Raw genomic sequence first — 72089 nt, 5'->3', positions numbered from 1 at the left:
GGAGTATGTTAACATCCCCCGGCTAAATATCACATTTGCATCAAGTCCAAGGTGCTCAGCAGCCAGCTTTAATCCATAAGGTGCCCTCCCCAGAGTGAGGGTTGAGCCCCCAAAGCTAACCAAGGCAGAGAACGTGTCCTCCTTACTTTCATTGCTCATCAACATGGGAAGCTTCAGGGCAGTCTGCTTTTCCAGGTGTGACACTCAGGCTAGCCAATGGCAGCCACCCATGTGAAGGCCGTGTGGAGCTCTGCTACAACAGCAGCTGGGGCACAGTGTGTGATGACAGCTGGGACCTAAGAGATGCCCAGGTGGTGTGCAGCCAGCTGGGCTGTGGAGGAGCCATGGCAGCCACTGGCCGAGCACATTTTGAACGAGGCCTTGGTCCCATGGTCCTAGATGATGTAGAGTGCATGGGAACAGAAGCCAGACTCTGGCAATGTCTGCACAGTGGCTGCTTTGCCCACAACTGTGGCAATCAGGAGGATGCTGGTGTCATCTGCTCAGGTGGGCTGGGTTCTGAGTCAGATGGGCTCATGACTCTACAGTTCTAGGAGTTGCCTGTGCCTCCACACATAAATCAGGAAGGAAATCTAGGATAGTCCCAGGCCACTGTTCCCAGCCTACCCTCCTGCTAGCTAAGGTGCAGTTTTAATTATCATTTCCTTTAATCTGACTCTTTACTTATGTGAGTTTCTTTTACAAGGAAGCTTCAAACTTCATCAGCTTAAACAGAGAGCCAGGGTCACATCCTGCAAATAGACCACACTTAAACACAGACACAGTGTCTTAGTTACTTCTCTATTGCTATCATAAAACATCCCTAACCAAAATAACTTATAAAAGAAAGCAACTTAAGCCGAGCGGTGGTGGCGTGCACCTTTAATCCCAGCACTCACGAGGCAGAGGCAGGCGGATCTCTGTGAGTTCGAGGCCAGCCTGGTCTACAAGAGCTAGTTCCAGGACAGGCATTAAAACTACAGAGAAACCCTGTTTCAAAGAAACAAAAAAAGAAAAAATAAAGCAATTTATTTGAGGCTCGTGGTTCCAGGGGCTAGAGTCCATGACCACTATGGTGAGGAGCATGTCAGCAGGTGGGTAGGCATGGAGCTGGAGCAGTAGCTGACAGCTCACCTTTTGATCCACACAGAAGCAGATAGAGTTGATTAGGGTTTTCTTAGCCTTTTCAAAGTTCAAAGACTGCCCCCAGGAACATACCTCCTTCAACAAAGTTACACTTCTAATCCTTCCCAAACAGTTCAATCACCTGTTCAATCACTCAGATATATGAGCCTATTGATGGAGGAGTTACTTTCATTTAATAAAGAAACTGCCTTGGCCCATTTATAGGCCAGCCCTTAGGTGGGTGGAGTAAACAGACAGAATGCTGGGAGAAAGAAGCCAAGTAAGGAGTCGCCATGATTCTCCCACTCCAGACAGACGCAGGTTAAGATCTTTCCTGGTAAGCCAGCTCGTGGTACTACACAGAATATTAGAAATGGGTTAGATCAATATGTAAGAGCTAGCCAATAAGAGGCTGGAACTAATGGGCCAGGCAGTGATCAAAAGAATACAGTTTCCGTGTAATTATTTCGGGGCATAAGCTAGCCAATGCGGACGGCTGGGTGCTAGGGACACAGCCCCGCCGCTCATATTACACCAGAGTGGCACCCAACGTGCTAACGAACTCCACGTAAAACCTGAGAGGGCTTAAAAAGGACACAGAGAGAATTTAAGACAGCTTTTTGCTGTTTGTGGGTTGCGTGCGGCAAAGAAATTGTCCTTACTCAGCAACAGGAAAAAACTGGCTGTTTTAAAATGCCGGCTTTCTGGGCTATGCCGCCATTGCGATCTCTGTCTGGCTCCTGCAGGAGACAGAGTTTTTGAATGGAGCATTTGGAGTGAAGTGCTACGGCTTGCCTGATGGCAATGTGGACTGCTGTGTGCCTGGAACTGTGTGTGACTCAGGGGCACCAAATGGTTCTGATGCAGGAGCAGCTCAGCTCCGCCATGCTGAACTGTGCTGGTCTCAGGCAGGAACTACCGTAATTACCATAACAACAGGGCAGTTAAGGTTTAGACTGAGAAGGACATAGGTGGTACCGTATTACCTGTACATGGTGCAACTTAAGTTTTTAAGAAGTGCTTAACATTTTAAGAAATGCTCCTGGATAGTAAAAAAATTACAGATTCACAATAGAACTGATTCAGACACTGTTGGATGAATGTACAAAGGCTTGAGAGAGAGAAAAAAATATATATAAAGAATAAAGTTAATGTCTTAAAAAAGGGTAAAGTCTTTAAAGAGACAGAGTACAGATAGTTATAGATTAAAAGAAATAAAGAAAAATAAGCCACGTAAAAATGGAAAATTCACAGAGAGTCTGGATTCTTTGTATTATTGTGTTTTCTTTAAAATTTTTGACTGTAAAGGAGCTAAGTGCAGAGAGACATTCCATTATATGGGCTGCCAAGCTAAACCAGAATGGATATAAGGGTATTATGATTTCAGAATATGGGTCTAAGGATATGATGCTTTGGAGAGGGTCTTCTTTTGTTTTCACAGAGGATGAGACTCTGTGGATTGCGTCTATCCCGATATGGTATGATAGACCACGCCCTCCTGAAAGGTTGCTGTGAACACCTTCAGAAAATTACTTCACTCAACTGCCGACTGAGATGACCCTGACACACAGGTTACACCATGAAAGATCTGAATACAGCACCCCCATTCAGCAGGAAGCAGTTTGGAGAGAAAAAATCTGCGCCCATATTCCCAAATATTGTTTATGAATATTCTTTTACATTTAAAGGGGGATATGATATAGATATGAATAATTTGCATTGGTGTGGATTTGAAGGTCAATTTTGTTATATGTATATGCATATTTCTAATCTTGATTAAGGTATTGTGATTGTATAGTTCATTAAAAAATGTAATGTATATAGGTTGTTAATGGATAATCATGGATAATTGTCAAGCTTTTAGTCATGTTAGTTAGATTTTCTAGATGTGCATAGATATATTTCAGCTAGATAGGCATTCTTCATATCTTTCAAAGACTGCAGAATATGGCATTTAAATGTTTTAATAACTTAGGGCTTTTCATGACAATGAGACACGTCTGCTCCTGGCAGCACCAATCTACTTCAAGAGGAAGATGGGCATTGAAGAGGCTCCTTATGGAGTTTGATAGCCATTTGGGCACGAAACTGCTCATGCCTGGACTGTTGCATAAACTGGACACAAAGAATTCGCAGAAAAAGGACTGCTGAACTTGCCTAAAGGTGAGATGGTCTTTCGGGGTTCCTGACTCATGAAAGAGTCTGCGAGACATTCTGCAGGACACAACAAAAAGTGACTGAACTGTCTTTGGAATTTCCTGCTTGATGAAAATGTCTGCTGGATACTATGGGCCTGAAGGCTGAAGATGGATGCCCCAACGGTACAAAAGAACTTTGGGTGACTGTCTAGGCAGTGAGATGTCTCTGTCATTTCTAGAGTTTTGGATCTCTTGTTTGCTTAGGTAATATTATATCCTTCTGGAGTCTTTGATGGAGTTGAAGAATGGTTAGTTATAGTTATAGTTTTCCTTAGTTATGATAAAAGATAAAATAGATATAAATATTGTAATTGTAATTCTTGCTTGATAACTGTTTTGCTATATGTAATTTTACCACGTTAAAGTTAAAGCCTTTCTTTTTTGTTTAAACAGAAAAAGGGGAAATGATGGAGGAGTTACTTTCATTTAATAAAGAAACTGCCTTGGCCCATTTATAGGCCAGCCCTTAGGTGGGTGGAGTAAACAGACAGAATGCTGGGAGAAAGAAGCCAAGTAAGGAGTCGCCATGATTCTCCCACTCCAGACAGACGCAGGTTAAGATCTTTCCTGGTAAGCCAGCTCGTGGTACTACACAGAATATTAGAAATGGGTTAGATCAATATGTAAGAGCTAGCCAATAAGAGGCTGGAACTAATGGGCCAGGCAGTGATCAAAAGAATACAGTTTCCGTGTAATTATTTCGGGGCATAAGCTAGCCAATGCGGACGGCTGGGTGCTGGGGACGCAGCCCCGCCGCTCATATTACAACAGCCTATGAGAACCATTCTCATTCAGACCACCACACGCAGAGACAATAAAATCTTTGTCAGAACCAGAAATTTTTTTTGAAAATTTGATAGGACTTGGATATGGCCATCTTACACCTGTCAGAATGGCTAAATGTTTAAGAACACTAGCTGCTCTCCCAGAGGATCAAGGTTCAGTTCCCAGTACCCATACAACAGTTACACAGCCTGGGCCACGTGGGATATTGTCTCTAATTAGCCAGCTGCTTAATACATTAAAAATAAGAATTACAAACCCAAATCAACTAGCAAGACAGACACATCATATAGGTACTATCCCTGTAGTCACAGTGTACAAAAAGGAAAGAAAATTGTATTTTAGTATCCATTATTAGAACAGAATAGACCTAGATATGCAGAAGCTCGGGTGGTAACTTAGAGTCACTCTTAGATGTGCAGGTGGGATACATCTGGCTTTGGTTTCTCCCCCAAATAAATAATTCAAATAAGCAGGCTTACTTGTGGGATCAGAAAGAATGAAAAGACGTTACTTGGTGACCCCCTTCACTCTGCTTGTGTCTTTCGTAGCCTCTCTGTTTCACCCAGCACTGTCATTTCCTGTCAGTAATATGATTTCGGTTGTTCTTGATTGATTGGCTGTAACCTGCATTGGTGAAGTTACACTGGGAAGTAGGTAGTGGTTTCGTGGCCAAACACCCTGTCTTCATCATCACTAACTCTAGCTCATCTCTGAAATATTTCAAATCTCCGTTTCCTCTCTGGATGAGGTGGGTGCATCCTCAGGATATGTTGGGATTGGATGACTTTCCTAGATCAGGTTGGCACAGGGCTCGTCGTGTGACAGAACATACTAGGTAGATATCAGCCCTTATCTTCTGCCGCCCAAAGCCAGAGCTTTGTAAGCATTTCCATCTGCACACTGCTTTCTTACTGGCAGAACAAAGAAGCAAAAGCATTAACTTTTTTGTTTGCTCCTAGCTCTTTGGACCCAGTAGCTGCCACATTACAAATTCAGTCAGTGGTTCTTCAGGGCAGGTCTTTAAGAGCAGAGTTCAGCACGCCGAGTCGGGAGAAAGGAAGTCCCAAGCCTTTAGAGGAAGTGTCAGCTTGAGTTACCCTGGTGCCAGAGGTCCTCAAAGGATGCTTTGCTGTCTTTAAACTGTATCTATTTTTTTAAAAATCTGTTAATCCCCAGGCTCTGGTTTTTATGGAACAGTTTTATTTGGATATGTGATACCAAAGTCAAACTATTCCGCTGATCAGGTCAAAGTGGCTTCTATGATCTACACAGTGGTGATCACCATTTGAACCCTCTCATCTACAGTCTGAGAAACAAGGAGGTTAAAGAGGCTATGAAAAGTGATCTAAAGGAGACACCTGGTTCTAAACAGATGTAAAATCTGGGTGGTCAGCAGTGGCGACAGTCACAGGTTTGCCTGCTCCTGTTAGCACACACGCTCTCTCTCTTTTCTGAAGAAGGGTCTACTGTAACTCAGATCAGCTCAAACTCAGGGTAGTTGATGGTGACCTTGAAGACGCAATTGATATGGGATTCCCCTCTGTGTGCTGTGAATACCACTGGTTAATAAAGAAGCGGTTTTGGGCCTGTGATAGGGTAGAGCAGAGCTAGGTAGGGAATACTAAACTGAATGCTGAGAGAAAGGATGCAGAGTCAGGAGAAGACATGGAGCCGCTGCCAGAGACAGACACGTTGAAACCTTGCTGGTAGGCCATGAGCCTCATGGGAAAATATAAAATAATAGTGATAGGTTAATTCTAGATGTAAGAGCTAGCTAGCAATACACTTAAGTAATTGGCCAAGCAGTGATTTAATTAAGATCCCCCTGACTACAACTTCCAGGTGGGATTAAAGGGCATAATTAGGCTCTACATTCCTTTTCTTTAGAATCCACAAAGATTAACCCATCATTAAATGCCAGCCCATGTAAACAGAGATGTTCCCCCAGGATGCACCCACATCTCCCAGCGAGGGACACCCCTGTTGGGACATTGACAAGCTGGATTGAGGAGGAACAATCTCCCATACTTCATTGCGACTAAAATTAGATGTGCCCTGAAGTCAACCTACCTGTTCCTTCTGGGGCTGGAAAAGTGCAGGGCACTATTATTTTCTATTCTTTTTCCTGTTTTTACCAAAGTGTATTATATGCCTGCCTGCCCGAATCTCATAGTGGGTATTAGTATAAGAAGTATAACTAAGAAACATAATACAGACAGACACTGTTTTCATTATTGTACATTTATACAAAAGTACATAAATATCATGGTAGATGGTACATGATGACATAAACACTATAGAAAGTGGCTTGAATACGAAAATGTTCCACTAAGGAATTGAAATATTGATCATGAAGATTTCTTTTCATCCACCACTGCCATGTCAGAGTCCTTTATATGTACTACAAAGGCAACACTATCTGTATGGACTCTACAGGGATCACAGCACTGGAGGGTACGACAAGGCTCCATAGGGATGGGTTTGGCCCAGATGATGTTCTCATGGCTGATCTTACATTGATCAATACAGCTTATAGCAACGCCTTCTTCTTTCTCAGTTCTTTAAAGAAACATACAAAATGAGCTTAGAATTGTCCTTTCCATTGAGCTTCTACAATCATGAGGACTATATGGGAAAGTCCAGAGCTGAAGCCCATCACACATCTGACACCAGCCTTGGGGTAAAGCTCTCTGCTCCTTCCTTATCTTTCCTCTCCTACAGTTGCTATGCATGTGAACCCAGGTTTCCACTTCTAGCAAGGGGGAATGACTTGCACTCCAGTGGCTGCTACAGGCCCCTGAGATGTGGGAATGATGAAGAAGGTGCTAGAGTTGGCTGGACTCAGCTCTGGTCTCCACCATCTAAGTCCCAAGAAAGGGACACCATTACTGCTGACAGCCTGCCCCTTCTTCTTAAGGCTTCTCTCCCAATCTTCAAACATCTCTCGTCTGACTTCCATCCCTGTCAGCTGTCCTCCATGGAGTCTCTACTCTCTTGACCCACTTCACTTTCCCACAGCCATTGACAAAGAATGAGGGGACATGTGAGCTTCCCAGTGAGTGGAAAGAGGTCGTTATGGCCACACTCTGTGTGAGCAGGAGACAGCTCGTGCCCAAGGCATCCTCTGTGAATTCCCCAGTCTACTGCACCAGGGAGAGAAAGGGTGCTCAGCCAAGGTCCTGTTAAACACTGAAGGCACACTCCCTGGTAGCAGAAAGGAATGCTGGCACACGTGTGTGCATGGCACACACGCACGCACACACACACACACACACACACACATACACACACACTGAGTCCAGGCCAAGAGCAGTGGACTTGTAAGCTCTCAGCTCCAATCTAGAAGAAAAACCTTCAAGCTTCTGTACCCATTTGCCACCTTCATCTCAAGCCTGACCATGGCCCCTGACTTTCCCCTACTAGTGGCCACTATAGTAAGAAATGACCCTGCTCCAGCTGAGGGCCCAGTGTCCCATTAGATGGAGTATTGCACATTCTTACCTAACTATTTTGGAGCAAAGATAGAAGACAACTCCTAACAATAGAAACATGGCTGTCAGGATCCCAAAACAAATGACGATGTGGATTATTGTTTGGTAGCCAAAATATTTCCACATACCTGGGCAGAGAAAAGAGCAGACAAGCAGTGAGTGTGGCCACCCTCCTACCCAGCCATTAGCAGGCCCCACACACTTCCTTCAGTGAAGGGGAATTGAGCCTCAAACACAGATTACATGGAATCCAGAGGGACTCTTTCCAGAGAGGCCTTACCTGGTCCAAGGTGGACAGGAGGGAAATTTTCCATGTAAAAGGGGATTCAAATGTAAAACCCTGAAGCAAGAAAGCTAAAGAACAGACCAAAGAGAGAAAGACAAGCAGTGGAAAAGGCAGACAGGCAGAAATAGACTCGGCTGAGAAGCTCCATCTGGATGGGTGAGTGTGTGCTATCCTGGGGCCGACTGTCCCGGTAGAGAGCACAAACCCCCCTACACTAAGGCTACCCAACCAGAGCAGTGAGTGCCTGCCTAGTGAGCAGGCCTCAGCAACCCCCGAAAGGGAGCGCAGGCACCTCCAGCTTGTACTGCAGTGTCGCCTGTGTTCTACTTGACCCCGCCCTCCCCCCTGCATTTGCCCTTCTTTCCACGGGTCATTGGATTACCAGGCTTCCCTGTTTTGGTGTTGAGGAGTTCATCTGGTAGTGAACGGTTCCTGCCCCTGCACTGAGGAGATACACCCAGAGAGTTAGTCACAGCAAAGACTGGTCCAAGACACCAGGCCTCTCCTGGCTCCATTTGAAGGAAGAGATGGGCAGGCGCCAATGCAAGAATTCCCCCAACAACTTGAAAGGCAACGTGACATCACCAGAATCCAGGAATCCCGAAATAAGAAGTGTACACCCTAATCCAGAAGAATTAGAAGAATTCGACTCAAAAGTGAATTATATGAAAATAATAGAGGACCTTAAACAGGAGGTGAAAAACTGCCATAATCAATTAGAGATTACAAACAAAAGGTAGAGGAAATGAATAAATCTCTCAAAGATACCCAAGAAAACCAAGAGAAACAAGAAAAAGTAATCAAACAGGTAAGGGAAACGGTTCAAGACTTGAAGAATGAAGTGGAAGTAATAAAGAAAACACAAACCGAGGGAAGGATGGAGATGGAAAATTTGGATAAACGAACAGGAACTACAGAGACAAGTACCACCAACAGATTACAAGAGATAGAAGAAAGAATCTCAGACACTGAAGATACCATAGAGAAAATAAACACTCTGATCAAAGAAAACAGCATAACCAACAAATTCTCAACACAAAACATTCAGGAAATCTGGGACACAATAAAAAGACCAAATCTAAGAATAATAGGGATAGAAGAAGGAAAAGAAGTACAGCTCAATGGTCCAGAAAATATATTTAATAAAATTATAGAAGAAAACTTTCCCAACCTTAAGAAAGATATTCCTTTGAAGGTCCAAGAAGCATACAGAACACCGAATCGACTGGATCAAAAAAAAAAAAAAAAACAACTCCTCGTCATATAATAATCAAAACACAAAACATACAGAATAAAGAAAGAATATTAAGAGCCGCAAAGGAAAAAGGTCAAGTTACCTATAAAGGTAAACCTATCAGACTTACACCTGATTTCTCTATGGAAACCATGAAAGCCAGAAGGTCCTGGATAGATGTACTGCAGAAACTAAGAGACCATGGATGCAAGCCCAGACTACTATACCCAGCCAAGCTTTCGTTCACTATAAATGAAGAAAACAAAGTTTTCCAGGATAAAAACAAATTTAAACAATACGTAGCCACAAATCCAGCCTTACAGAAAGTAATTGAAGGAAAATCACGAACCAAGGAGTCCAACAATGCCCACAATAACTCAGACAGCTAATGACCCTTCACCAGCACAACTTGAAGAAGGGAAACACACAAACTCTACTACCAAAAGAAAGAAAGAAAGGAAAAATGACCAGAGTTAACAACCACTGCTCATTAATATCACTTAATATCAATGGACTCAACTCACCTATAAAGAGGCACAGGCTAAGAGATTGGATACGAAAACAGGATCCAACATTCTGCTACTTACAAGAAACACACCTCAACCACAAAGACAGACATCTACTCAGAGTAAAGGGCTGGGAAAAGGTTTATCAAGCAAACGGACCTAAGAAACAAGCAGGTGTGGCCATACTAATTTCTAAGAAAGTTGACTTCACACTAAAATCAATCAAAGGAACATTTTTTACTTATAACAGGAACAATTCACCAGGATGAAGTCTCAATCCTGAATATATATGCCCCTAATATAAAAGCACCCACTTATGTAAAAGAAACATTACTAAAACTCAAGGCAGTCATCAAACCACACACACTAATAGTAGGAGATTTCAACACTCCTTTCTCACCAATGGACAGGTCAATCAGACAGAAACCTAACAGAGAAATAAGAGGATTAAGGGAGGTAATGAATCAAATGGACTTAACAGACATCTATAGAACATTCCACTCAAATAAGAAAGAATATACCTTCTTCTCTGCAGCTCATGGAACCTTCTCGAAAATAGACCACATACTCGGTAACAAAGCAAACTTACACAGCTACAAAAAAATATCGGTAACCACCTGTGTCTTATCAGATCACCATGGATTAAAGTTAGAATTCAACAACAATGCTATCCCCAGAAAGCCTATGAACTCATGGAAACTGGACAGTCAACTACTGAACCACACCTGGATCAAGGAAGAAATAAAGAAAGAAATTAAAGTCTTTCTTGAATTCAATGGAAACGAAGACTCAACATACTCAAACCTATGGGACACTATGAAAGCAGTGCTAAGAGGAAAGTTCATAGCATTAAGTGCCCACTTAAAGAAAATGGAGAAAGCACACATTGGAGACTTAATAGCCCACCTGAAAGCTTTAGAAAAAAAAGAAGCAGACTCACCTAGGAGAAGTAGAAGACTGGAAATAATGAAACTAAGGGCTGAAATCAACAAAATAGAAACACAGAAAACAATCCAAAGAATCAATGAAACAAAAAGCTGGTTCTTGGAGAAAATCAATAAGATTGATAAACCCCTATCCAAACTAATCAAACGGCGGATAGAGAATACGCAAATTAACAAAATCAGAAACGAAAAGGGAGACATAACCACAGACACAGAGGAAATTCAGAGAATCATTAGATCTTACTACAAAAACCTGTATGCCACAAAATTGGATAATGTAAAAGAAATGGACACTTTTTTAGATAAGTACCATATACCAAAGTTAAACCAGGACCAGGTGAACAATCTAAATAGACCTGTTAGTCGCGAAGAATTAGAAGTTGTTATAAAAAGCCTCCCCACCAAAAAAAGCCCAGGTCCAGACGGCTTCAATGCAGAATTCTACCAGAACTTCCAAGAAGACCTAATACCTATACTCCTTAATGTATTTCACAATATAGAAACAGAGAAGTCATTGCCAAATTCCTTTTATGAAGCTGCAGTTACTCTGATACCAAAACCACACAAAGACACAACCAAGAAAGAGAACTACAGGCCAATCTCACTCATGAACATCGACGCAAAAATACTCAATAAAATACTGGCAAACCGTATCCAAGAACACATTAGAAAAATTATCCATTATGATCAAGTAGGCTTCATCCCAGAGATGCAGGGCTGGTTCAACATACGGAAATCTATCAATGTAATCCATCATATAAATAAACTGAAAGAAAAACCATATGATCATTTCATTAGATGCTGAAAAAGCATTTGACAAAATTCAACATCCCTTTATGATAAAGGTCTTAGAGAGATTAGGAATACAAGGGTCGTACCTAAGTATAATAAAAAGCTATTTATAGCAAGCCGTCAGCTAACATCAAATTAAATGGAGAGAAACTCAAAGCTATTCCACTAAAATCAGGAACACGACAAGGTTGTCCACTCTCTCCATACCTCTTTAATATAGTGCTTGAAATTCTAGCAATAGCAATAAGACAACATAAAGGGATCAAAGGGATTCAAATTGGAAAGGGAGAAGTTAAACTTTGATTATTTGCAGATGATATGATAGTGTACATAAGCGACCCCAAAAACTCCAGCAAAGAACTCCTTCAGCTGATAAACACCTTTAGTAGCATTGCAGGATACAAGATCAATTTTAAAAAAATCAGTTGCCCTCCTATACACAAAGGATAAGGAAGCAGAGATGGAAATCAGAGAAGCAGCACCCTTCACGATAGCCACAAATAGCATAAAATATCTTGGGGTAACCCTAACCAAGGAAGTGAAGGATCTATTTGACAAGAACTTTAAGTCTATGAAGAAAGAAATTGAGGAGGATACCAGAAAATGGAAGGATCTCCCTTGCTCTTGGATTGGGAGGATCAACATAGTAAAAATGGCAATTCTACCAAGGGCAATTTATAGATTCAATGCAATCCCCATTAAAATCCCATCAAAATTCTTCACAGATCTTGAGAGGATAATAATCAACTTTATATGGAGAAACAAAAAACCCAGGATAGCCAAAACAATCTTATACAATAAAGGATCGTCTGGAGGCATTACCATCCCTGACCTCAAACTCTATTACAGAGTCTCAGTATTGAAATCAGCTTGGTATTGGCACAAAAACAGAGAAGTCGATCAATGGAACCGAGTAGAAGACCCTGATTTTAACCCACAAACATATGAACACCTAATTTTTGATAAAGGAGCTAAAAGTATTCAATGGAAAAAAGAGAGCATCTTCAACAAATGGTGCTGGCAGAACTGGTTGTCAACGTGTAGAAGAATGAAAATAGATCCATATCTATCACCATGCACAAAACTCAAGTGCAAATGGATTAAAGACCTCAATATTAGTCTGAACACACTGAACCTGATAGAAGAAAAAGTGGGAAGTACTCTACAACATATGGGTACAGGAGATCACTTCCTACGTTTATCCCCAGCAGCACAGACATTAAGGACAACATTGAATAAATGGGACCTCCTGAAACTTAGTAGCTTCTGTAAATCAAAGGACACTGTCACTAAGACAAAAAGGCAACCCACTGACTGGGAGAAGATCTTCACCAACCCTGCAACAGACAAAGGTCTGATCTCCAAAATATATAAAGAACTCAAGAAACTAGACTTTAAAATGCTAATTAACCCAATAAAAAAATGGGGCACTGAACTGAACAGAGAATTCTCAACAGAAGAAATTCAAATGGCCAAAAGACACTTAAGGTCATGCTCAACCTCCTTAGCGATAAGGGAAATGCAAATTAAAACAACTTTGAGATCCCATCTTACACCTGTCAGAATGGCTAAAATCAAAAACACCAATGATAGCCTTTGCTGGAGAGGTTGTGGAGAAAGGGGCACACTCATCCATTGCTGGTGGGAATGCAAACTTGTGCAACCACTTTGGAAATCAGTGTGGCGATTTCTCAGGAAATTTGGGATCAACCTACCCCAAGATCCAGTAATACCACTATTGGGAATATACCCAAGAGATGCCCCATCAAATGACAAAAGTATCTGTTCAACTATGTTCATAGCAGCATTGTTTGTAATAGCCAAAACCTGGAAACAACCTAGATGCCCTTCAATGGAGGAATGGATGAAGAAAGTGTGGAATATATACATATTAGAGTACTACTCAGCGGTAAAAACAATGACTTCTCGAATTTTGTGTGCAAATGGATGGAAATAGAAAACATTATCCTGAGTGAGGTATCCCAGACCCAAAAAGAGGAACATAGGATGTACTCACTCATAATCGGTTTCTAGCCATAAATAAAGGACATTGAGCATATAATTTGTGATCCTAGAGAAGCTAAATAAGAAAGTGAACCCAAAGAAAATCGTATAGTCATCCGCCTGGAGAGGGGAAGTAGACAAGATTGCAGGGCAAAAACTGGGAACTTGCGGCTGAGGTGGCATGGGGCAAAGGGGAAATGGGATGAGAAACATGAGAAGGGGAGGATGGGAGGAGCTCGGGGGATTGGGATGGTTGGGATATAGGAAGGGTGGATACGGAAGCAGCGAAGTATATATCCTAACTAAGGGAGCCATCTTAGGGTTGGCAAGAGACTTGACTCTAGAGGGGTTCACAGGTGTCCAGGGAGATGTCCCCAGCAACTGAGGAGAGGGAACCTGAAATGACCCTATCCTATACTGATGAATGTCTTACATATCACCTTAGAACCTTCATCTGGCGATGGATCGAGGTAGAGACAGAGACTCAATTTGTTGCAACGGTCTAAGCTCTTAAGGTCCAAATGAGGAGCAGAAGGAGGGAGAACATGAGCAAGGAAATCAGGACCACGAGGGATGCACCCACCCACTGTGACAGTGGATCTGATTTATTGGGAGCCCACCAAGGCCAGCTGGTCTGGGACTGAATAAGCATGGGTTGAAACTGGACTCTCTGAGCATGGCGGACAATGAAGGCTGATGAGAAGCCAAGGACAATGGCACTAAGTTTCAATCCTAATACATGAACTGGCTTTGTGGGAGCTTAGCCTGTTTAGACGCTCACCTTCCTGGACGTAGATAGAAGACCTTCGTCTTCCCGCAGGGCAGAGAATTTGGACTGCTCTTCAGTATCGAAAGGTAGGGGGAATGGTGTGGGGGGTGGAGAAGAGGAGTGGGGTAGGGGAAGGGGAGTGGGGGGAGGGGGCAATATTTGGGAGGAGGGGAGGGAAATGGGAAACGGGAGCAGGTGGAAATATTAATTAAAAAAGAATAGAAAGAAAGAAAGAAAGAAAGAAAGAAAGAAAGAAAGAAAGAAAGAAAGAAAGAAAGAAAGAAAGAAAGAAAGAAAGAAAAAGAAATAGACTCTTAAGAAATCGAAGGGCCCACCCTGGAGCTGGCAGTTGCCTCCTTCCGTGCCCGGACCTCCAGAATTCTGCTTGTATCAGAGTCACAGCCAACCCTGAGTGTGAGCTTTGGAGCTCTTGTACAGGAAAGACAACTTCTAAGCCAGCACTCCAACACTCAGAGAGTCTGAAAACCCATTTTATAAATAATGGATATTATGGGAGGCAGGGATGGAGTGGGATGGATGAGTCAAGTATCGAAAGTTGCCGCTGTCCTACTAAGACCTGAGCCTTCAACATTTCTCATTTGGAAAATCAAGTTCTTTACACTTAACTCTGACACTCTCAGGTGAAAGTGAACTAGAGAAACAGACTTTCCGGCCACCCAGAACCTACCTGCTGCTTTCTGATTCTTCTCATTGCTCAAAGCCGACATTTGGAAAAAATACCATTAGACAACCAAAATAAACCTTTGGAAACAATGCTAACCATAGGTTAACCTCCAAACAGTTACTGGTTAGGGAGGATCCAGAAGCACCCAAGAAAAACACAAGGTATTGTCAATGTTCTTTGTTGCCCACCATGACTAGATGGTTAGATCTTATTGCTGAAGACTCCACACACTTTGGTTCCAGGACAGAGAAATCAATCTCAAACTGACCAGGAAGCTCTCCTGACAACTAGTTTTCAAAGGACCAGGCCATGGTGGACGGCACCTCACCCATGTGCACACTGGCAGCACGTATCAGACTTGGTGGGTTATAGAAATTTAAAAATTTTAAAAGATGATGTAAGAGTAGAAAAGAGATGTCAGGAAGCTTTCTGAAGGGCAAGAGGGAGGTGTGTATGATAGAGATACACTGTATACATATGTGACATGTGAAATTTTCAAAGAATTAAAACTGTTACTTAAAACAGAAAACTGTAACTACGGAGGTCTAAGTTTGAAGAACTTACTTTCAGAAGTGTGGCCTGCTTGAATGGACAGCCACTGTTCTCTCCAGTCTGGGACATCTGTGTGACATCAGCTGTCTAGATACCAGCTTTCTTTCACAGAGTTCTGAATTCCATTTCTTGCTCAAATAAACCTAAGCACCAATTTCCCAAATACATCTGAACATGGGTCTGGGTTACCACACTCTGGATTTTTTCTAGTTCCATCCATTTGCATGCAAATTTCAAGAACCATTGGTTTTTACCGCTGAGTAGTACTCTATTGTGTAAATGTTACACATATTCTTTTTTTTTTTTTTTTTTTTTTTTTATTCTTTTTTTTTATTCTTTTTTAATTAAAATTTCCAACTGCTCCCCGTTTCCCATTTCCCACCCCTCCTCCCACACATTGCCCCCTCCCCCCACTCCCCTCCCCCATCCCCACTCCTCTTCTCCTCCCCCCAGTCCATTCCCCCTCCCTCTCGATACTGAAGAGCAGTCCAAATTCCCTGCCCTACAGGAAGACCAAGGTCCTCCCACTTCTTTATCCGTTCTCTGGATGAGGGGCACATAGGTTGTTTCCAAGTTCAGGCTATTATGAATTATGCTGCTATGAACACAGTTGAGCAAATGTCTTTATGCTATGAGTGTGCCTCCTTTGGGTATATGCACAAAAGTGGTATTGCTGGGTCTTGAGACAGATTGATTCCCAATTTTCTGAGAAACTACCACACTGATTTCCAAAGTGGCTGTACAAGTTTGCATTCCCACCAGCAATGGAGGAGTGTTCCCCTGACTCCACATCCTCTCCAACATAAGCTATCATCTGTGTTTTTGATCTTAGCCTTCCTGACAGGTGTAAGATGGTATCTCAGAATCATTTTGACTTGTGTTTCCCTGACGGCTAAGGATGTTAAGCAATTCCTTAACTGTCTTTCAGCCATTTACAATTCTCTGTTTAGTTCTACAACCCATTTTTTAATTAGATTATTTGGTAATTTGATGTTATATATTTTGGAGATCAGTCCTCTGTCTGATATGGGGTTAGTGAAGATCTTTTCCCATTTTGTAGGCTGCCATTTTGTATTAGTGACTGTGTCCTTTGCCTTACAGAAGCTTCTCAGTTTCAGGAGGTCCCATTTATTAATTGTTGCTCTCAGTGTCTGTCCTACTGGGGTTATATTTAGGAAGTAGCCTCCTGTGCCCATGCATTCAAGGATACTTCCCACTTTCTCTTCAATGAGGTTCAATGTGGCTGGATTTGTGTTGAGATCTTTGATTCACTTGTGGTGTGGGAAGTTCTTCTGTATGTGTTTCTTTTATTGGTTAATAAAGAAGCTGCTTTTGGGCAATGGCTTAACAAAATATAGCCAGGCTGGAAGGGATATATATATAGAGAGAGAGTAGGCAGAGTCAGAGAGAAGCTATGTAGCTCCACCAGAGACAGATGCTAGGCAGAACTTTACCTGGTAAGCCACAGTCATGTGGTGATATATAGATTAATAGAAATGGGTTAATTTAGGGTATAAGAGCTAGCTAGAAATACACTTAAGTGATTGGGCAAGCAGTGGTTTAAATAATATAGTTTCTGTGTGATTATTTCAAGTCTGAGCGGCCTCTGCCAACACATTTGGACTTAAGTTTTGTGCATGGAAATAGATATGGATCTATTTGTGTTTTTCTACATGTTGACATCCAGTTATGCCAGCACCATTTGTTAAATATGCTTTTTTTTCCACTATATAATTTTAGCTTCTTTGTAAAAAAAAAAAAATCAAGTGCTCATAGGTGTGTGGATTAATATCAGGGTCTTCAATTCGATTCCTTTAGTCCACCGGTTTGTTTTTATGCCAATACCAAGCTGTTTTTAGTACTGTATATAATAGAGCTTGATGTCAGGAATGGTGACGCCTCCAGAAGACACTTTATTGTAAAGTATTGTTTTGCCTATTCTGGGTTTTTGTTTTTCCATATAAAATTGGGTATTTTCTTTTGAGGTCTGTGAAGAATTGTGTTGGAATTTTGCTGGGGATTACATTGCTTTCCTATAAAGACAAGAGCAGAATCCTGCCCCAACCCTATATGGTTTCCTTACCACCTGTATGATTGTCACCATTGTGGATGAGCTGTTATTACTCTTTCTCAAGAGGTTTCTCATTTTCAAAGCAAATCTTTATTAATTTTGATGGTATCCATAGTTTTTCTTCTCCCGTGGAAACAAGACTGAAACCCCTTCCCCAATATAGCACATCTCCTAGTTTCCATTGTGAGGTCAACACATCCTTGAAATAAACAGGTTGGTTCTATTCAGAAGTTTTTTACATTATCCAATGTCTCCATTATCCAAGGAAAATACACATCTTCAAAAATTCAAGAGACCCTGGATGTTTGGATGCTGACAGAAGGAAAAACAACTATCCAATAAGGATCATCAAGAAAAAGGAATATGATTTATGAGGACAGGTGATCAAAATATATACATTTAAACATATATATATTTATGAATATATAGAGATGGATTTGGGGTTGGACAATGGCTCTGTCCTTCTCTAAACCCAAGTGTGTTGTTAAAAGGAACATTCAGAGTTTCTGTCTCATGTCAGGAGTCATCTGGTATGGGACAGAAGGAAGATTTTAGGAAAAATTTTACTTTCTCCATGCCTATATTGTCTATATCATATTCTTCATTGGATGTATGTCTCTGTAAATAATGTTTAAGTTTTCCATGATAAACAATAGAGTTTCCTACAGATTCTTTTTTTTTATTGAAAAAAAAAATTTCCACCTCCTCCCCGCCTCCCATTTCCCTCCCCCTCTTCCCCTCCCCCCACTCCTCTTCTCCTCCCTCTCTAGTCCCAGGAGCAGTCAGGGTTCCCTGCCCTGTGGAAAGTCCAAGGTCCTCCCCCCTCCATCCAGATCTAGGAAGTTGAACATCCAAACTGTCTAGGCTCCCACAAAGCCAGAACCTGAAGTAGGATCAAAACCCCGTGCCATTGTCCTTGGCCTCTCGTCAGCTCTCATTGTCCGCCATCTTCAGAGAGTCCGGTTTTATCCCATGCTTTTTCAGTCACAGTCCAGCTGGCCTTGGTGAGCTCCCAATAGATCGGCCCCACTGTCTCAGTGGTTGGGTGCACCCCTCGTGGTCCTGACTTCGTTGTACATGTTCTCCCTCCTTCTGCTCCTCATTAGGACCTTGGGAGCTCAGTCCGGTGCTCCAGTGAGGGTCTCTGTCTCTATCTCCATCCATTGCTAGATGAAGGTTCTATGGTGATATGCAAGATATTCATCAGTATGGCTATAGGATAGGTTCATTTCAGGTTCCCTATCCTCAGGTGCCCAAGGAACTAACTGGGGACATTGCCCTGGGCATCTGGTAGCCACCCTAAGTTCAAGTCTCTTGCCAACCCTTAGGTGGTTCCCTTAACTAAGATATGAGTTTCCCTGCTCCCCTATCCAACATTCCTATATCCCCAATCATCCCGTTTCCCCAAGTTCCCCTCATCCTACAGATTCTTTTCCTGCAGTAATCTTTGAAGTTTCCAGGAAGAAGATGGGGCACCACAGCAACAACTCCACCTGGTTGAGATGACATGATGCTGATAGCACTACTACAAGACCGTCTTTTGCGTACCAGCTACTGAAATGGTACACCTTCTCATGACATTCTGGCCAGAACTCCAAATAATAACTTTGGAAAAAGCTCTATCAACTGCTTGGAAATCGTTTGCAACTCTACTAGACAGTAATCTTGAAACTTAAACATCACTTTACTTTTACAGGATCCCATAAAAAGAACATCGCCCTCATGACAGCTGGAAGCAATTCTAGAAAACGACGTTCCCTCTCCCAACAAAGTTTGTCCTCAGGGTTGGGAACACTGTTTAGGGGTTGTTGATTATTACTTGTATAAGGTAGAAGGTTAGGGTGGAAACTATGTGGGCTCAAATAAAAGAGAAAAATGTAATGGGATAATAGATAATTTAGTGTGAACTTATTCACACTAATAATAATGGATAATAAAGTGATTACTTGTGAGCTATTATTTATGGATAATTTACATCGGTATAGTTTTTGTATATTGATATAGGTTCAAATTATACTTGTTATTTGTTTACAATATTTGTACATCTATGCAAAGTTATTCTGTCAGATTGTACACATGCATGTTTCTATCTCTGTTTAGGATATTTTGTATACTTATGTAACTTTTAGGATATATTTTCATATAGCATTATATATTATTCTTACTTCTGACCAAGATACTTATACATTGTTTACATTTTGAGGTCATCATCCTCAATTGCTGCACATTTGTTTACAGATTAATATTCTGACATGAAGTCTTAGTCTTTAAGTTATACAGGTATTAAATATTATAGATCAATAGTTGTTCATGTTTGTTATACATATAATCAGATTAATTAGTTTCTTTAGATACACAGAGATTGTATTCTGCCTAGAGAGGTAATCTTCAACCAGTTCAAGGATTTGTAGAACGTGGCATCTAAATAACTTAGGGTTCTGTTGACATGAGACATGATTGCTCCTGACAGCACCAGTCTATTCCGAAGAGAATGTTGAGCACCGAAGACACTCCACTTGGAGTTTGTTTTCTTCTTGGCACAATTGGTCTTTGGGCAAGGAACTGCCCATGTCTCAACCACTGACAAAGCACATGGTACCGGGACTGGATAAGCAGGACAAAGGAAAAGGACTGCCAAACCTTGCCAAGACAGGGCAAGATGGTTCTAAAAAATTTCCTGCCTCTGAAAATGGTCAGTTACACTAGGCCTTAGCCAAAGTTGTTGCTTCAATGTTGCAAATGAGACTTTGGGTGACTGCTCAGGTAGCCAATTGTCTCTGTCATATACTGCTCCCTTTGGAAGCTGCTTGATTGCACTTCCCACCTACTCAAGTAATATTATCTCCCTACTCAGGCCTTCAGTGGGGTTGGAGAATAGATAGTCATAGTTACCTTCCTCTTATGGCTTAGCCAAGCCATTTCCAATGCAAAACTTAGACTCTTTGAAATAGAATGTATATTAAAACATTTATCATGTATTCCTTGTTTAATATTCTTTATGTTGGTCATATTTTATACTTGATATCTTTTCCTATTATATATAGTTTTGTATTGGGTTTGGATTGCTCTTATTTAGACAAAAGGAGGAGGTGATGGAGAATCTTTGCCAACCAATTATCTTGAAGAGGTGGGACCAAGTTAGGGTGTAGCTTTATGGGACTCAGAGAAAAATGGAGTGCGACCCAGCTGCCCTCTCTTTGTGTGGTTGCCTCGCAGCACAGTTGAGCTTGGACTTCTTGTTCCTGTTTCATGAGTTTTTCCCTTAAATAAAAATATAACTGTTTTATCTTTTAGCTGGCCTGGTTATTTCCCGAATCGAGCTAAATACTACATACAGATGTAAATGCATGTGCGGCCTCTTGGCTGCTGGATTCGGTTTGTTTCCTGTTCACACAGAGGACTACTGATCACTTCTTAGTCTGTGAGTACACCCCTAAATAAATAAACCTTTACTCCATTCTGGGTTACTGTAGTACTATTTTTTTTTTATATAAATTTCAAAATATAGGGCTTTTTCCCTTTCTTTTGTTTTATGTTTGTCTTTATTTGCCTATTTTCTTGAGAGAAAGAAGGCATGGAGTTGGACATTTGGGGAAGTGGGGAGAATATGAGGGAAGATAAGGGAGAAGAAACTATGATCAGAATATACTGTCAAAAATAACAATTTAATTTTAAAAATTAAAATTGTGCTGGAGACATGGCTCAGTGGTTTAGAGCACTGGATTCTTTTAGCAGAGGACCTGGACTTGACTCCCAGCACCTACATAGTGGCTCACAACCATTCCAGTTCAGGGCATTCAGTGCTCTCTTCTAATTCCTGTGGGCTGCCGCAGGCATGTGGTACACATGAACTCACACAAAGACACACGCAAATAAATACTTTTTTAAAAAGTAAAAATAATAGTGCTTGACCTACTTTTTTGGGGTGGGGGGTTCAAGAGAGAATTTCTCATTGTAGCTTTGGAGCCTGTCCTGCAACTCTCTCTGTAGACCAGGCTGGCCTTGAACTCACAGATCTGTCTCTCTCTGCCTCCTAAGTACTGGGAATAAAGGCATGCACCACTACCTCCTGGCCTCTTTGACCTACTTGTCCCAACAAAGTAAACTGAAAAATAATGCCCTAACATTGCCAACATTTTGCAAAATGAAACACCATCTTCTATAATATAATAAGATCACAAAAAGTTACAAGTTTTATTAATTACATTTTATTTTGTATACATTCATACATGTGTGCATGTAGACATCAGAGGACAATTTTTGGGAGTAGTACTCTCCTTCCACTATGTGGGTCCCAGGGATTGAATTTGGCAGTCTAGGGTCTTCACCAAGTGAGCCATCTCTGCTGACCAGAATCCCAAATGTAATGATTTCTGTTGGAGATTTTCCTATCCAGCCTTGGTTATCTTTATAGCTATGACAACCATTTCTGGACCTTAGAGTCCAAGGCACCTTCCTAACATATATAGATGCAAACATCTGGATGAGAAGGTCCTGACCTGGCTTACTAGCTGTGTTGCAAGCAAATGTCCTATGGTTTTATATATAAGATGGATAATTCTTTATATCCCACACACTGCAGTTATGATACTATTAGAAAAAGAGGCTGCTGGTGCACTTGGTGTTGGTAATAGTATGTTTGAGTGGCATGATAAAGATAATACATTAGGGTTCTTCTGGACAACACAGCTCTGTGGATGTGTGTGTACTTTGGATATTTGCATCATCCTGCCCCAGGATGGATAAAAAAGAAAAGAAAAACAACATTGACTTTAAAATGCAAAAGCTCTGGCCAGTAGCAGAACATGCCTTTAATCCCAGTACTCAGGAGGCAGAGGCAGGCAGATCTCTGTGAGTTTGTGGCCAGGCTGATCTACAGAGCAAGTTCCAGTACAGGCTTCAAAGCTACAAAGAAACCCTGTCTCAAAAAAAAGAAAAAGAAAAAGAAAGCTGTGAATTATGATAGTATCTATTGATCCTTTATTTTATAATTCAAACATTTTGTGTCAATAAAAGAAATCTCTGAAAAACACTTTTTTGGCTGGGTGTGGTGGTGGCTCACACCTTTAATCCCAGCACTGGGGAGGCAGGGGCAGGCGGATCTCTGTGAGTTCGTGGCCAGCCTGGTCTACAAAGTGAGGTCCAGGACAGTCATGGCTGTTACACAGAGAAACCTCGCCTGGGGGGTGGAGGGAAGAAACACTTTGTTGAAGGTGGTTGTAGTGGTGCACTGGTGCACTTACGTGTGTAACTGGAGAAGGACACAGTATACATGTGGAAGTCAAATGACAACTGAAGTCTGTGTTCTTTCACTACCTAGGTTCCATGAATCAAACTCAGGTCATCAGGCTTGGCGGCAAGTGCCTTTCTATTGAACCATCTTCTGGCTGTTATTCTCCAGTTTTATATTTCTGGCTTTAATATTAAGCCTCTGATCAACTAGGAGTTAAACCTGGTGTGCCCTACGAGGAAGAGCTGAACGTTTCCCTGAAGCATGTGAGCAATGCCTGCTCCCGACTCTAGGCAGTCCTTTTGCTTTTGTCTAAACTCAAGCTGTCAGATAAGTGCAAGTCAGCTACTGGAAGGTACAGAACTCTACACATGTCTTTGTGCCAAAATCACTCTTCTGACTTTAGTAGTTTCTCTAAGTCTGCTACAGTTAAAACTTTTGAAGCAGCCCGACGGAGCAGCAGCGTAGGTCCTGCTCTGGTGCTGAGGGGATCCAGAGAGGTAAGTAAGTGGCCACATGGCTGGACAGTTTCAGGGGCCTGAATCCAGGCCTCCTCCAATTCCCTAAGCTTTTCTGGTCATCCAGCGGGGTGTGTTCCTGGCTGCTGGCTTTCTTTACCCATTCCATCCTGCCCCCAAGCCCGCCTTTTCATCTGTGGGGTCCTTGGATCCCCAACACAGCCTGCTTCAGGGCGGAGGGGATCTGAGAGCCTGCTATAGTGCTTAGGGGACCTAAGAGAGGGCAGACCAAGAAAAACTCCCAAGTACACAGTCAGCCACAGCAAACATTGGACCAAGACGCCAAGACTCTGCTGGCCTCATTTGAAAGAAGAGATGGGCAGGCACCAAAGCAAGAATTCCTCCAACATCCTGAAAAGCAACATGGTAACACCAGAATCCAGCGAACAGGCAACAGGAAGACTTAAACATCCTAACCCAAAAGAAGTAGAAGAAATAAACTCCCTTAAAGAAATGTAAGAGAGCCAGGGTGTGGTGGTGCACGCCTGTAATCCCAGCACTCGAGAGGCAGAGGCAGGCGGATCTCTGTGAGTTCGAGGCCAGCCTGGTCTACAAGAGCTAGTTCCAGGACAGGCACCAAAACTACAGAGAAACCCTGTTTTGAAAAACAAACAAACAAAAAGAAATGGAAGAGAAGACAAACGAAAAGTTAAAAGAAATTGATAAATCCCTCAAAGATACCCAAGAAAACCAAGAAAAAGCAATCAAACAGGTAAAGGAAACAGTTCAAGACTTGAAAACCGAAATGGAGGTAATAAAGAAAATACAAACCGAGGGATGGCTGGATATGGAAAATCTGAGTGGCTGAAGATACTATAGAGGAAATAGACTCATTGATCAAAAAAAGCATCAAATCCAACAAATTCTTAACTCGAGACATCCAGGAAATCTGGGATATCAAGAAAAGACCAAATCTAAGAATAATAGGGGTAGAAGAAGGAGAAGAATTACAGCTCAAAGGCCCAGAAAATTTATTCAACAAAATTATAGAAGCAAACTTTCCCAACCTAAAGAAGGATATCCCTAAGAAGGTACAAGAAGCTTACAGAAAACCATCCGGAGAGATGGCTCAGCGGTTAAGAGCACTGTTCACGGCCCAATTGTGCTGAGATCCAGAGGACCGGAGTTCGATTACCGCTGAACTCATGGTGCCTCGCAGCCATTCGTCCTGAGCTCCTGTGCCCTCTTGTCTCTTGTGGCGTATGGGGGAATAAAAAGAAGCTTACAGAACAAAAAAAAAAAAAAAAAAAAAACCCTCGCTATATAATAATCAAAACATACAGAATTAAGAAAGAATATTAAGAGCTGCAAAGGAAAAAGGTCAAGTAACACAGAAAGATATTCCTAACAGAATTACACCTGACTTCTCAGTGGAAACCATGAAAGCCAGAAGGTCTTGGATAGAGACAGTGGATGCCAGCCCAGACCCAGTAAAGCCTTCTTTCACCATCAGTGGAAAAAACAAGATATTCCATTTAAACAATATGTATCCACAAACCAAGGGTTACAGAAAGTACTAGAAGGAAAACCTAAACCCAAGGAAGCCAACAACATCCACAATAGCACAGACATCTCACAACCCTCCATCAACAAAACTCAAAGAAGGGAAACACACAAACACTACCACAAAAAAATAAGAAGAGTTAATAACCACTGGTCATTAATATCATTAATATTAATGGACTCAATCCACCCATAAAAAGGCACAGGTTAAGAGAATGGATATGAAAACAGGATTCAACATTCTGCTGTTTACAAAAAACACACCTCAACCTCAAAGATGGACACCACCTCAAAGTAAAGGGTTGGGAAAAGATTTTCCAATCAAACAGACCTAAGAAACAAGCAGGTGTGGCTATCCTAATATCTACCAAAATAGATTTCAAACTAATATCAATTAGAAGAGATGGAGAAGGACACATTATATTCATAACAGGAACAATTCATCAATTCATCAAGATGAAATTTCAATCCTGAATATCTATGCCCCTAACATAAAAGCACCCACATATGTAAAACAAACAATAAAACTCAAATCACACATCAAACCCCACACACTAAGAGTAGGAGATTTCAACACTCCACTCTCACCATTGGACAGGTCAATCAGAAAGAAACTTAAGAGAGAAATAAGAGAACTGACCAATGTAATGAATCAAATGGACTTAACAGACAACTGTAGAACATTCCACCCAAACAGGAAAGAATATACCTCCTTCTCAGCACTTCGTGGACCTTCTTGAAAATTGATCAAATACTCGGTAACAAAGCAAACATCCACAGATACAAAAAAAAAAAAAAAAAATGGAGTAACTCCCTGTGTTTTATCGTACCACCATGGAGTAAAGTTAGAATTTAACAACAATACCACCCCCAGAAAGTCTACAAATTCATGGAAACTGAACAGTCAACTACTGAACCACACCTGGGTCAAGGAAGAAATAAAGTCTTCCTTGAATTCAACAAAAATGAAGACAACATACCCAACCTATGGGACACTATGAAAGCAGTGCTAAGAGGAAAGTTCATAGTACTAAGTGCCCACATAAAGAAAATGGAGAAAGGTCACAATAGAGACTTAACAGCACACCAGAAAGCTCTAGAAAAAAAAAGAAACAGACTCACCCAGGAGGAGTAGAAGACTGGAAATAATCAAACTGAGGGCTGAAAGCAACAAAATAGAAACACAGAAAACAACTCAAAGAATCAGTGAAACAAAGAGCTGGTTCTTTGATAAAATAAACAAGATTGACAAACCCCTATGCAAACTAATCAAAAGGCGGAGAGAGAACACTCAAATTAATAAGATCAGAAATTTGAAAAGGGGAACATAACAACAGGCAGAGGAAATTAAGAGAATCATTAGGTCTTATTACAAAAGCCTGTATGCCACAAAATTGGAAAATGTAAAAGAAATGGACATTTTTTTAGATAAAACCATATACCAAAATTAAACCAAGACCAGGTGAACAATTTAAATAGACCTATATAACTCGCAAGGAATTAGAGGCTGTCAGCAAAAACCTCCCAAGCAAAAAAAGCCCAGGGCCAGACGGTTTTAGTGCAGAATTCTACCAGATCTTCCAAGAAGAACTAATACCTGTACTCCTTAATGTGTTCCACATAATAGAAACAGAAGAGTCATTGTCAAGCTCTTTTTTATGAAGCCACAGTTACCCTGATACCAAAACCACACAAAGACTCAACCAAAAAAGAGAATTACAGACCAGTCTCACTCATGAACATCGATGCAAAAATTCTCAATAAAATACTGGCAAACCGAATCCAAGAACACATCAAAAAATCCATCCATTATGATCAAGTAGGCTTCATCCCAGAGTTGCAGGGCTGGTTCAACATATGAAAATCTATCAATGTAATCCATCATATAAATAAACTGAAAGAAAAAAACCATATGATCATTTCATTAGATGCTGAAAAAGCATCTAATTCAACAACCCTTAATGATAAAGGTCTTAGAGAGATTAGGGATACAAGGATCATATATAAATATAATAAAAGCAGTATACAGCAAGCCAACAGCTAACATCAAATTAAATGGAGAGAAACTCAAAGCCATTCCACTAGAATCAGGAACACGACAAGGCTGTCCACTCTCACCATATCTCTTCAACATAGTGCTTGAAGTTCTAGCAATAGCAATAAGACAACATAAGGAGATCAAGGGGATTCAAATTGGAAAGAAAGAAGTTAAACTTTTGTTATTTGCAGATGATATGATAGTATACATAAGTGACCCCAAAAACTCTACCAAGAACTCCTACAGCTGATAAATACCTTCAGTGATGTGGCAGGATACAAGATCAACTCCAAAAAATCAGTAGCCTATACACAAAGGATAAAGAAGCGGAGAGGGAAATCAGAGAAACATCACCTTTCACAATAGCCACAAATAGCATAAAGTATCTTGGGGTAACACTAACCAAGGAAGTGAAAGATCTATTTGACAAGAACTTTAAGGCTTTAAAGAAAGAAATTGAAGAGGACACCAGAAAATGGAAGGATCTCCCTTGCTCTTGGATTGGGAGGATCAACATAGTAAAAATGGAAATTCTACCAAAGGCAATCTATAGATTCAATCCAATCTCCATCAAAATCCCAACACAATCCTTCACAGACCTTGAGAGAACAATAATCAACTTTATATGAAAAAAACCAAAAACCCAGGATGGCCAAAACAATCCTATACAATAAAGGAACTTCTGGCAGCATTACCATCCCTGACATCAAACTCTATGAAGAGCTACAGTAATGAAAACAGCTTGGTATTAGCATAAAATCAGAGACTATGACCAATGGAACAGAATCAAAGACCTGAATATTAATCTACAAACCTATGAACACCTGATTTTTGACAAAGAAGCTAAAATTATACAATGGAAGAAAGCAGCTTTAACAAATAGTGCTGGCATAACTGGATGTCAACCTGTAGAAGAATGAAAATAGAACCATATCTATCACCATGCACAAAACTCAAGTCCAAATGGATTAAAGACCTCAATATAAATCTGACCACACTGAACCTGATAGAAGAGAAAGTGGGAAGTAGCCTGCAACACATGGGCACAGGAGACCACTTCCTACGTATAAACCCATTAGCACAGACAATGAGAGCAACAATGAATAAATGGGACCTCCTGAAACTGAGAAGCTTCTATAAAACAAAGGACATTGTCATTAAGACAAAAAGGCAACCTACTGAATGGGAGAAGATCTCCACCAACCCCACATCAGACAAAGGTCTGATCTCCAAAATATATAAAGAAATCAAAAAACTAGGTATTAAAATTCTAAATAACCCAATTAAAAAATGGGGCACTGAACTAAACAGGGAATTCTCATCAGGAGAATTTCAAATGGCCAAAAGATACTTAAAGACATGTTCAACTTCCTTAGCTATCAGGGAAATCCAAATCAAAACAACTTTGAGATACCATCTTACACCTGTCAGAATGGCCAAAATCAAAAACATCAATGATAGCCTTTGCTGGAAAGGATGTGATATACGGGAAACACTCATCCACTGCTGGTGGGAATTGTAAACTTGTACAACCACTTTGGAAATCAGTGTGGCGGTTTCTCAGAGAATTGGGAGTCAACCTACCTCAGGATCCAGCAATACCACTCTTGGGAATATACCCAGAGATGCCCAATCATACTACAAAAGCATTTGTTCAACTATGTTCATAGCAGCATTATTTGTAATAGCCAGAACCTGGAAACAACCTAGATGCTCCTCAATGGAAGAATGGATAAAGTGTGACATATCTACACATTAGAGTACTACTCAGCGCTATTAAAAAAAAAAAAAAATGACATCTTGAATTTTGCATGCAAATGGATGGAAATAGAAAACATTATCCTGAGTCTGATAACCCAAACCCAAAAATATGAATATGGTATGTACTCACTCATTAGTGGATTCTAATCATAAACAAAGGACATTGAGCCTATAGTTCGTGATCCTAGAGAAGCTAAGTAATAAGATGAACCCAAAGAAAAACATATATAGATTCTCCTGAAAATTGGAAGCAGACAAAATCGCCAGGCAAAAGTTGGGAGCATGGGGGTGGGGGTGGGGTAGGAAGTAGTGGGTAGGAGGAGAGAGAAAGGAGAAGGGGAGGGTTGGGGAGAGCTTATGGGAGTGGTATGGTTGAGATGGAGGAAGGACGGATATAGGAGCAGGGGAGGAGATATCTTGAGGGAGCCATTTTGTGGTTGGCAAGAGGCCTGGCTCTAGAGGGGTGCCCTGGAGTCCACAGGGATGACCTCAGCTAGGACCCTGGGCCGTAGAGGAAAGGGTGCCTGAATTGGCCTTGTCCCCAGTCAGACTGATGACTTGAAAATCACCATAGAATCTTCATCCTGTGATAGATGGAGATAGAGACAGAGACCCACATTGGATCACTGGACTGAGATCCCAAGGTCCCGTTGAAGAGCAGAAGGAGGGAGAATATGAGCAAGTCAGGACCATGAGGGGTTGGTTGGTCCACCCACTGAGACAGTATGCCTGTTCTAATGGGAGCTCACTCACCAAAGCCAGCTGGACTGGGACTGAACGAGCATGTAATCAAACAGGACTCTGAATGTGGCTGACAATGGGTGCTGAGAAGCCAAGGATAATGGTACTGGGATTTGTCCCTACTGCATGCATGGGCTTTTTGAGATCCTAGTCTATTTGGATGCATACCTTCCTAGGCCTGGATTGGGGGGGTGGGGGAGCCTTGGCCTTCCCACAGGGCAGCGTACCCTGCCTCTCTTAAGAGTGGAGCGGGAGGGGAAGGAAGAGTGGGGGAGCAGAAGGGAAATGGGAGGAGGGGAGGAAGTGGAAATTGTGAAAGGTATTACTTACAAAGTAATAAAAAAATAAAAATTAAAACAAAATTGAAGTTTTTCATAAACTTTGCCCCCACCATTTAAAAAGGTATTGAGCAGGGCAGTGGTGGCGCATGCCTTTAATCCCAGCACTCGGGAGGCAGAGACAGGCGGATCTCTGTGAGTTCGAGGCCAGCCTGGTCTACAAGAGCTAGTTCCAGGACAGGAACCAAAAGCTACGGAGAAACCCTGTCTCAAAAATCAAAAAAAAAAAAAAAAAAAAAAAAAGATATTGAATTTGGTGAGTCATTTGGGGGTGGAAACGTGACATTTTCTTAAGTTTTCTACCCATGAGTACAGTATCTACTCACCCCCCATTTGTCTTCTCAACAATGTGTTTAGCTTTCATTGTTTGAGTTTAAACTCTTTTGACAAGTATATTCCTAAGATTTTCCAGATATTATCTTTTTACTTCAATTTCTGATTGCACGGTTAACATGGAAATACAGGCTACACGTGTGCCTCAGTGGTAGTATGTTTGCCTAGCATGCAAGCATGCACCCTGGGTTTGATCCCTAGCACCAAGAAAACAAATAATCTCTGCCAAGTCACAGTGACAAGGGCCTATGATCCCAGTACATGGGGACGTTTGGGCAGGAAGATCAAGCTCTTTTTAGTAGATGTTTTGAATTTTTTATATTATCTCAAGCTTTCAGTACTGGGGACTGAACCAAAGTCCTACACATGCTAAGTACACACACTACCACTGAGGTACACACTAACCCTTGAAGAATATTCTTACATTTTCCTCTTCTTGTCCTATAGCCCTGGCTATAAACCCATTAGATATTTTAAAATATTGGCATCCTGAATTGGGTGTACATACATACATGTGGGGTATAATTTGCTAGATTTTTGCTTTAAAAGTGCTTTATATACATAAACAAATTACCCTTAAATCCAATTTTTATTTAGATTTTATCATGAATTATTAGCATGCAACTGTTGAGTTTTCAACTTCTATCTACTTGGTTATAACTTTCTTCCTGTGCTAATTCCATGGTGAAGTCACAGATTTTTGAATTAACTCTACCTTGCATCCCTAGGAAAAATCTCATTTAGTCTGTTATCTGCCCATGGGAGAAAACCTGTGTCATAAGTATTTGTTAAAACTTTTCAAATCTTGTGTTGCAAGGCCTAAATGTGCACACCCATCTATCAGCACTCAGGAGGCTGGAAGCAAAAGGATCAAGTAACAGCCTGAGTTACATAATAAAATGCTGTTGTGCCCACCCCCACCTCCACAAGGGGAACAAACAAAACACTTATGTTCACTGGAAGTTAATGCGACATTGCTGCCCTCATAGATGCAAGGCAGCAGGGCTATAGCTTCATTTTTCTAGAAAAATATGTAATGCCACTCAAGTTACCCACACTTTGTTTTCCTTGTGAAGGATTAGCTAGAAAGTCAGTTTCTTTCATAGGTTACTTAGGTGTTCGATTTGTTAAGTGAACTGAGACAATCTATATATGCCCAAGAAATTTGTCATTTACTCAACTGAATCTATAAGTTGTCCAGACAGTCTCATTGTTCTGCTTTTGGTGTTATTTTATTTGGAGACAAAAATCTCACCATGTAGCCCAGGCTTCAATCTGAAGCCCCTTCTGCCTCAGCCTCTTGAGTGCTGAGACCACTGGCACACATCTGGTGTTTATGATCACTTTAATCCTATTAAAAGTGTCCTGATGCCATCTTTCTGAGAAGGGAACCTGTGCCTTTGCCTTCAGAGTCTCCACAGAGGTTTACAGATTTCCTTAAACCTCTCAAAAATCACAAACTTTTGCTTTAATTTTTTCTTACTACTATCATTGATTTTTTTTTTTTTTTTTTAATTTTTCGAGACAGGGTTTCTCTATAGCTTTTGGTTCCTGTCCTGGAACTAGCTCTTGTAGACCAGGCTGGCCTCGAACTCACAGAGATCCGCCTGCCTCTGCCTCCCGAGTGCTGGGATTAAAGGCGTGCGCCACCACCGCCCGGCCTATCATTGATTTCTGCTCTACTTGTGCTGTCACTTTAAATGCATCGTTGTCTAGCTTCTTTTATTTATTTTATGTGTATGGGTGTTCTACCTGCATGTGTATCTGTGCTGAGCACACTGGGTACAGTGCCCATGGAGACCAGAAGAGGGAATCAAATCCCTGGAACTGGAATTAAGGTTATAAGCCACCGTGTAGGTACTAGGAATTAAACCCAGGACCTCTGGAGTAGTCAGCACTCTTGACCACTAAGTCAACTTTCCAGCCACTTTTCTAATTTCTTAAAGTGGCAATTGAGGCCGTGTAGATCTTTCTTCACCCCTAACAGGCCCTAACAGGAAGAAATAGTGCCATTAATTTCCCTGAGTATTGCTGTAGTTATATCACAAAATACAAGACAAACACGCAAAAGGCAATTGTATTTCTATATACCAACAATGAACAAGTATAAACCAAAATCAGAAAAGCAGTAACATTTACAGTAACTCCACAAAAATAAATATTTAACAGAAAATGTACAGGATGTATATGCTGAGACCACAAAATGCTGATGCAAGAAACCAAGGGTATAATGATAAGCTGTTCACAGACAACAAATATCGTAAGTGTGCCAAGCTCCCCTCCAATTATCTATATATTCAATGAAATCCTAGTCAAAACTGAGAAATTTTATACATATAGGCTGATTCTAAAGTTTACAGGAAAAGGTAAAATAAAAGTCAAAATTAATTCAGAAAAGGAAATGCAAAGCTGGAAGACTTAAAGCACTGAATTAAGACGTACTACAAGTTCTGGTCCTCGGGGAGCCTGAGCAGAGTCTGCACACGGGCCCATGCCACTGTGCTCCCCCGATAAAGATGCAAAGAGATGCAGTGGAAAATAAGTCTCTACAGTGAATGGTGCTACAATTTATCCAACGGCATGTGCTCAAATACAAAGGCAGACATCTATAGTTTAAAAAGTTAACTGGAGATGATTATAAATCCTTATGCACTGTCAATCATGGAATATTTTAGGAAACACAGAAGGAAATCTTTCCATTTCTTAGACATGACTTTAAAAAGGCACAACCCATAGTCCCCAAATTAGAAATGATGCTCTGTGAAAGGCGGGCTGCAGTTTAAACAGCACAAAACATATCTGACAAAGACTGCATTCCTACAATATAAGTATCGTAAACTCCACAGTAAAAAATCCTACTTCAAAACTGTAGGCCCATATTTCTATATGGTGTGGCAGCCAGGCTCTGAAACCATAGGCCCCACCTGAGGATGATCAGGTAACCCTGCAGACAGGCCATGGCAACCTAACAAAACGTTAGGATGTTGCTGCTCCTTTTTTGTAATTTGGAGGATGCCTGATAGAAATGTTGATTTAAGCCTACGTGATAGCTAGCATACAGAGCAGATAGGCAAAGTGGACGTGACAAAAAGCCCATTCACCTGGTTACCTAGGAGACAGAATGCTGGTGTATTTCCCACTCAGTTTATGTTTTGGTATAAAAGCTGCTTGGAGAATAAACGAGAAAAATTCTTCAGCATGTAAACTCAGGACTTCATGAGAGACAACAAAAACCTCCCTCCTGATAAAACCATGTAAGTTGTATCTTTATTTCTGCACCTCCACACCAGTCCAGAGAGATAGTTTATGGTCAAAAGAAATAACTGAGGGTCCAGGCTAACATCAGGCACCAACACAACATGAACAAAGGACTTGAAAACAGACTTGTTGCCAATAAAAGATATCCAGGTGGTAAATAAGAATCTGAAATGATATTCACCATCAGCCAGCAAATTAAAACCACGGTGAAATATCTCCATATAGTCGTTAGGGTGGCAAAAGAAATACAGACAAGATCAAATGCTGGCAAGATTCAGCATAATTGTCTTCCTGCTGATTTTCTAAGTGCTGAAAAATGTGCTGACAAGTGAATTTGACCTTGTGATTTTAGAGACCTGTCCTGCAGTTTACTCAGCTGTTACAGTGCGAATCCGCAGAATAAACTGTACTATGTGCACCATACTTTAATGAACAAACCGTAAATGAACTCTGCAGGGGAAGATCTAGACCAGGACTACTGTGTTCACTGTTTCCCACTGTATAAAGCACTACTGCCTTCGTATTTAGTCTTTATTTTCACCTAAAGCAATTGGCAAAGGTCTTCTGAACAGTTTTCCACAAGCTTGTCAGCATCTCAGACCACATAATTTAACTGCCCTTAGCGTGGAGCAGCTGAAGGTAATGAGCAAACACATGGGCCTTCCTACAGGCATGTTCAAGGCAACTGTGGGTTGATTTGGCCTGTCTGCCTGCTCCACGTGGCTGACCCCAGTTCTAGGGAAACAGCATCAGTTAGAAGCTATCAAGACTAGGGCCACCTGCACTCAGCTAAGCACTTACTTAGTGGCTGGTGGTTTTGTGGTGAAATCTGCCCCTGCTTGTAAGCACAGGTCCTAGGGTCATCTTGAAGGGCAGTCCTTCCCTGATCAAATCCCAGTAGGACTTTCTCAAGTCCTTCCACTCCCCAGAGCCAGAGGAGTGGTCAGGCTGAGCGCATAAGACTAAATAAGAGAGCTGTGTCACAGGCCAGGGCTTTCTCAGGGAACAGGCTCCATTTACAAACGGGAAGCATGCTCAACTGCCCTATGACAACATGCTGACATGCTTCCCAGGGGTTGTCTGGCATCAGTGACCTTGAGGCACTGCAGATGAAGGCCCAAGAATTACTGTTGCAGACCAACACCCCACTGAAGCCCCTAGTCATCTTCACAATAGCCACAGCAGCTTCAAGGTGTATACTTTATTAAATTACCTCACAAACACTAAAAACTAAGTCAACTGAATTTTAACAATCTATTTACAGAGTACTGCCTACAGACCAATCAGTGCTGAATCTGGTTCTTCCCCACTCACCCGTCAAGCCCATTCTCCAATCAGGGTTGGGAACACCTGACAAGCAGAGGAACAATGGCATGAACAGACAGAAGAGCACCATCCCAACACAGAAACAGACAGACAGACATGCTTAGGCCCAGTACTGCCAGGAGAGTTGAGGATTTGCCTCATGGCTTCTTCAGGCTATAGGCCAGGCTACTTGCGACCCTGGTGGCTTTCAGGGGTGGCGAGTTCCAAGCAGCAGAGCTAGTGCGCTTGTGGTAGCGGGGTTTGCTCTTCTTAAAGATGTCCTCCAAGTCCAGTGGGAGAATGATTCCGAAGAGCTCTGGAAGGTTCGGGGGATGGTAGTACTGGTGGATGATGGCCTGGCTGAGCTGGGTGCCTGAGGAAACCAGAAGCCTGGATCACTGCTTGATGTTCCCTGGGAGCGTCCCTGATCCCTGCACCTACCTACAGAGTCCAGCCACCCTCTCCAGACCAGCATGCCCAGACCCTACTCTACCTGCTCCTCTGGAGACCTCCTCCTGCCCATCCCCTCCCAACACCAATTATGCTCTTATCTCCATCTTTTAGCAGCCGAGCCCAAACAAAGCACACTGGGAGTAGGCTTGGGCAATAGTTTATTCTCCCCATTTTGTAGGTGGAGACTTGCCCAAGGCACATGGCAGATGAATTGCAGAGCTAAGTGTGAAGACAAGCCTGTCTCCAGATATGAAGTCTTCTTGCCTGGCTACTCTCACCAACCTCACGGACCCTAAGGAAGAACGCAGGCTGAAGCAGCAGAGCTGCGGGAGTCACAGCCCTGCCAACCAGGCTGAGGAGGGCCCTTGAGGATGATGAGGGAACAAATCCTGCTCTAGTACATACCCCTTCTCATGACCTTTCTTAGTCTTAGCATTCCAACCAAACCCGGCTACACCCTCAGTACTATGCTCACCCATGGGTGCTTACTGGGGTCCAAGCCTCAAAAGTCCTGCTGGGCCAGACTCTGACAAGGGGACTCAAGTCTACGTCACATAGCTACAATCATCAAGAAAGAGTAAAGAACTCAACACCCTTCATCCTATATCCTCAGATGAGCCTTCAGTCAGAATATTCCTCCTACCTCTAGGTGCATGCTCAAAGCCCAACACAAGCCTCTCAGGTCAATGCCATAAGCCGCTAACAGCTAAGCCACCACTTCCACACGCCACAAAGACGAGGAAGGCGGCCCAAGCCTCTTCAGGAGCTCAGGGATCTGCTCACCTTTGGCCCAGGAAGGGATGGGCTTCCGGGGATGAGCCTCATCATCCGTGGAGTCATCACTATTTAGGTCCATTCCATAGTTATCTGTGTTGATCTTGGGGTGGGATTTGGGTCCCTGTGGAGTCATTTGATATGAGGTACAAACAGGAGACTGGAGAAAAAGAAAATCAGCATGGCCATTACTCCCCTTTGCTGCATTCCCGGAGGATACAGACACTCTAGTCATCTCCACCTACTTCTCAACATCATCATTTGAACAAGCCAAGCAACACACATCACTTTGCACCATGCCCAGTTTTCTTCCACTTGCCCTCCCGCTCAGAGATGCTACAAGACACACCATGACTTCAGCTTGCCCTCCATTCCTTTAACTAAATTTTACATCTTGACTTTGTGGCAGTGATAATCTGTTTTCTAAACAATTTAAATACTCATTCATCAACAGGAGCTTGTCAAATCCCAGTATGATTAACTGGGACACAGCCATCAAAAGAAAGAAATTTATATGTAAGACAGATGTCTAGGGTGGGTATGATAGTGCACTTGGAAGGCAGAGACAGCAGATCTCAGAGCTACATAGCAAGGCCCTGTCTCAAAAAAAGCTGTTTTTGTTGCTGTTGTTGTTTTTAAAATAACAGTCTAGCCGGGCAGTGGTAGCACACGCCTTTAATCCCAGTGAGTTCAAGGCCAGACTGGTCTATAAGAGTGGGTTCCAGGACAGGAACCAAATCTACACAGAGAAACCCTGTCTCGAAAAACCAAAAATTCTAGTTTTATAATATCAAAAACGTATGCATTATGAAAAACAGCAAAAACAGAAGTAAGGTATAGGCCAACATGCCTGTAATACCTGGAACTGAGAGGTTAGAGATTAACATCTGTGAAGGGATTACAAATTTGAGGCCAGGCCAGGTGGTGGTGGCTCACACTTTTAATCCTAGCAGTCAGAAGGCAGAGTCAGACAGATTTCTGTGAGTTCGAGGCCAGTTTGGTCTACAGAGCGAGTTCCAGGACAGGCTCCAAAGCTACAGAGAAACCCTGCCTCAAAAAACAAAACAAAACAAAAAAAAAAAAACAAATTTAAGGCCAGTCTGGGTTACAGAGACAGACCCTGCCACCAAAAAGAAAAAGGGAGAAAAAAAAAGACTAGTAAGTGACTTGTCCTTTCTTCAGGCTCTAACACAGCCTGAGCTCGTAAGCAAACCGAGAATGGGGTAGAGCAGCTCCCAGTGCAGGCACAGGCCTCACCTGCACATCCACAGTCACGTTCAGGGCCTTGCTGGCTGCCGCCTCCTTGGCTTTCTTTGCCTGCTCTTCCTTCAGTCGTTGCTCAGCCAGGCGCTGCTGTTCTTCCTGGGACCCAGCCAATAACAAGATGCATGTGACTCCCCTCCCCTCTTGCCACACTGTCGCCCCATGTGACAAGGCAGGCCTGCCAAGTCTGCCTGAAGAGTCTAGCGTACGATTCCCAATTCTCTCACCCACAGGGAGCCCACACTCCAGCACCCTACCTTCTTCTTCTCCTCCAGTTCCCTCTGAAGTCGTTCCTTCTGTAGCCGCAGGGCTTTCTCTCTCTCCTGCATCTCCCTGAGAACCACAAGAATCTGTCAGGGCAGTAATGGGACCCCAGCCCTGTTCCGAAAGCTAGGCTTGGTGGCCATGCCTTTAGAGAAGGGAACACTAGAAATGGCCACCAGCTAGACTCTCTCTCCAAAGGCAAGATTCTGAGATTCTGAGCCTGACTTGAGTCTAAAACGTGCAGCCCCACTCCTGCAGGCAGGTGCAGACCCTGAGCCTGACCTTTCCTTTTAATCAATGGTGACACCCTTCCTCCAGCCTTGTCACAACAACCACGTGGGACAACAGAGCACTCGGCTCCACCCACAGCAGGGAGGGGTTGGTGTCACCTCCACACTCAGGAGTTGACCTCAAACAAGTCATTTAGCCTCCCCTCTCAAACCAGTTTCCTCCATAAAACTGGCAGTTTCTATGCTGTAAGAGCTTCATGTAAGGATTAAATAAGAAAACCTGCAGAGCATGCAGCTCAGAGATACCAACCACAACACCCCATCACCCCTCAAACCTAATAGGGCCCTCACCACCCATTCCACTCCAGCCCCTTATCTCTGAGCAGGGATGCTTTGTGTCATCCATATGTCCCTTATACTGCCATGAGCTTCCAGCTGAGGTCCTCACTTCTTCATAAAGCCTATACCCACCACAAAGACAGTTGCTCAGGAGTTGAGGAGGAGAGGAAACAGTTGCTTAGCCTGTGGGTCTTCACACACATGTGGGCACAATCGTAATAAATGCCGAGGAGGAGAACACCTCACTGGGTTACCACCACCACAGGGAAGCACAGGGGCCAGAGCTGAAGATACTCCGTGTCCTGTACTTCACTACAAACATCCCTCCTGCCTATGATGATGCCTGTGGCGGCTCTAGAGAGAAGTGCTAGTCTGTCCTGAGAGTCTTCCACCCTACTGTATCTACTGAGAAAGACACCAAAGAAGTCAGCACATTTGGTGGAAGCAGAATAAAAGATGGTGTGACCCCCTAGCTGTTGCCCCTTGAATCGTCCACAGCTGGCATACACCCTATTTGGTGGTCCACCTGCTATAGGCATTTGGTTTTGAAGCCAGGGGCAAGCCTGCCAACCTTCAAGAGAAGATGAGAACCGCCAAGAAGCAATGGCCCTGCTGCCTCTCACTCCTCACATGGGATAGTAGTAAATGGCCAGTGGGCGGCCTCACCTCTTGGCCTGAAGACACTCCTGCTCCCTCTTGCGTTCCTGCTCCCTCCGCCGCTCTTGCTCCGCCAGTTGCCGCTCCTGCTCACGCTGCTCCGCCAGCCGCCTGGCTTCAGCTGCCTTGCGCTGCTCCTGCTCCTCTTCCCTCTTCCGCTGTAGCATCTCTTGATGCCGCCGCTCCTCTTCCTCCTGAGTTGGCAATGCATTGAAGTGCAGGACACTCAAACCAGGCTTGGGCCCACAGGGAGAAGCCAGCCAAGGGGCTGCTCCTGCCCACAGCCAGGGCTCCTAAGGCACTAACCACTACTATGACAGCAGCTAGGACTGAGTCACCAGACTCCTTGACAAACGAACTTTTGAAGTCATGGCCAGACTGAAAGGCATCTGGCAACTGCTGCAGCACAACTAACAAGCACGAGTGGAGCCTGGAGCTAACTGCGTACAATGGGCAAGCCATCTGCGTACAATGGGCAAGCCATCTGCGTACAATGGGCAAGCCATCTGCGTACAATGGGCAAGCCATCTGCGTACAATGGGCAAGCCATCTGCGTACAATGGGCAAGCCATCTGCGTACAATGGGCAAGCCATCTGCGTACAATGGGCAAGCCATCTGCGTACAATGGGCAAGCCATCTGCGTACAATGGGCAAGCCATCGGACCCCACAGTCAGTTTCCCATCTGTAAAACAGGAAAAGCACAACACCTGCCCCTCACTTAAGAAGTGTCTATCACAGCATAAATAAACCATACAGATTAGTACTAGAACTTCCCAATGATGGACATTTGTTCCCTAAAGTAGTAAGACTGCCAGTTCCCAGGAAGAGCCAGACCCTACTCTTCCAAGGCTAAGGCCCAAGGATGGAGGGTAAATGCCACCGCTTGCAGGACATTCAGCATATTCCAGGGATGTAGTACTTAATACACATTAGTGAAGTTTGCTCCCAACTACAACCATATCAGCAAGATTGCTGCTACTTGAGTAACCTGCTAAGAAATAGCAATTGTGAGGGGAGGCCTGATACCAGATGCACGTATTTAATCCCCAAACTTTGGTGTCGAGAAAAAGTGTCTAGAAAAAGTTACCAGCACCCAACCCTCAAGTCAGCATGTAGTCCAGCATGATCTACTCTACAAGATGGGTGTGTCCAGTGTTCAAGGCATGTCAGCATCAGAGTCTGTCTTACCCCACTTCTTCTCTGGCCCCACCTGTAATCATACCTGTTGGAGCCACCTGAGCCTGCGTGCCTCCTCCTCCTGCTTCCGGCGTGCCTCTACTTCCTCCATCTTCTTGGCAGCTGCCTTCTTCTTGGCCTTCTCTGCCAGCCGCTCCTCCTTAGCCTGAAGAATCCACTCACATTGCTCTCTGGAGCAGCCCCTCACTCAGAATACAGAGTGAGACTCAGGGCTCTGTGATAAGCACCCCAATTCTACTACAAATCCTGCTTGCTGCTCAAGCCCAGGGAAAAGGCACAAAAAGTCATACCTTCCCAAGACTGCCCACTCACAAAGAGTTGCTGGAAAACTTAGGTCAGACTTCCAGCATTTAACTTGCCTCAGAAGAGACTCCAGAGCCCATGTGACAGAAAGCAGGGGTACACAAGTCACCCAGTGGATGACTTGGGGAGGAGTCTAGTCCCACCCTTCAGTGCTTGGGCCCCAGCAGGCATCACCCACCTGCCCATCAGCCCAGACTCACCCTCTCTGTCTTCTCATCAATCTGAGCAAACTTCTGTTCAATCTGCTTCTTCTTTTCCTCCTTCATCTGCTCCACCCGCTCACGGGCCTGCAGCACCTTGCGGAGGCGCTCTTCACGCTTCCTGTGGGCACAGCACAGTTAAGGAGAGCATGCCTAGGCTGGGCAAGCTGGGCTGGAAGTGGGGACACTTACAGCTTCAGCTCCTCCAGTCGCCGTCGCTTTTCCTCCTCCACTTTCTGTCTGCGCAGCTGCTCAGCCTCCTCCTTCCGCCGCAGGCTCTCCAGACGCTGGCGCTCCTTCTCCTGAGAGGGCAGGGCGGGTACTGGGATGTGAATGAGGACACCCACCAACCCTAAAGGTTGTCTGGCAGCGTGCATCAGTTCTCAGTCACACACAGCAGCAGATGCTTCTCGGGAAGTGATGCCCCAGTGTACCCTGCGCCCACTCTAGGCAAGCACAGACATTCAGTTTCTCCTTCCAGGTGGACCTGAATGCCTCTCAAAAACCCAACTTGTAAGCAACACAAAAAACAGCCCCAAATTAGATGTGTGTTGATTAGAATTATATAAACAGCTTTAAAAAAAAAAAAGACTAAAGACTAAGAATGCAAAGGAAGGGAACTCACAAAGTGTCTGCGGATGCTCTATGTGGGAGGGCAGGATGAAGAGCTACTTATCAGCACTGTGACTTCCAGTGCATGCTAGGAGTGCACACATGCACCACTCTTCAAAAACACAGTGCCTTCTAGTGAGCTAGATCAAGGGTGCTATGTCTTTTTAGTTTCCAGACTTCGTGTGATATGCCTGTGTTAATAATTTTTAAAACAACATTAAGAGCTGGCTAGCTGAAGAGATCAGTGCTGGCGACACCTGCCAGGCACATCCAGGAAGTCATAACCATATGCAACAGCAAGGGTGGGGAGGGGCTCCAAACTCCCTGACCAAGGAACAGACTAGTACTTTCCAGCACCCACAAGGTGGCTCACAAACATCTCTAACTCTAGTTCCAGAGAACCTGATGCCCTTTCTGGCCTTCCTGGGTATAAAGCATGCAAGTGGTGCATGGTGCACAGACATCCATGCATATAAAATACCCACACATGTAAAACTGTGCGTGCGCGTGTGTGTGTGTGTGTGTGTGTAATAAAAGACACTGCCTAATTTAAAAAAAAAAAGCCAAATATGTGGTGTTTACAAAAAACATTTCAAATGCAACAATTTAGATAGGTTCACAACCGTATATGGAAGAACAGTGTCTAACCAGCAAGGGTGGTAGCATATGACTTAACACAAATCACATGACATCCTCCAAAAATATTCCTGGTGACAAAGAACAAGTGTGTGGCTGCTGAGATTAGAGGATGAGGAGGGTGTGGCTGTGAAGGAGAGGCTAAGAACTTTCTGTGGGTAACGGACATGATCTATATCCCACATTATAAACCACATTAAAATTCATAGAAACATACCTTCCTCCAAATTCCATACTGTGTGACTTTTTTTATTTAAACCAAAAATATTTAAGAGAGAAATGGAAAGAAAGAGGAACACTAGGAGCCACAGAAACCAAGCTGGGTATAGAAGAGCCTGAAAAGCAATGATCTTTGGGGAATCACAAGGAAGAAATGGGTGACTGTTAGCAGGCCCTGGTTCTACAACTATCCAGACTCAGGAAGAAAAATGGGAACCACTCTTCTCCCTAGCGATTCCATTTGCAGTTTGTGATCAAATGTACTCTAGAATCCATCAGAGAACTAGAAGGAAGTGAGCCAAACCAGTTTTAGATTGCACACATAATAAAGCAGCCGTGTCCTCAGCATGAATTTTTAGGAAGGCAAAAAAAACCTTATTGGCCGGGCGGTGGTGGCGCACGCCTTTAATCCCAGCACTTGGGAGGCAGAGGCAGGTGGATCTCTGTGAGTTCGAGACCAGCCTGGTCTACAGAGCTAGTTCCAGGACAGGCTCCAAAACCACAGAGAAACCCTGTCTCGAAAAACCAAAAAAAAAAAAAAAAAACCTTATTAACATCACAAACCTATGTATTACTGGGCTTACATTTTATTAAAATTAAGAGATGTACAACCCACACCTGCATAGGTCAGTTTCCATCTGTCAATCAAAAGTTTACTAGAGCAGAAAACCATCTACACCCTACTCCTAGCAACCAGCTCCCCTTTCTCCTGGACCCACTCGGCCTGTTCTTCCCTTGTAGTGTATCTACCCTGCCTGTAGTTTCACTTTTAAATACCGGACCTCTGAGAAGGGCAGAAGCACCTGCCACCAAGACTGACAATCTTACTTTGACCCCAGAACTCCACATGACAAAAAGAGAACAGACTCAAAAAACACTATCCTCTGACTTCCTCTAACCTCCTTCCAAACATGTCCCATAGCGTGTGCTTGCATGTACACATACATGTGTATACACACACACACAAAAAAAAATAAAATAATTTTTTTAAAAACCCACATTATCTGTATGTGTGTGCATCTTCAATTCTTTAAACAGAAGCTAAGAAATAACTGGTCTGGTGTAGGAAGTCCTTGTGTCTATGTGTTGCTTTTATTGGTTAAATAAAGAAACTACCTTGGCCTTTTGATAGGGCAGAACTTAGGTAGACAAAGTAGACAGAACTGAATGCTGGGAGAAAGAAAGCAGAGTTAGAGAACCGCCATAGAGCAGACAAGCTGAATCTTTCCTGGTAAACCAGGACATCATGGTGATATACAGATTATTAAAAATGGGTTAAATCAAGATGTGAGAGTTAGCCAATAAGAGGCTAAAGCTAATGGCCAAGCAGTGTTTTAATTAATACAGTTTCTGTGTGATTATTTCGGGGGCAAGCAAGCCAGGTGGCTGGAACCAAAAGCAGGCCCTCTCTCTTACGACACTGGTCTAGACAGCAACCACCAGACAGAGGGAACAGGACTGTGGGCGGCCCCTAAAGCTCTTGTTCACAGCAAGTGACCAAGCCCAGCTTGGCCCAGCTCTGAGGTGTCCAGAAAAAGAACAGCTTCTTTGGTCATGTTTCCAGGTGCCACTGACAACAGCTACACTGTAACCTGCATAGCTGAACCCAGTCTCAGTTTATAGCTACCAATTTTACTCCATCACATATCCCATCAGGGCTACTGCTCAGGTCTATGGCCAATAAATCTCAGTGGCTCTGTGAACCAGAGACATGTCTGTTCTTTTTTCCGATCCTCAGGCCCCAGTGCTGGGGATGAGGAAGAAGATGGCTGTGAGAAGCACTTTTAGCTGTGGCCTGGATAAACACTGTAGGTCACACCCCACCCTTGTTCTCCCTGTAGCAGGGTAAGGGCAGAGGGAAATCTCTACAGCGGGAAGACACAGAGTCCCAGAACAGCTGGATCCCACCAGTTACCCTGGTGACTCCAGTGCCCTCACATGCACATCTGTCTTCCTAACACTCCCACTTGCCATGTTAGCGCTTCCACGGGGACTGTCAGCTACACAGTGACATGGACATAGTTAAGAACTAGGTGTAGCTCTGTTAAGGGGCAGTAAAACACTTTACTTACAACAAAGCTGCACTGTGGAGAGGAAACAGAAAACACCAAGAGTTAATGCCAAGGGATGTCCTACAGGGCAGGCCACGCACCTATCTGTGGCAGTGGGTCTATTCAGGGCCTTTCACAACACTCTGCTACCTTATCCCACCCAGCTCTCCCTCCCAACAATCAAGGTCTTCACCTGTTCCTCCAAGTCACTCCCACCACTGGTTTGTGGACATGATGGCCAGCATTAGGTCTGGCCAATCCTCCCACTTTCCAGCCTAGGGTTCACCAAGTGGTTGAGCCTCTGAGTTACAGTCCAGGGTCCATAAGGCCCAAACAGCACCATAGTATTAAGGCAACCCCTGGCCACAGAGGCCTTAACTGCCCTGTGATCAGTGTCAGGTCTCCAGATGACCGGGCCCACACACTACCTCCAGCAAACTAAGAGAGCCTTCAACCACACTGCCCCAGTTCCAGCACAGCACAGCCAAGGGATGGGCTCCCTTACCTTAGGGTCCACACGGAGGGGAGTGTTGCGTTTAATGAAGGACTTCATGACACTGCTGCGGGAAGCCAAAGTAGGGGTCATGAGCATCTGGTTCTTCTGCACTGTGTGCAAGAAGGTCCGGAGTGGCCGTACCACCTGTAGACCAGAGCCAGAGTAAGCACAGAGCAGGCAGGGCTGACACCAAGTAAGGGCAAGAACCTGCTTACCTTGTTGGCTGGACAGGGTGGGGAAGGGGTCTTGTTCTGCGGGGGTTGCAGCTCCTCATCCTCCAGATGCTCCTCGTCTGGTTCACTCATTGCCTGCTTATAGCTGCGTTTCCTCCTACCACAGACAGGACACATCATAAAGAGGACCTAAGAACCCACCTCACGGCCCTGCTACATTTCATAAAGATCATCCTTTACAAACAAATCTGGGCTCAAGCCACAGAACTCTGGACTGGAAGAGACTGAAGACTGGCCCTTTGCTGCCCTCTCAGAAAAATATAGGTGGCCAGTCAAAGGTCACAGAGCCAGAAGCACGCAGAAGGACACAATCACCCATTCCTAAGCCAGCATCTACAGCATCAAGCTTTCTCCTCTGTTTAGTCAGAGAATTGAGTTATGATACCAGACAAGAAGTAGAATGCCTGGCAACAAACATACCTACCCTCCTACACAAGAACCCCAGCTTGGTTCGAGGCCTTCTGGAAGCCTCAGACCAGAACTGCCGGCATACCCCTTCCCAGATGCAAACCTCGGACCAGAACTGCCAGCATACCCTTCCCAGATGCAAACCTCGGACCAGAACTGCCGGCATACCCTTCCCAGATGCAAACCTCGGACCAGAACTGCCGGCATACCCTTCCCAGATGCAAACCTCAGACCAGAACTGCCGGCATACCCTTCCCAGATGCAAACCTCGGACCAGAACTGCCGGCATACCCCTCCCAGATGCAAACCTGGCACTCGGAGGTGGGTCTCTGTGTCCATCTGTTTGGTCAAGCTTGGCTTCTGTGGAGAGAGCGATTTCAGTGAGGTTGTATGGATGCCAGGAGTATTCATGTCAATTTTAGGGAAGGGATTCAGCACCAACGGTTACAGGAGGAGCAAGGCCCCCTCCTGGCAACCTCAGGGGGGCAATGGCAGAAACACTAATCTTAGCAGTGACTAACCTTGAGCCCAGAATACTGGCTCTCAAGTCAGGTCCTCCAGCCCTAATACTAGGCAACTGTGACACAGACGGCAGGGCAGCACCACCGAAGCCTCAATCTACATGCCACTCCCTCTACCACATGACAAACACACCTCTCCTGCCTTCAATTGGTGCCATCATGACAGGAGGAGGAAGGTTCCTTTCATGGAGGCATCATACAAGGCACAGTACATTCTATTTCACACCAAAAGGAAGTACCCTTTACTCCAAAGCATCTTTGCAGCAGTCCTGGGAGCTTTCAAGCTGGCACAACTATCCTTGGCCCGTTCACAAAGAGGATGTTTTGCTCAAAACCTTACCACTGCCATTTCTTCACACCAGGGAAATCACCCTCCACAGAGAAACAGGAGCCAGACTCCAAGAAACTACCAGTAGCCTGGGAAGCCAGGCAGGGCTCCTGACCAACTCCCAAAGCCCACAAGTAACCCTACCCTTTTTGTACTAGAAAAGTTAGAAACCTGAATGCCAGGTAAGCATTCAGACCCAGCCTGCAGTTCTTCAGGAATCCCCTGGAGTGGGTCTCATGACCTGGATGTGGCTCCTTCACTTTATTCGGGCACTTCTCTCTGCTTCCTAACCACCCAGCTAAAGTTACTCATGCGACACCCAGCAGCAGCTCCAGCCATAAGATTATGGCCTCTTCAGGTTTAATTTATCTTTGGCCTATCAGATCAGAAAATGGGGCTCTGTACCCCAAGAGACAGGGCCAGGCCAACTCACCTTGCTGCTCTTCAATGTCTGTTGCCTGGTCAGTGGTCACAAGTTTCGAGGTACAGTCACTGTTTTTGGAGACCTACAGGAAGAACCAAGTCTTGAAGAAGCCCACGTGGATCCTGAGGCTCAGGATAGCTGTGGCACATATTCAGACCTGGAGAGCTCAAGTCCTACCCGTCTCTGGCCTGTAGTCTTACCTCTGGCTCCTCCTCAGGAGGAGGAGCTGCCTCCTCAGACTCAGCCTCCTTGGTGGACTCCTGCTCCAGGCTGAAAGCAAAGCAGAGCACTGTGAGAACTCTACATCCAAGCTTTTTCTAAGTCCTCAAGTTAGGACCAATATTAGATGACCAGTCCTGGACCACAAAACAACAGTCTAGGCTAGATAGGAAGACAGCAGCCATCCCCAGTGGCTTACTGAATAGAGAGTGATATCAGTTTCTGAATCTTGTTTGATATCAACCTATCAGAGATCTCATTTGGGATAGGAACTTGCTATGGTTTGGATCTTCACTGTCCCCCAAAGACCTGTGTACTAAAGGCTTTGGTCCCAGTACAGAGCTACTAGGACACTTTGACAGGTGGGACCCAGCTGGAGGGTTTCAGCTTATTAGGGATCCTTTCCTCCCTTTCTCCTTGCAAGTCCCAGCCATAAGATGACCAGCCTTGTTCTACCACATTCCTCTACTCTCCAAAGCAGCAGGGCTGACTGGTCATGGATGGAAGGCTCTACAACTGTGAGCTAACTGAACCATTTTCCTTTGCAAGATGAATATCTTAGGCATTGTTACAGTGAAGCAGAGCATAGAAATACTTTACCCAGGTCTATCTCAATCTATGGGGCCCAGAAAAGTCCCATCTCTTCTGAGGCCTGCTCACTACTCACCCGAGGGCCAGGTAAGCCAAAGGTATGCCCAGACCCCATTTCTTCATCCTAAGCACTGACCCTCTCTGCCCCAAAGTAAGGAAGGGTTAGCTCAGGATAGCAGAGCACGACTCCTGAGAAGCCAGTGTCCTGGACCCAAGTAATCTAGGTCTAATCCAGGGCAGGAAGCACCCTTGAGCCCCAACTACACCACTCCACCACACCTCATTTTAAATGGTTGTTATACCTCATTTACAGCCATGAAACTCATGAGTCAGAGCTAACAAGTGATACTGATTGAATGTTGCCCAGAGACCTGACAGTCATATTGTTTGCTGCCTGGTTACAGAGGGACCAGGCTAAGGGAACATGGGTCAGTTAGTAGTGCCATGGATAAGGAGGGAAGGCTTAGCCTCAGTAAAAACTTCCACCTGGTGGTCACCTCCACCCACCCCACGATGTGCCCTGACCACCCTTGTGGGAGGCCCTGGAATGGAACTTACCTAACTTTCTGAGGCACTTCAACATTCAGGAGCCTCTCTAGGTAACTGTGACCTGAAGGAGAAATGGGGAAAACACAAAAAAGCAAAACAAAAGGTGCCGTCGGAAACCAGTCAGGAACCAGGCCAAGTAGTCCAGGAAGTTTTGACAAGGTATCATTGCTCCTTTCATAGACACATAGACCTCACTGTGCCCGGGTTTCACCCTCATTCATCCTACAACCGCAATGCAGCTCTTAGCTTTATGTCACTTGCCTAGCAGGCATACTTCTTCCTCTTCACAAGGCTAGAAGTATCTTGGAAAGGGGTGTCTGACATAGCAATGGGCCCCAACATACGCAGTTTATTCTCTCAACAGATAGTCTCTCAACAGACAGCTAGTCATAAAGTGCCTACTACATACTGGGTTCTGAGCCAGGGCTGGAGGCTGAAGGCAATGGTAAGGAAAACCGACAAGGCCACTGTCTGGTCTTCCTACCAGTATCAGATCATCTTAGACAGTAAACTAGGGTACGTGCAACAACCAAATCAAGGATGCTGAAGCTTAGATGGGGACACCTGAACTGAAGACCAAAGGGGAGGAGGCAGAGGAGTAGGAAGGCAGAGGTTTTCAAAGCATATTCTCCAACTTCTGGAAATACTTGAAGCCCTTTGGGGACATCCACAGGTCTTACTATTTTCACCAATGCACTAAAGTGTATTTTCCTTCTTACTATATTTAGCATTAGCCCAAACAGCACCATAGCAACGGAACCAAGGAGAAAATGCTGAAGCTTAGCACCCATCAAGGCTTCAGCACCAACTCTCATCCTATCATACACAGTAAAGCAACGCCCAGTTTCAGGAATGTCCATGGAGAAGAGAATCTGCATTAATACAGAAATGATTAAATACCTTTAATCCCAACACTCAGAATGCTGAGACGGGGGATTGCCACAAGTTTAAAGCCAGCCTGAGCTTTATAGTAAATTCTAGGGCTATCTGGACTACAGAGTGAGATGGTGTTAATGATCTAGGAAAAACACTCACCAAAACCACAAAGTGAAAAAAGGGCTTTGGGGTGGGGGCTAGAAAAAGGCCAGCTCCTGGATCAGGAAAGTAAGACCAACACTAAAGAGACAAGGAACCTAGGTGGTGCCCAAGGCTGAAGAGAAACAGGGAAGACAGGTAACAAACTGGAGCAACAAACTGGCAGGGCTCAGAGAGAACAAAGCACCAACAAGAAGCAGGAATTTCTCCTTTCTGGGCTATGAAATCCAGGTTGGAAGCCAGAAGGAGGCAGCAACAAAATGAGACTGGCAGCTTAGCACCCATCAAAGCTGTGAGGGGTCTATGGCCAGAAGATATGCTCCCCTCTGGTGTAGAAATTTACAGTCACTGTAGCTGGGTAGACATTAGAGTGAACAGCTGTTTTCTAGAAGTCCTTTGACCTTGGAGAATCCTCGTGGAAAACAGTGGCTGTTTCCCGCGATTTGTAGGTTTTCCTGAAGGGGCACTGCAACCATTCCATGACTTTGGTCACAAAGCACCTGAGGCACACCTGAGGCTCCTGTATCATTATGTATTGCAAATGATATATAATAAAGGACTAAAGTCATGGGGACATGTGACGCCCCCTTCAGTAAGACATGGAAATTAGAGACCTTGGCAAGAGGAAATACTTTATGTAACAATCAATAAATATGCCTTTGTACAGTTGTTTGGGGTTCAGTCCATTGAAGAGGCTGGACCTTCCTGCTGACACATAGGCCCTAAAATTTCATCTTGGAGTTCCCTCTTTCTTCAACTGACCCGTGCTACACAGTGTACCCCAAAGCACCAACAAGAAGCAGGAATTTCTCCTTCCTCCTAACTTCAAGTTCCTTGACTGGGGGTAGGGAGAAGGGGGTAAAAAGGCCAGAAAACACCTAAGTGCACACATAACTATTTCACAGCACAAAGACACCCCTGCATGCCAAAAGAGGCCCAGGCAAAGGAAGTGGCCTGGCCTAAGGACTGAGGAGGAGCTACCCTCCAATTAAAAAAAGTAGCCATGCCGGGCGGTGGTGGCGCACGCCTTTAATCCCAGCACTCGGGAGGCAGAGGCAGGCGGATCTCTGTGAGTTCGAGACCAGCCTGGTCTACAAGAGCTAGATCCAGGACAGGCTCCAAAACCACAGAGAAACCCTGTCTCAAAAAACCAAAAAAAAAGTAGCCATGAAGTCTGAATGACAACACTGACCTATATAACTGGACTTTCTAGAAACCCTGCAGCAGTGACGGTTGTTCCTGTCTGCCCAGTGATGCCAGAAAGCTTCCTCCTGGAGAATGCACACGAGATCAGGAGGAAAAGAGGCTTCAAGTCCTCTGAGCTCTACCACTAGACTCTAGAGACTCCCAAAGCACCCTTTACTGCCAGGCTCATTTTTGTGCCTTCTTCCTTCCCCACTCCCCTGCTGCAAGTGTGTCAAAAACTGCCTTAGGGAGAACCTAGGCAACATAACACCTGAGTTGCCTATCCAGTCCCACCTCAGACCTGGCATCAGAAAAGCACCAGGAAGCCTCGGCTTTGCCCTTTCTCACCCTTTGAGTTTCAGTAATACAGGCCAGGGTTAACTTTTCTAAATGAGTTATCCAAGCACTAGGATGAGCTCTCCAACTACATTCAAGGCAAATGTCATGACCATTTCAGACAGGAAACCGAGATTAAGAAAAGAGGTGTACCCAAGGTCACCTGGGAACTGAGTGACTCCACATTCTGGTTCTTGCCTCTTTTGCCATCTTCCCTCTATCTCAAGAAGGAAGAGGATTACTGGGCTGGGAGTAGACAGAACCCAGAAGCCCATCTGAGCAGGGAAGACTGGAGTGGAAGAGCAAAAGGGAATGCTTAAGAGTTACAGGCTTACTGTTATGAAAACCAAGCTGAAGCAAAAACGGGAAAGGGAAAGACTCACATCAACAGTGTCATCATTGCGTGTGCAGACTCAGGCAAGTCCCCCACTGCTGGCCATCTACAAATGTGGTGGAACTGATAAACTAATCACTGAAAAGATGAAAAGGAGGCTGCTCAGATAGAAAGCAGCTCTTTCAAGAAAGCCCGGGTCTTAGAGAAACTAAAAGCATGAGCATGGCATGAGCATCACACCACATCTCCCTGTGGAAATTTTACCAGCAAACATTTTGTGACTATCACTGAAGACCTAGGATACAGAGATTTTATCAATAACATCAGTACAGACATATCTCAGGATGGTTGTGCTGTCTTGATTGTAGCTGCTAGTGCTGATGAATCTGAAGCTGGTATCTCCAAGAATAGGCACACCTGTGAGGATGCCCTTTTGGCTTACACAATGGGTATGAAACAGCTAATTGTTGGTGCCAACAAAATGGATTCCATTAAGCCACCCCACAGCAAGAAGAGATATGAGGAAGTTAAGGAAATCAGTACATCCATTAAGAAAAATGGTTACAGGGGACTGGAGAGATGGCTCAGAGGTTAAGAGCAATGACTGCTCTTCCAGAGGTTCTGAGTTCAATTCCCAGCAACCACATGGTGGCTCACAGCCATCTGTAATAAGATCTGGTGCCCTCTTCTGGCCTGCAAGCATACAGACAGACAGAACACTGTATACATAAGAGAGAGAGAAAGAGAAAGAGAGAGAGAGAGAGAGAGAGAGAGAGAGAGAGAGAGAGAGAGAGAGAGAGAGAAGGAAAGAAAGAAAGAAAGAAAGAAAGAAAGAAAGAAAGAAAGAAAGAAAGAAAGAAAGAAAGAAAGAAGCATTTGTACCAATTTCTGGTTGGAATGCTGGGCCAGGTGTTAATATGCCTTGATCCAAAGGATTAAAAAGTCACCCATAAAGCTGGCAGTGTCTTTGGAACCACACTGCTAGAAGCTTTAAACTCTATCCTACCACCAACTTGTCCAACTGACAAGCCTTTGAAGCCGCCCCTCCACAATGTCTATAAAATGGTGGACTGAGATACATATACATTATAGAAGACTATTCCATTATAAAAACTGAAATCATGAAATCTTCAGATAAATCTTCAGAAAAGATTACAAAGATATATTGAGTGAATTAAGCCCAATCCAGAAAGACAAACATCTCATGTACTCTCCTAATCCAAATCTTCAGATTTGTGTATATAACCTAGATTAACTGCAGAAACTAGAAAGCTAAAAGGGGATGGGCGGGGGAGTAGAGAAGGGAATAGCAGGGTAAACATGATTTGAATGGGGAGATGGGAAAAAACAGAAGTGGGGGCTTCAATTTAGAGGGAGCTGGGCATGGTGGCACACACCTTTAATGCCAGCACTTGAGAGGAGGATCTAAGTTCAAGAACAGCCTGATCTACAGAACGAGCTCAAGACTACCAGGGCTACAGAGAAACCCTATCTCAAAAAAAAAGGGTGGGGGGGGCAGGGGTGTCTATGAGATTCTCCCCAATTCCTCCTACCCTTTCCAGAACTCCAGGCTTACCTAGTCCTGTAGACCCTCCCCAGGACCAATTTCAAGTCTGTGACACTGGCCCCACTCCAAGTCACCTGACAATCCGAATGGACAATGTGTCAAAGCTCGTACTGCACATGACCAGACTGTCTTTCCAGCTGCAGAGCCTAGAGCTGGGTTAGAGAGAACCTACTGAGGTGTGGCATCTTGACCTACCTGAGCCTGACAAACCCAGCCCCTCAGAGGGCCCCCCAGTCCCTTTCTGGATGAAATGCAAGTGGGTTCAATTACCATTTTCTGGACTTTACAGTTTGTCTACCCCATCCTCTTCTATTAAAAGGTATAAACCCTGAGGAGCCAAAAGTGTTGCTGCACTGACAGATTTCTCCCATAAATCTTACAAAAGTCAGGCAGACTACTTCCCGTTCACTAGGAAACGCGGCCTGTCCTCTGACCCGGGTCTTGCAGGGGTCTGGTCTGGCCTCCTCCTCTACTTTCACAGGCGCCTAAGAACCTCCAGCTATAATCTGCTTTAGCAGCAAGAAGCTCCAGGCAACCCATCATTTACTGCTTGGTATCTCCAAATCTTGGTGCAAGCTGTTTCCTTGGCCAGATAACTAGTGCTACATTTTCTCCACCTGGCCAGAACACAGTCATCCTTCAAAATCTTACAAGTCCCCACCTACTCAGACAGCCAACCCCGACTCGCAGGACTGCCTACTCTTCTCTACGGCTCATAAGATCTATTCCCATCAGGGCACTGACCCCCTGGGCTTAGATCCGACCATAATGAAAGCGGCTACTGGGTACCAGCCCACATGTTCTATGTGGCACATCTCCACAGCAGTTTCACCATTAGGAGTTATATACATGGACGACAGTCCATCACTGTAAAACAGCAACAAGGGATAAGGACCATAGAATACTGGGGCTAATATTCTAGGCCTATTTCCTCACCTATAAACAATGATGAACTAGATCTGTCACCCAGTAGTGGCAGCCACTAGCTACATGTGGCCATTTAAATCTAAATCGAAGAAAGTGCAATGAAAATTTTATCTCAGGGTCAGTGAGATGACTCAGAAGTAAAGGCACCTGTTGCCAAGCCTGTCAACCTGAGTTCAGTCATCAGGTAGGACCAACACAGTGGAAGGAGAGAATTGACTCCTACAAGCTATCCTCTGACTTCCACATACATACACCATGGCAAGTGTGTGCGCGTGCACACACATACTATTAAAAAGAAAAAAAAACTTACCAAAATCCAACTCCTTGGTGGTACACACTTACAGTCCTAACACTAGTGATAGAGGTAGAAGAACTTTGAGTCCAAACCCAGTCAGAGCTACATAGCAAGAGCCTATCTCAAAAAAAAAAAAAAAAAAAACCACAAGGGCTAGGGAATACTGTTCAGTAACAGAGAACTCGCCTCACTTATGAGGCGTAAAATCAGCTTCTCCATCAAACTAGACACATTTTCAAGAGTCAGGCATGACTAGCTATGGCTCCATGCAGACTCACATCAGAAACTATCTCTGAAGGGTCCATGGAAAGTCCTCTCAGAAACACCCCAGCTGAGCCCCCACTGCACCATCACCCCACTCTTGCCCCACACTCACAGATGATGCGAGCAGAGGCCTCTGGCTCCTTGTCAGCCATCTTGGCAAGCCGGCTTGACCTACGAGTAGCATTTTCTTGTTCTGCCACCAAACAGTACTTTTTGGATAGTGGTACTTGGGAATCTTGGGAAATCAGGCTTTGCCTCACTGACCGAGCATTCCCAAGAGGGTTCTTGGCTGTGGTGGGCAAGATGTTGTTTGGCAGGAGAGGAGAAAGCACCCTCTCCTTCCGTGGAGAGTCTGGAGAGCCAGGAGAGTCCTGAAGGCCCCGAGAGGCCCGAGCAATCTTGAGTTTGGAAGCAGAACGTCCTGCTCCAATCCCTCTGTTCTTGGAACTCTGGGGTGTAGCCTTGAGGGAGCTCACTATGACGGATTCCAGCTTCCCAGCCTCTACCTTCTTGGGTGTTGATTCCTCCTCTGACGTCAGGATGTCTTGGGAAGCTGGCGGTGTGGCTGGAGCTTGAACTGAAGATGGAGGATAGCCACTTTTGAGCTGAATGAGGTGCAGCTCTGCATTCAGTTGCTCTCTGGAGCTTACCTCCACCACAGCTTTCTTGATCACTGGGGGAGACCCAGCAGTGGGAGAGGAAGCAACTGATGCCACAGAGGCTGCTGCTGCTGCTGCTGCTGCAGCCCGAGTTATTCGCCGCAACACAGGAGAGCCGTTTTCCCCAACACTAGTGGTTGCCTTCTCCACCTTGTCCTTGCTGCGGAGGCGCTGGCTGTTCCGAGACTTCCTGCGGGATAACCTGTTGTGGCAGCAGAACAGAGGCTAAGATAGGGCAGGGGCTCCCCCAAAATAAAATTCAAGTACAATCTCCCTAGTAGCCACTAGTTTCAATGAAATGTGAGCAAAGAGTCTGAAGGCAAAACCTGGAGGTCCCAATGCAGACTCTACCATCAGCCATGAGAGCCCAGTTGTTCCTCTCTGATCTTCAGCCTCCCCAACTGTAAATGGATGACAATGAGTTCCATTACTCACAGAACTGCTGGTAAGATTAAATTCACACAAACTTCTCGACTGTGATCACACTGTGCTAAGCACCATCTACGGACTTCACTCATGCCCTCTATCTGCAAGACTGAGATAATGGCCCTAGGAGGCAGGCCCCATTACTCCACTTTGGAAGATGAGAAAACAGAGATGGAAATTCATTCCAAGGACATACAACTGCTGAGGAATGAGACTGTGGCTGACATAAATACCAAAGCTGACTTGGATTAGAATGACCAGCATCTTTACCTGAGTACTGCAGTCACCACCATCTCTGCAGGGAATTATAATAAGCCCAACAACAGAGGAGTTGGGAACCAACAACCTGGGCCACACCTCTGGTGCCTCTCCCCTCCACCAAACCTCAAATCAACTCCACCCCACCTTTGCCACCAATGCACAGAAATTCACACCTGTACTCTCAACTGAGCTAACACTGCATTTTACCGATGGCATCTCAACTGTGTGAGCGTGCGGTACCAACTACCACTGCCTTCCGGTTGCTGCTTCTATCAGCACGCTCAGGAACAGACTCTCCCAGAGGGCACCAAGTCTCCAGAGACCACCTCCCCCGCCTTTCCTACCTTTTCCTCATAGGATCTCTGTTTTCATCCTGAAAGTTAGACACCCTTCTCTTTCTCCGACGGTTCTTCTGAGAGGGAGTTTTGGGCATCAGCTCCGGTTCATTGTTGAATTCTCTGTTAAGTACAAGAGTGAACTTGAGGCTTCCTGGGAACTGCTGAGCTGCCCCTTCTCTCACTAGACAACATTCCACCCCATTCTTGGCAATGACAAGTCAAGCTAGAGAGACCATCACCAGGAAAGCTCTCCAAAGCTAGGTGAAGTCACCAACTGGACACTCAGAGCTTCCTCCTGGTCACTGACAGGGAAGCAAGTTCCAAGAAACGTTACCACAGGCCACCCACTCAAGAGACACAGCTAACTACAGTGAGCCAGGAGAAGGGCTCAATCACTTCTCCCCTGCCCACTGCACTAGGGCGGTCCCAGCATACCAGGCACTTAGGAAGAAACCCTGACAGGCTATTTGTCTGACCTATCAGGACACCCATGCCAGCATGTCCTGCCTTTACCTGATGAACATGCGCTCAGCCTCCTCCTTAATTTCCTTGAGCCACATCAAGTCCTTATTGTCCACGTTGCAGACAAAGTCCAGGAGTTTCTGGTCACATAGTTCCAACAGGTGAATGGGCCCTGGGGCTCTAGTCCCCATGGTGGCACTGTCTGGTGAGGAACAAAAAGCATAAGGATTCAAGGCTAGGACAGGACCTTTTCTAGGTAAAGTCTACCAGACCCAAAATCATACACAATACCCTGTGCTGAAACCCATGCATCTCCCAATACAGAGCCTCTTGGCATTGCAGAATTCCAAACGCCAACCCAATGACTGCATCTCACGCAAAGAAATGACATTACTCACTCTGTCTCTACACATCCACACTTTAATTCTGATATAAACTTTACAAAAGGTCTTTTGGGGGCTTAATATGACCTTTCTGGATGAAGGAAAAACACCCATCCCCCATACTCTCTCTCTCTTTACCCAAATACAGAACTGTTTACTTTTGTGTGGGCTCTCTTCCCACTTCTCATGGATGGGGACTAAGACATGGCCATCCTGTGTTGACCCCAGAAACCAGACATCAGGACATCAAATCCACCTGCCTCTTTAAAATGACAGTGGAGGGCTGGCAAGACAACTCAGCAGGTTAAGGCACTTGCCACCATAACTCACGACCTGAGTTCAATCCCTACAGCATGAATTCTAACTGGTATTAATAATAAAAACCCAGAGTCAGATATAGGGGTTAATGTTGAAGATCAGAGAGGGAAACTGGCCAGCCACTAGAAACTTCTTTTACCTCCACCAATGCTCTCAGACATAAGGGAGATCCTGTCCTCAGACTGCCATCTCCAGGCAGCATCTGTCTCCACCAAACCCCAGACAGCAATGAGGTCTTGTCTCCTCCCTCCTTATATTCCTCTCTCTGTGCAGCCATATCCCTTCCTGTCTCCACCTCCCCAGTGCTGGGATTGAAGGTGTGAACCACCACTGCCTGACCTCTAGTGGTTTAGCTCTGCACTCTGATCTTCAGGCAAGCTTTATTTGTTAAAACACAAACAAAATATCCCTACACTACATTTCCCTATTTTGTCTAAAATAAAAAAGGCTATAACTAATATAAGAAAAACTATATACAATAAGTACAATAACTATATACAATATATACAGGCAATAAGTATATCAACAATGAGTAGTCCATTTGCATTTGACAAATTCAGAGAAAATACTCCATTATCTATCCTATCTTGGTGAGTTCAAAGTCTTATACCTAATTTACTTTCTATCATAATTTGCATTACCATCCAAAACTTTTTTGATATCTTTTGATAGCTCTCAACTTTATACTTTACACCTCTTAAGTGAGTTTCTTTTCTGCATCTGGTAAACAACGAAAACTATAACTATCTAGTTATATCTCAGAAAAGGTAGCTGGAGGAAATAATATTAACTAAGTAAGCAGGAAGTGTGAGCAACTGACTTCCAAAAAAAATTAGAGAAATGACAAAAACAGCTGGCCATCTGGATAGTCACCCAAGGTTCCTCAGTAACATTGGGCATTCATTTTAGGCCTACAGATCTAGCACATCCAATAGAGTTTCTGTAAAACAGGATACTCTGAAGGACTGTCCCTCCTTGTCTTGACAATGTCTGGCAGTCACTTTCTTTATGTCCTGTTTGTCCAATTAGGCAAGGGCACTTTCTTACCCAGTGGTTTACTTTTGCAACAAAGAAAGTAAACTCCATGTGGAATTTCTTCGATGCCCATTATCTTTTCTGAAGTAGAGTGGTGCTGCCAGGATCAGACATGTCTCATAGTTATTAAAAAAAATAAAATAAAATAAAAAGAACCTATGTTATTAAAACATCTTAAATGGTATGCCATATTCTATAGATCTTTGAAGTATTTAAAGATTACCTGTCTATCTAAAGTATATCTCTGTGTGACATTGAAAACATACCTAATATGACTACTAGTTCACTTATAATAGGAGACTAACTACTAATCTGCATTTCCTTATTATCCTAAATATTTGGCAATAATAACTTTCAATGGCTAAAAATTTACATTACATTGTTAAATGAGCTCTATAGGTATAATATCTTGAATAAGAGTAGAAATGTATATATAGTATGTTCTAACAAAATTAATCTCAAATTTGTATCAATATAAAAGTTTGTATACAGTGTACAAAAGTCCAATCCAATGTAAAATATTTAAAACTAGATTTTATTTTTTTTATTTTTTTATTTATTTTTTTTTTTTTTGAAAAGTTAAAAATTCCTTAATTTTTTATTCCTGGTACCACTACCACAATTTACAGGGCAATATACCTGATGTAATGAAAAGAAAAAGAAAGACAAAGCTACAAGAGATAAAAGACCTCAGGAATGTACATCTAATTGACACTACATTGCATTAATCAATAGCTGCACTTTTTGCAAACTGTGGCTCTGACAGTCCTGAACAAGAAGGGCCTCCTGTTTAAGCTGCGGTAACTTTTCTGACTATGGATCATCGCTCCTTCTGTGGCAGATTTTTACAGTTCCTCTAATGCATTTAGGACGACTGTCTCAAAGTAACCTGCAGCTTTCCTGACAACTCCTCGCTCTCTCTCCTGCTAAGAACTGTAGCCCTTTTCTGCTGTTTTTTTTAAAACCTTCTGCTACCATATCCACCACTTCCACCACCTGATCCATAGCCACCACCATAGGGACTGCCTGAGCTTCTTCCACCAAAACTGCCCCCTTTCATGGGTCCATAATTTGATTGCTGTTGTCCACTATAATTTCCAAAGTCATTATAGTTCCCACCACCATAGTTACCTCCACCAAAATTTCCTCCTTCATTGTAACCGTCATATCCTCCTCCTCCATCACCACCATATCCACCACCTTGGTTTCCATAGCCTGGTCCACCACCACCATAGCCTCCTCTACTGCTGTAACCAGGACCACCACCATAGTTGCCACCATCACCTCCAAATCCATTATATCCACCATCACCACCTCCATAACTACCTCTGCTGCCACCACCTCCACCACCATAGCCTCCTCTTCCACCAAAGTTTCCACCACGACCAAAATTACCTCCACCACCTCCAAAGTTCCCTCCACGACCCATAAAATTGCCAGATCCACCTCCACGGCCTCTCTGTGATCCAGCAGACTGCATCTCTTGTTTAGAAAGGGCCTTTTTCACTTCACAATTATGCCCATTAATAGTGTGGTATTTCTGAACAACAATTTTATCAACTGTGTCATGGTCATCAAAAGTCACAAAAGCAAATCCTCTCTTTTTCCCACTCTGCCTGTCTTCCATAACTTCTATGGTTTCAATCTTGCCATACTTTTCAAAGTAGTCTCTCAGGTTGTACTCTTCTGTATCCTCTTTAATACCACCAACAAAGATTTTCTTCACTGTTAAATGGGCACCAGGCTTTACAGAATCCTCTCTAGAAACGGCTCTCTTTGGTTCCACCACATGCCCATCAACTTTGTGTGGCCGAGCACACATTGCAGCATCCACCTCTTCAACACAAGAGTAGGTCACAAAACCAAAGCCCCTGGAACGTTTTGTTTGGGGATCTCTCATTACCACACAATCTGTAAGTGTGCCCCATTTCTCAAAATGTTCTCTTAAGCTATCATCTGTGGTTTCAAAGCTCAGACCACCAATAAACAGTTTCCTCAACTGTTCTGGTTCCTTTGGATCATGGCCCTCCTCCCCCCCGGCGGCGGCGGCGACGGCCGGAGTCAGGCTGGGGGCGACCGGGCGGCGGTTTTACCTCCATTTTGAGACCGGACTCGCCTCTTCCAACTCGAGTTCAATATATCTAAAACTAGATTTTAAAGTAGATTAATAATCTACTTTTTTTTTTTTTTTGGTTTTTCGAGACAGGGTTTCTCTGTGGTTTTGGAGCCTGTCCTGGAACTAGCTCTTGTAGACCAGGCTGATCTCGAACTCACAGAGATCCGCCTGCCTCTGCCTCCCAAGTGCTGGGATTAAAGGCGTGCGCCACAATAATCTACCTTTTATCTTATATCTATATCCTCTCATTTTTCTTTTCAGAGTAGATTCAACAATCTACCCTTTTATCCTATCCTATCTGTATCCCCTATTCTCTTTTCAAAACAAGAACCCTGAATCTAATCTCCTTTGTTTAGCCTTTTTCCTGACCATTACCAATAACAATTTGTAAGCAATCTCCTTAAACAGTAACAAATATCCATAACTCACTGAATGACCAAAAACCACCCACCCCACCTCTTGGGTATGTGAGTGTCATGTTCTTAAATTTACTTCCTGCTATCTGGGGGCAATGGCATCTTTAGATCCTGAAAAGAAAAATCTGAGTTAACTGTCAAATCCTGGGAGAGGTAGCTGTCATCTTTTGCTGCCCAGTCTCTGCATAATGGGAACATGCAGGGTTTATCTCAAGTCCGGGCTAGAGTACTCTACGAGGCTGGATCATCATCTCAGCTAATCACCTCAAAATTTTTCTGAGCACCTTGTAGTCCAAAGCTGATCTTTAGGTGGTGTTTTTGAGCTTAGTGGTGTTATCATAGTGCTGGTGGAATCATCAGTGTGGGGCCCCATCCTCCTTTTAGAGACTTCAAAGGTCACTGTTAGGTATGTTCACGGCTCACTGCAGAAAACTGATAGAGATTCAAACCCAAAATCATATACAGGAAGCTAGATGAAGCCTTTTTCTAGAATTGTTAGTATTCTATATGATCATTAATATAACACAAAGTTTAAAATATATATTAATCTCATAAATTTTGAGATATACATTAAGAAAAGTTGTTAAAGAGTCAAAAATCAAAGGATTATGAGATTGTGGCAATAAAATAGTCCTTAAATATTTGTTTTTCTACTGTTCCACATCAGGTGGCTCTTCTGACATGAGACAGAGATTTTGGACTTTACTCTAATAAGCATGCTTGGGTTTAGAGGAGGAGAGAGCCACACTCCAACTCCAAGTCCAACTTTACTCTTTGACTGGACTGCGACTACAAAAAGACCACTTGCATGAGACTCTTAATCTCAGGGTCATGGTTGGAGCCCCACGTTGGGTGCCAGGTGTGGCACAAATTCTAATTGGTATTAATAATAAAAACACAGAGTCAGACATAGGGGCTAATGCTGAAAAAACAGAGTACAGACCTAAGCCATCAAAGGCCAGGAAGTGGTGGTTCACACCTTTAATCCCAGTACTTGGGAGTCTCACACCTTTAATCCCAGCACTAGGGAGGTGGAGACAAGAAGGGATATGGCTGTGGAGAGAGGAATAACCCTGGGACCCACATGGAAGGAGAGAAATAACTCCTATAAGATGCCCTCTGGCCTCTACATAAGCTAGGCCACATCTGCACGGTTGTATAAGTGTCCTCCCAGAATGAACCATTCCATCTGCAGGGAAGCTCTTTAAAGAAGAAGGTCAACAATTCAAAATTGCTCCAGGAAGTGGCCTGAAACTATCAATTTCACTAGGACCCTCCCTGCCAGAGTAAGCAGCAAAAGTTGAGGGTCCCTTTCAAACAAGCAAGAGTTGAGCTGCAAAGAAGAAACTCAGAGGAGCCCAGATGCCCAGAAGATTCTCAAGACAAGCTGAGCTGCAAGAAGCAGAAACCAGCTGAGTTTCCTGGATGAAGTTTGTAGACTGACTAAGTAACTTAGAAGGATACTGTATCACCTGTTGAGCTGGCTGCAATCTGTGCAGTGTACTACAGATGTCCCAGATTTTGTGATCTGCCTATGCTGGAGTGGGCCTTGGTGATGAGGCTGTCTTTGAGTCGTTTTTGCTCCTGTAAGTAACCCCAATAAAACTCACTGGTTCATCAAGTTAAACTTTGGTGGTATCTGTACTTTGGTCTGCTGCTTCTCTATCTAGGGTTAAGTAGACCCTGGAGTGTTTGTTGCATGTCCCCAGGTAAAGTTGTCACACAACATGCACACACACACACAATAGAAATAAACACATAAATGGGCAGTAGAGCTGAGAATGGTGGAGCATGCTGAGAAATGAGGAGTCCACAGACATGCTCTCCCAAGAAGCTCCACAAGCCCCTCCCTAGATTTAAAATGGACGAGGGAGTAGAGTGAGTAAGCAATGCATTGTTTTCAGGAAAATCTGTCTATAAATATCAGGCAAAAGATAATGAAATGCCAGTTTTCTTATTTTCTTAAAAAAAAGTTTGGAAATCTGCCTTATGATCTGGTTATAAAATCATAGCAAAAGTCCTACACTAAGTGGAAGTATTCTGTTACTGTCATAGCAGGGCCTCAATAAATACCCCAAGCAGTAAATACATAATAAATACCCCAAGTAGTAAACAAATAAAAGGACAAAATAATGGATGACAGCCATTATAATCTATAGTACATCAGATTTCACCTTACCCAGGGACACTGAGCCACCACTCTTACATTTCTTTTAGAATAATATGCAACTTTTTTCTTTTTTAAAGTTTATTTAATTAACATTTTCATCTATTTTACAGGCCAACAACAGTTTCCCCCTCCTTCCTCTCCTCCTCTGTCTTCATTGGGAAAGGGGCAGTCCTACCATGGGCTTGAACAAAGCATGGTACATCAAGTTGAGGTGGGATTGAGCTCCTCCCCCTGCATAAAGGTTGGGCAAGGTAATCCAGCACAGGTAACAGGTTCCCAAAATCTTAATGCTAGGAGTCTTACAGACCAAGCTACACAACTGTTACACACATGCAGAGGGCCCACGTCAGTCCCATGCAAGCTCCCTCACTGTTGATCCAGACTCTATGTGCTCCCATGAGCTAAGGTCAGCTGTCTCTGTGGGCCATCTTTGTCCACCCCTTCTCCCACTTGTACAATCCCTCCTCCTTTCTCGGGAGTCCCCCCAGTGCTTGGCTGTAGATCTCGACATCTGCTTCCATCAGTTACTTGGTAATGGCTCTCTGATGACAATTAGGAAGACACATCTTGATGGGGAGGGTACATTTTGGGGTTAGGGAGAAACCTGGTGCCAAGGAAATTCCCAGGAATCCACAAGGATGACCCCAACTAAGATGCCCAGCAATAGTGGAGAAGGGGCCTGAACTGGCCTTCTCCTGTAATCAGATTGGTGACTACAAACTTACACTTTGAAAAGCAGGAACCACACATGTACACCTCAGTTTCTTGCCTACAAAGGTCACAGAAGGAAAAGCTAGATTACTGATCCCCCATCCTTCTGGAATTTAATGCCACAGATACGCTGTAGCATTAAAACATTCTAGGGTTTTCCTTTAAAGTTCTTCAGTTTGATTTGTGGGGCACACTATCCCTTTGTCCTTCAAACAAGTTCTGCCTTCTAGGAACTCCGTCTCCTATTCATTATAGCTTCTTCACTTAGTTCCACACTACACTCAGGGAGGCCAGACCTCCAACCCAAACCAAGATCTCACACACACAGATTCCAGTTATGTGCACAACAAATGAGTGATTGTTTGTTTGCTTACTGTTGCTCTCTCTACCTACTAAACATTGCTCCCTGAGGGCAACCCGTTAGTCTTGTTCATCAACAAGAAAATGTGTAGCCCTCCAGATGCCTGGCACTTGAGGAATGAATTCATCCATCCATCAACTTTTCCTGAAGCTTCCCTTCCCATCACCGTCACACACAGGGACACTCAGTGACTAACTGACTTAGGTACAGGTTAGGACAGGCCAATACACACCCAAAGACCCTGAGATACCTGCCAAGAGCAGCACTAAATGGAGCAAAGGCAGGAGCACCATGGCTTTAGGAAAAACTGTGCGGTCAGCTAATCACAAATATGGCCTTCCCACTGCCACCCGAGTCTCCCCATCCCAAGACTTCAGTTCAAGGTCAGCAAAGAGAACTGTTCAAGGACACCAAAGATTTTTGCACAGGAGCTACAGAAAGCAACAAGTAGGTAACTTAACAAAGCATCTGTTCAAACTGCCAACATGAGTGCGAGCTTCTGTCAACAAAATCCAAAACCACACTTCCTCCATGAGGAAATGTGCCTTCTAGCAGGCCCTCACTGCAAGTTAGAAGAGGTGACCCTGAGAAAGGAGGGGTGTAACAAGAATCAGACTCCTGGGAAACTTCACCCTAAGCCCATACAAGAACCAGAGCACCCAAACACCACCAAGGGAGAAGGGAGATCACTTCCTTTCCATAAATACTTGTTTCGTGCCATTCACTAGATTAGCGCCTCCACTGCATTCTCTCCTAAGGGTGTAGGAGGTGAACTAAACACCTTTCCCCACGCGCCTGCACGCACAAAGATCCATCACTACAGTTGCTCTCTCATTCAGAGTCCTACTCCGGGCCCGGGGACCCTCTCGTTTCCTTCTTGCCACATATTCCAGGATACCCACGCACATAGGTGACAAGAAGTCTAAGTCAAAGTCACCAAGTAAATAAGGAGGCGGAGCATGGATTTAAACTGCTCTTAACCTCTAGCTACAGGCTTCCTGGACACTACCTACAAGCTCAGAACGGCACAACCCTGCCCCTGGGCAGCAGGAGGCTGGACAGAACTGCACTGCACACAAGAGACTACGCTAGCGGTAATGACAAAGTAAGAGGCAGGTTCGGTTTCCGGACCTGGTGTATTGGTCTGTCCACGCCCACTCCCTCCCCTGTCAGCTGAGGCAGGCTGATCTTCAGCTTCCAGCCTGAGTTCCTTCTCTTTTCCGACTGCCTCTCGGTCAGGCAGCTTCCATCTTTCCCTTCTCTCCCCCCCACCTTCTCTCTCTCTCCCTCTCAGCTCTTTTCCCCCTTTCCCTTCCCCTCCATAACCCACCTAATAATTATCCAACCTCACTCTACAGGGTGTGCCCATCCGTCCGTCTCTGGCCGCGGGAGACCAGCAACCTTCGGAGACCTGCGGCGGCATGATCTCGTGCGCCGTCCCTACCTGGGACTGGCTGCTCTCGGACCCGCTGCCCCGTTTGCCACCATTTGGGGACCAGCAGTGTTTCTGCCGCCTGCCGCCACCAGGGATCCTGCAGCATTTTTATTAATCACACCTGGGACAGTTTTAAAATGCTACTCAGCTAGGGTGCAGGAAGCTCAGCAGCCGTTACGGTATGGAGACTTGGGTCCGGATCCACAGAACAGCCCAGGCTGTGTAGTAGGTGTTAGGCACCGCGTGGGGGAGGGGATCGGTCATTCTCAGATCCCAGGGCCCAGGTGCACGGGAGTGGAGGTTAGCTCCAAGCCCAGCACCACTGGAAAATGACCCCCACATCACAGGTAACAAGGGGCGAGGGTGAGGGGTCAAGCCCCTGGCCCGGCCTAGGCAAAGAAGCGGACAGGACCGGATGCCGACCACCGCGACCCCGCCACGCCGCCGGCCTCCTGCACTCACTCACCCGGCGTCGGCGCGTCTGCCCCGACCACTACGATTCCAGGCCGCGGCCTCCGCAGAAGAAGCTCCCCTCCAAGCCCAACCCGCTAGACGCCGGGTCTCAGGGCTCGCCGCAGGCAAGGACCAACGGAGCGGCGAGCGCGGGCGAATCTACGATTTTCAAAACTGTGGCTCAGCCAATTCCCCCTAAGTTTGTCAGGGCGGTTACAAAATTGCAAACCAATCATGTAACAGGACACAGGAGTCCGGTTATCTATTGGCTGTCAGTGCTGTCAATCTGTGGGAAAAGACCATAGACGCTTTTAACTTCCGGGAGCCGTGGCACGCAAAGCAATGAGGAAGTGATTGCTCGGTCTGGGAAGCGAGTGTAGCTCGGAACTACAAGTCCCAGCCTGCATTGCGAAGACGGGCTTCGTTATGGGAGGACTCAGACTTATCTTCGGGTCATTCACTTTGCTGGTCATAGATTCACAATTTTGGAATGGCAGCTTTGTGACCTCAGCTATTTTTGAGAAGTAAAAAGGAGATTAAAAAGAAACACATTGCAAATCTCACAGAGTGTTTCCTGAGAGCCGCGATTGTCACTCGGAAGTATTTGCTAAGCACCTTACAGATTGAACAGCCACACACAACAGAGAATTCTCTAGCCACAGACATTAGTAAAGTATTAGTTGAGGGTTGCCACCACCTGTAAAGAAAACGCTTCAAAGCCGGGCGGTGGTGGCGCACGCCTTTAATCCCAGCACTTGGGAGGCAGAGGCAGGCGGATCTCTGTGAGTTCGAGACCAGCCTGGTCTACAAGAGCTAGTTCCAGGACAGGCTCCAAAACCACAGAGAAACCCTGTCTGCAGAACACTGTATATATAAGAAATAAATCTTTTTTAAAAAAGAAAACAGGTTCTGAGTTCAATTCCCAGCAACTCACAACCATCTGTAATGAGCTCTGTTACCCTCTTCTGCCCTGCAGGCTTACATGCAGGCAGAACACTGTATAAATAAATAAACAAATCTTTTAAAAGAATACTAAAGTCATAACATGTACACAAAGGACGTGATGCAGATTTGTGCAAGCCCTGTGGATGCTGCCTCAGTCTCTGAGCTCGTATGAGCGTTGATCCCATTGATTTAATGAACTGTGTTTTCTTGGTGTCCTCCATTCCCTCTGGCTCCACTTACACAGGGTTCCCTGAGTCCTGACGGGAGGGACTTGATGGAGACATCCCATTTATAGCTGAATATTACAAGGTCTCTCACTCTGGATAATGTCTGACTGTGGATCTCTGTATTTGTTTCTGTCTTTTGCAGGAAGAAGCTTCCCTGATGACGGCTGAGCAAGGCACTGATCTGTGAGTGTTGTACCCACATTACAACCCCCAGAGAGAGACCACCAGAGAGGCCCAGACTGTAATAAGCAAGGTTTAATTAGCATAATACAAACATGTTTGGAACCCCTGTCTCCAAACCCCGTTGCAGCGAGGTAGAGAGAGGAGTTGTATCTCCTCTGTGGGGTAAGCTTTTAAAGGTATAACTACAAAGAGACTTTTTGAAGCTGCTTTTGGCACAGGTACAAGGTCTTTTGCTCTCTCCCATCTTGCTTCTTTATCACCAGGTGGCTGGCTGGCTGGGCTGAGCTAAGTGACCTTGTGCTCGGAATCTCCCAGGTAGGAGAGGGGAAGGCCACTATCTTCCTGGGAAAACATTCTGCTAGGAAATTTCTTCTTGCCCCTTTGAGAATAAAGGGTGAGGGTCCCACATGAAAACAACAGAATGTCATTAGAAATCATTTTATTGATATGTTCCTTTACTAGACCAGTAATATTTGACTTAATCCTAGGTCCCTGGGTTATCTAGTCACAGATTCGTGGTCACCAAGGTAGTGCCGGGTGTGGGTTCCATCTTGTGGCATAGGCCTTAAGTCAAATTAGGTAATGGTTGATTACTCCTAAGCTTTGTTCCACCATTGCCCCAACATATCTTGCAGGCAGGACCCCACTGTTGATCAAAGGTTTTTGTTAATCCCACCAAACAAGAGTAAAGACCATTACCCAAAGTTAAGCAAGCTTTATTTTTCTGTCAGACAGGGCTATTTCTCTAAAATAGTGCTTGAAAGAACAGCATCGAACACAAGAGAATGTGGGATTTATGTTGCCCAAGAACTGCAAGACTAGGAAGTTTTCAAAGGTTGAGGGATTTCCAGAGGGTCTTACCAGAGTCGAGGTCAGGGTACATGGTGTGGAACATGTCACGTTCCAGAAATGAGGTCAAACCAAAGTTTTACAGAAAACAGGAATGACCTTATTTTGATCTTATAACAAAATGGCTTCTAATCTTTGGGAGGAGAGGGAGGTTGTTGTAGGATATTTTTACATGGTGTGAAAATGTATTACTGTGATTGGTTTAATAAAGAGCTGAATGGCCGGGAGCTAGGCAGGGAGAGCAGGACGCACAGTACAGAGTTGAGGTAACAAGCCACGAGGCAAAACGTAGATTAAAAACTATGTTAATTAAGTTATAAGGGTTAGTTGAAAACAAATCTAGGGTAAAGACCAAGTTTTCATAATTCATAATAAATCTTTGTCATTATTTGTGGACTGGTGGTCTCAACGAGAAAATACTGCTACTGGGGGTCTCTGAGACAGGGTTTCTCCATGCATCCTTGGCTGTCCTGGATCTTGCTCTGTAGATCAGAACTCAGAGATCTTCCTGCCTTTGCCTCCCACTTACTGGGATTAAAGGTGTACATCTCCACCACCCAGTTCAGATGGCCTCTAGTCTTAAAATGGAGTCAGGCTGGTCCATCAGTTTGTGGCTGGGCTGGTGCTGATGTTTCTTTTGGTAGTGTGCAGAGTATCTTCCTGTACCAAAGATGCTAGGACATATGGGTGAAGGCTCTATGTAGGCACCAGCTTCTACTTCTCAACTTCTCCGTGTTCAATGAGTTTTGTAAGTGTGGTCATCAACAATGCTGCCTTCAGTTTGTCGAGATCAGTGTATAGTCTTGGCAACAGACTCGATTGTTTGGGGATTCCTGGGGGGCCCCTTTGGCCAACAACTCAATTAGATTTAACCCAATCCCAGTACCAGAAGCTTCATTTGGTGACAAGAGAAGGCCCGTTAGGGCTCTGTCACCTCCATTATTTGGCAATTTCATTTAGATTGCCTTCACATATAGATATGTTTTAGGAAGCTTCTACTGTATTAGGTTTTTGTACTGTTCCTCAAACGACTCTTAATTTTAGCTTTCTCTTTCTGTATTCCCTCTCTTGCCCCCTTTGCTCCTCCTTCTTCCCATTTGATGTTCCTGTTCCAGCCCCCATCCATCCATAACTATTCTGTTTCTTTGTTGAATGGGTGTTTTCTTCCTTGGTTTCTATTGATCCTCTGTCTGGTTCTTAGGAGAGTGTGGTTGCTCTGTATTGCCTGGCAGGAAAACTCTTCTGAGATCCCGACAGTTTAAAGCCACTGGGGATTCTAGGTCAAATGTATTTCTAGGTATTGGGAACTGACACTAAGGACTGGGCTAGGAGTGGAGCACTAAGGGGTCCACAGGAGGGAGGAAAGCAGGGTGTTCTACCCAGATCTGCTTAGTCCCCTGGGAATGGGGGCAGAGTGAGGAGAGGAGGTCTTCCACAGAGCTGGGGGTGAGACCCAGGGATTAGACTTGGAGGAACAAAGGGAAACATGAGATCTGCAGTTAGCCTACTTGCTTCCCTGGCTGGAGTCAGGTATTGTTTGTTGGTTTGTTTGTTTGTTTGTTTCTTTAAAGAGTCTCTACAGCATAGGCTGCCCTGGAACTAGAGAACTTCATGTTGCAATCAGGGTTCTGGAATGAAATATGTCCAACCCCAAAAGTTGTTTATAATGGAATAGTATGTAGGTTTTAGAAAAGGGAATTCTATCATCCTATAACATTGACAACCTTGAGGACATTTTACTAGTATAAGTCATGAGCAGACAAATGTCTGTATGATTCTTATACAAGTTCTTAAAAGTAACCATTTACAAAGGAGAGTGACGATTCTATCCGGGCCCCAGGCTCCTTTCTGTGTGTTATGTCCTCACAGCAGGCCATTAGGCTGGATCTCGATCTCATCTGATGAGAAGAGGGGATAAGTATGCATCCGGGGGCCACAGTAATATCAACTCTGTTTGTAAACTGGGAAGTGTACAGGAAATACAGCCCCCAAGTATGCTACATTACTCTGATGATTACGTCAAACTGAAGGGAACCATGGATGCATAAAAGAGGCTTCTCTGAAGAATGCCTTCTCATCAAAAACAGCCTCCAGCTGGGCGGTGGTGACTCACATCTTTATTTTTCTATCTTTTTTTTAAATTGAAGCCTGTCTCAAAAACAAAACAAAACAAAAAATCCAAAACAAGAGAACAACAACAAAACCAACCTCCAGATTCAACCCAGGCATCATGAAAACCCTCCATAAACTAACTCTCTCTCTCTCTCTCTCTCTCTCTCTCTCTCTCTCTCTCTCTCTCCTTCTCTCTCCATTAACAAGCCACAGGAAGAGATAAGAGTTTCTCAGGCTAGTTATTAACTATTCATGTGAGAGCCTGATCATTTTTCCATAATTCGTACTCCCTAGGTTACATACACAAATGCATAGTATATATGTGTATATATGTTCCCCCTTTTAATTTATTTTTTCAGTGTGTGTGTGTGTGAGTGTGTGTGTGTGCGCGCACGCACATGTGCATGCGTGCATGTGTGTGCGTGCATGTGTACATGTAGGTGCCCACAGAAGCCAGAGGATGGCATCAGATCCTCTGGAGCTGGAGTTACAGGCAGGTGTGAGTTACATGACATGGGAGCTGAGAACTGAATTCAATTCCTTTGAAAGAGCAGCGCACACCCTTAACCACTAGCTCTCCCTTCTTCCCTTTTCTTCTTTCTTATTAAAAGAATGCATAAACCTTTAAGTCTTACTTGATTTGGGAATATTCAGTTTTCTCTCATATGATACCCTCTTGCAATAATTATAAAAAGATAATAACAATAGATGTTATATAAGATTGAATTCTCAGTTAGCAAACTCGCAAAAGTCAGGAAAGAGAACGTCCCTTTACTCCCACTTAGATCCAGCACCACATGAAGTGGGAGTGGAGGTGCACACCTACAGTGCCAGTTCTCAGGATGTGGAGGCAGGAGGATCAGGGATGCAAAGCCAATCTCTGCTATGTAGTGAGTTTGAGGACAGTCTTGACTCAAAAACAAACAAACAAAAAGCGAAAGAGGGTCTGGGAATACAGCTTAGCAGTAGAATGAGTACCTAACACCCGTGAGGCTTTACTTAAATTTCCAGTTCATGCACATGAGCCTGTACTTAGAGAGAGAAATAGAGAGAGAGGAAGAGAGGGAGAGAGAGAGTTGCATTTAACTTGAACTACCTATCTAGAGCCCAGGAAACTAGGAAGGAGTCAGTGGCAGTTTAAGGAAAGAAAGATCTTAGGGAAGGTGAATAGCAAAGTACAGGTGGTATAAAGGGGAAAGGGGGAATAATTTGAGGGGCAAGAAAGAAGAGAAGGGAGATAGGAGGGTTGGACAGAGGCGAATGCAAGAGGGGGGATAACTAACATGAAGCCTCTTTGAAAGAGCTGTAATAAATTCTTTTATAGGGTTTTATACTGAAACATACAATTTTAAAAAGGAGTTAGAATCTGGAGAGATGGCTTAGCAGTTAAGAGCACTGACTAACCAAAAAGCTACTAGAAACCCTGTCTCGAAAAATCAAAAAAAAAAAAAAAAGCACTGACTGTTCTTGCAGAGGACCCGGGTTTGAGTCCCAGCACCTACATGATGACTCAGTTCCAGAGGATCGGATCTCTTCTAACCACAGGCACCAGGCACACATGTGGCGCACATGCAAATATGCAGACAAAACGCTCATATGCATTAAAAATAATGAAATTAAAGAAAAAATAGTTTGAAGGGCATACCCTGTCAGAAACCATGGGTTATTAAACAAAACTCCCACTGCCAGGTGTGGGCTATCTTCCTCCAGTTTTTGGCCGTGAGGCCCAGAGAGCCTCAAAATAGTACAGGCTACGGCCATTGCACTTAGCTATTGTCCCGGTTTGTGTTGCTGTGGTGAAATGCTCCGGCAAAGTAACCTACTGGAGAAAAGGCTTATTTTATTTTTTTTTTTAATATTTATTTTTATTTATTTATTTATTTATTATGTGTGTATGCCTGCAGGCCAGAAGAGGGCACCAGACCTCTTTACAGATGGTTGTGAGCCACCATGTGGTTGCCGGGAATTGAACTCAGGACCTTTGGAAGAGCAGGCAATGCTCTTAACCACTGAGCCATCTCTCTAGCCCCGAAAAGGCTTATTTTAGCTCACGATTTCAAGGTACAGTTCACTGTCACAGTGAAGTCAAAAGCATCAGGGACCTGAAGCAGCTAGTCACATCCACAGCCAAGAGCAGAAAGAGAGAACACGCATGTGGCATGTGTTCAGCTTGTTTCTGCCCTTTATACAGTCTTGGACCCAAACCCAGAGAATAGCACTTCCCACTTATAGACAAAGTGTTCCACATCAGTTAACATCATCAAGACAGTCTCTGACAGACATCCCCACAAGCCAACCCAGTCTAGACGATGCCACAGTGACGATCCGCTCCCAGATGATCCTAGATTGTGATAAATTGATAATAAGAGCCAGCCCTCAGAGTTGCCAACAGAACTTGATGGTAAGACCCTATTAGTGGGGCTGGAGAGATGGCTCAGGGGTTAAGAGCATTTACTGCTCTTGCAAAGGACCCAGGTTTGGTTCTCAGAGCCCATGCTGGCAACCTAAGTAAACCCAGCTTCAGAGGATCCAATCCTCCCTTCTGGACTCCACAGGCACCTGCACTTACAGTATACATTCCCATGTACAGACCCACATATACACACAATTAAAATTTAAATGAATCTTTTTTAAGACTCTCTTGCTGATCTTCAATCATGCACTCTTCCATGGCCACGACCCAGCTAATGCATGCGTATCATTTGCTGAAAGCAGAAAATGCAGAAGTTGGAAGTGACTTCCTAAAATCTACCACAAATGTGGAAAGCAACCATTTGTGGATACTGGCTGATAAACAGTGTTTGTCATTGGGATTCACTGGAGCCATTGGCTTCTCTCCTTGTGAAACT

General features: G+C 44.1%; 1 protein-coding gene and 1 pseudogene across 2 annotated transcripts; both read right to left on the bottom strand.

Annotated features, from left to right (window-relative positions):
• Positions 1-31981: 31981 nt before the first annotated feature.
• Incenp (inner centromere protein) lies at positions 31982-65076 on the bottom strand. Of its 2 annotated transcripts, XM_057778028.1 has the most exons (18): positions 64938-65076; positions 55578-55728; positions 55071-55184; positions 53493-54241; positions 47447-47498; positions 46279-46348; positions 46088-46160; positions 45114-45165; positions 44380-44494; positions 44174-44308; positions 40343-40452; positions 40151-40271; positions 39673-39792; positions 38458-38642; positions 37216-37291; positions 36953-37057; positions 35705-35855; positions 31982-34841 (listed from the first exon to the last, which is right to left on the bottom strand). In XM_057778028.1, exons 2-18 carry the CDS (start codon positions 55715-55717, stop codon positions 34627-34629), a joined length of 2583 nt encoding a protein of 860 aa, XP_057634011.1. In that variant the 5' UTR covers positions 55718-55728; positions 64938-65076; the 3' UTR covers positions 31982-34626. The 2 variants fall into 2 exon arrangements, with proteins under 2 accessions (XP_057634011.1, XP_057634012.1); XM_057778029.1 differs by lacking the exon at positions 36953-37057.
• LOC130879461 (heterogeneous nuclear ribonucleoprotein A3-like) lies at positions 57947-59395 on the bottom strand (annotated as a pseudogene).
• Positions 65077-72089: the final 7013 nt, after the last annotated feature.

This window comes from Chionomys nivalis, chromosome 8, assembly GCF_950005125.1.
Source record: "Chionomys nivalis chromosome 8, mChiNiv1.1, whole genome shotgun sequence".
Taxonomy (NCBI): Eukaryota; Metazoa; Chordata; class Mammalia; order Rodentia; family Cricetidae; genus Chionomys; species Chionomys nivalis.
Note: the sequence above shows the minus strand (reverse complement) of the source record. Positions and strands in the feature narration are given on the sequence as shown.

Excerpts from the sequence above, each read along its gene's own strand:
- Incenp (XM_057778028.1), bottom strand. The coding sequence starts at position 55,717 with ATGGGGACTAGAGCCCCAGGGCCCATTCACCTGTTGGAACTATGTGAC. Across the intron at positions 54,242-55,070 it reads AGAGATCCTATGAGGAAAAG|GTTATCCCGCAGGAAGTCTC; the intron begins GTAGGAAAGGCG and ends CTGCCACAACAG. Across the intron at positions 44,309-44,379 it reads CACCCTGTCCAGCCAACAAG|GTGGTACGGCCACTCCGGAC; the intron begins GTAAGCAGGTTC and ends TCTGGTCTACAG.